The 71,223-nt window shown below is 48.2% G+C and overlaps 1 protein-coding gene, 1 long non-coding RNA gene and 1 pseudogene across 5 annotated transcripts; 1 reads left to right on the forward strand and 2 right to left on the reverse strand.

Moving 5' to 3' along the window:
* Nucleotides 1–5,960: 5,960 nt before the first annotated feature.
* Nucleotides 5,961–7,063, reverse strand: LOC103260765 (annotated as a pseudogene). Its single transcript, XR_504314.2, has one exon. The product of XR_504314.2 is annotated as a pre-B-cell leukemia transcription factor 2 pseudogene (transcript).
* A 13,288-nt stretch (nt 7,064–20,351) lies between these two features.
* On the forward strand, nt 20,352–28,993 carry DMAP1 (DNA methyltransferase 1 associated protein 1). 3 transcript variants are annotated; one of them, XM_021712512.1, is made up of 11 exons: nt 20,352–20,448; nt 20,610–20,759; nt 21,272–21,363; nt 21,631–21,826; nt 26,717–26,875; nt 26,989–27,156; nt 27,429–27,614; nt 27,753–27,824; nt 28,123–28,195; nt 28,337–28,632; nt 28,878–28,993. In XM_021712512.1, exons 2-11 carry the CDS (start codon nt 20,655–20,657, stop codon nt 28,935–28,937), a joined length of 1,407 nt encoding a protein of 468 aa, XP_021568187.1. In that variant the 5' UTR covers nt 20,352–20,448; nt 20,610–20,654; the 3' UTR covers nt 28,938–28,993. The 3 variants fall into 3 exon arrangements, with proteins under 3 accessions (XP_021568187.1, XP_021568188.1, XP_021568189.1); XM_021712513.1 differs by having other exon boundaries at nt 20,376–20,448; nt 20,650–20,759; XM_021712514.1 differs by having other exon boundaries at nt 20,383–20,759; nt 26,747–26,875.
* Nucleotides 28,994–29,418: 425 nt separating this feature from the next.
* LOC103260767 lies at nt 29,419–56,632 on the reverse strand. Its single transcript, XR_504315.1, has 2 exons — nt 56,531–56,632; nt 29,419–29,935 (listed from the first exon to the last, which is right to left on the reverse strand). It is a non-coding gene; the product is annotated as an uncharacterized LOC103260767 (long non-coding RNA).
* Between the last annotated feature and the right edge of the window lie 14,591 nt (nt 56,633–71,223).

The following is a 71,223-nucleotide window of genomic DNA, read 5'->3' on the forward strand; positions in this document are numbered from 1 at the left end:
GTGCAGTGGCATGATCACGATGATCATGGCTCACAGCAGCCTCGACCTCCTGGACTCAGGCAATCCTTTCACCTCAGCATCCCAAGTAGCTGGGACTACAGGTGTATGTCACCACACCTGACTAATTTTTTGATTTTTTTGTAGAGACTAGATTTCACTGTGTTGCCCAGGCTGGTCGAAAGTATTATATCTGTGATTACCATTTTATTATAAAGAGTACAAATGAACAACCAGATGAAGAGGGAGTAAATGTTAGGGCATTTGGGCCTGGTTGCTTTTTGTTGGTTTCTGTTATAAACTTGTATGTCTACAGAAATCGATCTGTTTAGACTTTATGTCTCTACTGGGATCAACTTTGGTAAATTATATTTTCCTAGATTTTCAAATTTATTTGCACAGGCATACAAATAAGTAGGCTCTGTTTTATTTTATTTAATTAATTAATTTATTTTTTGAGTTGGAGTCTCACTCTGTCGCCCAGACTGGAGTGCAGTGGCCACTCCCAGCCACCGCAGCCTCGACCTGCTGGGCTCCGGCGATCCTTCCGCCTCAGCCTTCCGAGTAGCCGGAATTACAGGCACGCGCTACCATGCTCAGCTGATTTTTTGATTTATTGTAGAGATGAGGTCTCGCTAAGTTGTCCAGGTAGGTCTTGAACCCGTGGACTCAGGCAATCCACTCACCTCAGCCTCCCAAAGGCATGGGATTACAGGCTGAGCCACTGAGCCCGGCTTAGGCTCTGTTTTGATGACCATGTGTCCCTTGTACATTTGTGCTTGTTTGTACATTGTGCATTCTCTCTTTATTTATTTATTTTTTTGAGTTGGAGTCTCACTCGGTCGCCCAGACTGGAGTGCAGTGGCCGCTCCCGGCCACCGCAGCCTCGACCTGCTGGGCTCCGGCGATCCTTCCGCCTCAGCCTTCGGAGTAGCCGGAATTACAGGCGCGCACTACCACGCCCGGCTGATTTTTTGATTTATTGTAGAGATGAGGTCTCACTGCCCAGGCGGGTCTCGAACCCGCGGGCTCAGGCAATCCACTCACCTCGGCCTCCCAAAGGCGGGGGATTGCAGGCTGAGCCACTGAGCCCAGCTTAGACACTGTTTTGATGACCATGTGTCCCTTGTATTTTTGTGCTTGTTTGTACATTTTGCATTCTCTCTTTAAAAAAAATTAAGTTACCTAGTAGTTTGTGTACATTGCTAGTATCTTTAAATAATAAGCTTTTATGTAGATATTACTTTAACTCTGTGTCTGTTTTTTAATTCACTTATTTTTTTATCTTATTAGGTTATTTCCTTTCTTATGTTTCCTTGTTTTGTTTTGTTTTGTTTTTAGTGGAAGTCTCACTCCGTCGCCTAGGCTGGAGTGCAGTGGCACGCTCATGGCCACCCCAGCATCACCATGCTGGGCTCCAGCAATCCTTCCGTCTCAGCCTTCCAAGTAGCTGGAACTATAAGAGCATGCTACCATGTCCAGCTAATTTTTTTAATTTATTGTAGAGACAAGGTCTCACCATGTTGCCCAGGCTGGTCTCAAACCTGTGGGCTCAGACAATCCTCTCACCTCAGCCTCCCAAAGTGCTAGGATTACAGGCTTGAGCCACCATGCCCAGCCTGTTTTGTTTTGTTTTTAACTTTTTCCACCTTTATGACTTCAGTGTTTCATTTATTTACTTTCATTTTCATTGACATGGGTAGGTAGTATATAAAGTTTCCTCTGATAATGGCTTTTGCTATGTGTGCTCTTTCATTATACGTAGTATAATTTTTAAGAATTCTAAATTTTCATTTTCCCTTCATGCAGGAACTATTTTAAAGTATGCGCATTAAAAAAATTTTTTCCCAGGACAGGCACAGTGACTCAAGCTTGCAATCCAGCACTTTGGGAGGCCGAGGCAAGAGGATTGCCTAAGCCTAGGGGTTTGAGACCAGCCTGGGCAACATGGCAAGAGCTCATCTCTACAATAAATCACAAAGTTAGCCGGGCATGGTGCTGCGCACCTGTAGTTCCAACGACTTGGAAGACTGAGGTGGAAGGATCGCCTGAGCCCAGCATGTCGAGGCTGCAGTGGCTGTGAACGTACCACTGCACTCCAGCCTGGGCAACAGGTGAGACTTCAACTCAAAAAAAAAAAAAAAATTCCCCAGTGGAAGAAACTTTATTATTATTATCAATCTCTAACTTTATTGCATTGTAGTCAGAGAATGCTATTGTGTTATTTGCATTTTATTGTGGTATTTCTTTGTGGCCTAAAATATCTATTTTATGAATATTTCATGTATACTTCAAAAGGTGTATTCTTCAATATTGGGACTCAGAGTTTGATATATATCTGTAAGAATTACCATATTGATTATGTTGTTTAGGTCAACGCTACTCAAAGCAAGATAGTCTCTTGTGTCATTAAGCTCGTTTTTAGGTTCATCTGCCTTTTTTTCTTATAGCAAGACTTTTTCAATGAAGGAAATGGTGCATTAACTTATACTGTGGAGCAAGCTTCTTGTTGCATCTGGCAACCACAGTTTGGTAACCACAGTTCATAGTCTGGCACCAATCTGTAACCAATTTTCAGTCACACTAGGTTAGATTTTATTTTATTTTTTTTGAGTTGGAGTCTCACTCTGTCGCCCACACTGGAGTGCAGTGGCCGCTCCCGGCCACCGCAGCCTCAACTTGCTGGGCTCCGGCGATCTTCCGCCTCAGCCTTCCAAGTAGCTGGAACTACAAGCACGCGCTACCATGCCCGGCTAATTTTTTTGATTTATTGTAGAGATGAGGTCTCGCCAAGTTGCCCAGGCAGAGCTCAAACCTGCGGGCTCAGGCAATCCACTCACCTCAGCCTCCCAAAGCGTGGGATTACAGGCTGAGCCACTGAGCCTGGCTGATTTTCTAAATTCTTATTCATTTTGTTGTCCACTTGGTTTGTTTTGGAATGAGAATGTGTGTTAACATTCTCTCTTGTTTCTACTTTGTCCACATCTCATGTGGTTTTTACTTTATGAGGTTGATTGCTGTGTTATTGAGTTTATCTATATATTCTGAATATATATACAATATGTTCATAGTTAATATAGCCATTGAGCCAGGCTCCGTGGCTCAGCCTGTAATCCCGCGCCTTTGGGAGGCTGAGGTGAGTGGATTGCCTGAGCCCGCGGGTTCGAGAGCTGCCTGGGCAGCGAGACCTCATCTCTACAATAAATCAAAAAATTAGCTGGGCGTGGTAGCGCGCGCCTGTAATTCCGGCTACTCGGAAGGCTGAGGCGGATCACCGGAGCCCAGCAGGTCGAGGCTGCGGTGGCTGGGAGCGGTCGAGGCTGCGGTGGCCGGGAGCGGCCGCTGCACTCCAGTCTGGGCGACAGAGTGAAACTCCGACTAAAAAAAAAAAAAAAAAAATCAATATGTGTGTTTGTTTTCAATTGTGAAGTATTTCACTGCATGGTCATCTATTTTCTTCTCTAAATCACTGGACCTTAGTTTCACCAGCCAAGTTCTCCAGTCCGAGTGGTATCCCTTTTTTTTGCAGGCGATTACTTGATTTCTAGATTCAACCTTTGGCTTCTCTGTGCTTCCTCCTTCACTGTTGATTATACCACAGAAGTCTTGCTGCTGTTTGGCCCCATCAACTCATATTTTGTTTCCTGTTTTGTTGAAAATGTCTCTTGCACCTTTGTTCCTTTTGTTTCCTTGTTACTTTGCTATGTCATGCCACATGGGTCTCCCCAGCAGCTGAAAGCTAAAATTGCCTTCCCTGGAGACTCACTTCCCTCAAGAACAGTCCCTGTCTCAGGATAGCTCACATCTGATGACTGCTTGACATAGAATATAAGGACCTGGTCTCCTCATCTCATTTGGGGACAATTCTGAAGGATCATTCTACCCAGGGTATCAACTGAGGCCTTCTTGATATTTCATCACAGTCAGACTTCTCCTTTTGCTTAATCCTGCTTTTTCTCTTTCCCTCTGTAAATAATGATACCAAGAGTATTCCCCACTAAACTTCCACCGCGTTTATCTTGTTTCAGACTCTACTTCCAAGGAACTTAACTCATGGCAGTTGTTTTTTTTCTTTTTTTGGATAGCATTCCATATATATAAATCTCAGTTGGCTTTATTTGTGATTCTAGAATAAGGCAACATTTCATTTCACACAATAGCACTGTTTTCATAAAGGGTATGGAGAGATTCAAATAGCTCCCATCTCATCTTCAGCTTCTCTGGTCTTTTTCTCTAGAGTGAGCGATGTGTGCTTTTTCCTAGAGATGGGAGGCCAACATACAACTTCAATTAACTCTGATTAAAAGACTCTCAAGCAACTTTGTTTAGAACTCACCTTGGTGGTTTGTTTTTCTTTTTTCTTTTTTTAAAGAAATTTCTTTATTAAAAAATTTAAAACTGTGTTGTTGTTTTTTTCTGTGAAACTACAAATTTACAAATGAGGGGAGAACTGCCCCAGCCCATGCCTCCCATTTCCCACCCATCACACTCCCGACCTGTCCCCAGTCCTGCCCATATCTGTCACGGAAGGGGTTCTCCACTCTGACAGTCTTGTAAGATCCTGAGGATGTCTGAGGGGACCAGATGGTAGGGTTCAAGGCCGAGAATGGGACAGCATCGATTTTACTTTCCCCCATACCTGACTTTTTGCAACCTCCCTCCTCTTTCTCCCCACCCCTTTCATTTTGGTGTGACAAAAAAAAGACACCTCATTTCTGGGGAAACTGAGGGAGGGAGATACACACATATAAGTAACCCAACCCATATTTAACATATTTGGCAATAACCTCCTCCCCATTCTTCCTCCTCCAATCTGCAAATAGTAGTTTAAAAAATTAAAGGCATGTCACAGGGGAAGGTAGCATCTTCGATTTCCTCAAAATTACTAAGTCCAGTCCTCCCCAAGGGGTGGGAAGAGGGAAGATAGGAAGCCCCTCACCGCCTCCAAATGCAGCAGAAACCTGCCCGCATAAGCAAAAAACACCTAAGTGATTTTAGGAGGCAAGAGCTTGGTGCCCTGAAAAATTCACTTCCTGATGGTCAGGCCTGGATCCAGGTGGGCCTCTTCACCAGTTCTGTTTGTCTCCCTTTCTCTTACCAGGACCCCTTTGGCTATCACCCCTAATATGCGAGAGCAGAAATAAAAAGACAAGAAATCAACATATTAAAAAAAAAAAAACTACTTCCCCAAACTAAATTAAAAATTAAGAATCACCACCACCAAAACAAACAACAACAAAAACAAATCAAAAAATTACAGATGGATTCCAGGGTTTCTTTTTCTTTCCTTAAAAAAAAAGTCCAACCCCAAAACCCAGTCAATAATTCTGTAAAGTAGCAGAAACTCTCTCCGAGGCAGATATCTGAGTCAGACACTCTCGTCCACTGAGCGATTCTATTGGTTTAAGATGAGCTGCGTAAGAGGTAATAAAGCCATATGGAGGGGCAGGGGGTGAGGATGCACAGAGGTCATGGCCCGCGTTCTCTGTCCAGAAGACTATGTCCAGAAGGGTGTCCCCATTTCTGGCATCTCTGGTCAGGCAGGGCTGGCATCTCCACAGATTCCAGAGCAGATAAGTAGGATAGGGAAAGTAAAGGGGAGCTCAGAAAGAGAAACAGAATAGTTATATGTGGGAGTATACATGTGGGAGGGAGGGAGAAAAAATGGTTCGGAGACATAGGTTTCCGGGTATGTGTCTGTTTCTGTGTGAGAGAGAAGGGGAGAGAAGAAAGATGGAAAAAATGGGGAGACAGACCCCACTCTCTCCTAAGGGGCCCCATTCTTCCTGCCATGTAGTCAGCATCCCCAGTGCTGAGAGAGTCTAGTTGGGAAGGGAATGACCCCATTTGCCCCTCTCCGTCTTGTGCTTCTCCTGTCTCTGGGGCTTGTCCTCTGGATGTCTGTGTCCTCTTCAAGAGTCGCCTTGTGAGAGCCCTCACCCCTGTGACCCTGAGGGGTGAGATCAGCTGGAGGTGTCAGAGTGAACACTCCCTGGAGGTCCCTCTGTCGGGGATGTCACTGAAGATGGGGCCACAGTCTCCTGCCAGGGGCCGTTTGCCCTCATTTCCCGAGGGCTGCACATCTGACCTCCCCGAGGTTATCCCTGTAGCCCTCTGGCCCCATCGAGTGTCCGAGTGATTCCACCTGGGAAGCAGAATAGGAATCTCCATTGAGCCCGGGCACCCCTAGAAACATGTCTCCGGATCCTGTGGAGGAAGGGGGTGTCGGGGAGCTGGTGCAGCTATGGCCCCCCTGGGTGACTGACACGGCAGTCTTGACAGCAGAGATGTTTGCCTCCTCTTGGAACTTTCCAATATTTTTCTTATAGTGAATCCGCTTGTTGCCAAACCAGTTGGAGACCTGAGAGACGGAGATGCCGCACTTCTTGGCGAGCTCCTCCTTAGCCTCCTCACTAGGATATGGGTTACTCAAATGGGAGTAGAAATATTCATTTAGGACCTCAGTGGCCTGTTTGCTGAAATTAGGGCGCTTTCGTCTGGCGTCCAGTAAACGGGAACGCAGGATCATGACGGCCTCTCAGGTGCTCTGCTTGAGCTGCATCTGGATGGCGCTGAACTTTCGATGGATGATGCTCACCATGCGCTCCACCTCTTTGGGTGCCACAGTCCTTGTGCGGCTCTGCTCCCTCAGTAGGTTCATGAACTCATTACATGCCAGCTCATCCTTTTCCAGCCCCGAGTGGTAGATGTGGTGGATCCGGGCAAGTTTGCTACGATAGTCGGAGTGCTCGATGGAGTTGTCAGGGGACACGCCGCCCCCGGAGGCTGCAGAGCCGCTGCTGCGGAGCACCCCCCCGCCCCCCGCGCCTTTCTCAGGCCCAGCCACACCCTCCGCCAGAAGCATGTTGTCCAAGCTCATCAGCTGTGGGTCCACCGGCTCCTCTTCTTGGGAGCTTTGAATGCTGAGGCCGTTTTTCTCCCTGATTTCACACAGGACGTTAAAGAGAGCAGGTTTCATTCGGTGGCAGTTTAGGGCGTGTTTCTTGGCCTGGGCCTTGTCCAGGGTCTGGTCGATGATGGTCATTATCTGCTGCAGAATGTCCCCGATGTCCGCCACCGGGAGACTCCTGTTATTCTTAAAAAAAAAAAAAGGGGGGGGGGGGATAAACCTAGGCCACAATATGTGAAACAAGGTAAGAGTGATAGGATTTGAAAATGCGCTCACAGTTTCTGAGCATGAGGAAGTAACAGACTGTGTCAGAACTCCATCCTCATTTGTCAGGCAGCTTTTTGTACCCACGGATTCTTAGGTGCATTTCAGGTACCCGTCGGCGGTCAAGCCCCACTGCCACATGAGCAAAAGCAGCTCTGGGTCTCAGGACTATTTGGACAATTAAAAATTCTTTCCTTTAGTCAGAGGACAGGTGCAGTGTGAATAATATCTGGAGAGTGCTTGGTAATGGCTTCGGTAGGGAAACAAAGATTCTCTTGATCAGTTTCTGTCTCTGAATGAAATTTCAATTTTCATCCTATGTGTAATATAAAATTAAAGTAGTCTTGTTATAGAGTCCCTTAAGGATTGTTCAATATTAGGAGATCCACCAATAAAACTCATCACGTTGATAAAATAAAGTTGAAAACTAGATAATTATTTTATATAGCAGTGGAGAAAATTCAAAAGCCATTTCTGGTAAAAACACTAAGTAAAACAGGAGACAAGGGATATTTCCTGAATACGATAGTTTTTGTGTGTGTTTGTGTGTGTTGCTTTGTTTTCAGAAACTAATAAAATTAAAAGGCTATATATATATTATATATACAGTTATATATATATATATTTCTGACAGATCCTGGAATAGGGTCTGCCACATCGTCAAATCCTCTGTTTCATTTTTATACCAATGAGTTTTGAGGGATAGTGATGGTCCTTGTCTTATTTTTTACTTTAATGGCAATGCCTTTAATATTTAGTCATTTCAGGCTGGGCACAATGGCTAACACCTGTAATCCTAGCACTTTGGGAGGCTGAGGTGGGAGGATTGCTTGAACTCAGGAGCTCAAGACCAGCCTAGGCAACATAGCAAAACCTCATCTCTACAAAAAAATTTTAAAAAATTAGCAGGGCATGGTGGCATGGAGGTCGAGGCTGCCGTGAGCCATGATCATTGTGATCATGCCACTGCACTCCAGCCTGGGTGACAGAGACCCCTGACACACACACACACACACATACACACACACACACACACACACACACACACACACACACACACACTCTCTCTCTCTCTCTCTCTCTCTCTCTCTCTCTGTTTGTCTCTCTCTCTCTATATATATATGTATACATATATATACCTACATTTAATTTGATTATTCTCTTAGTTCTTAAAAACAAAACAACACTCACACAACTATCATAGTTAGGAAATGTCCTTTATCTCCTGTTTTACTTAGTGTTTTTACCAGAAATGGTTTTTTAATTTCCTCCACTGCTATATGAAATAATTGTCTAGTTCTCAACTTTATTTTGTCACTGTGATGAGTTATATTGATGGATCTCCTAATATTGAACAATCTTTAAGGGTCTGAGATAAATTCTATTTTTAGGTATATTCTTAGGTGCTTAATAGTTTTTGCAGCTATTGTGAATATAATCTTATTTTCTCTTACATTTTCTAATTGGTTATTGCTGGTACATAGAAAAACTATTGATTTTTGTACATAGATCTTGTATGTGGTTACCATGCTGAATTCTCTTATTTGTTCTAATAGTTTGTCAATTGATTTTTTTTAGACCTTTCTATATAAGCAATAGTGTCATCTGCAAATAATCACAGTTTGCCTCTTTTTTCTAATGTTTATGCCTCTCATTACTTCCTGTCTCTTCTTGAATTAGGGAGAACATCTGGTACCATTCAGAGCAACAGAGCAATGGGGCTGATACAGATCATTGTTGTCTTGTTTCTAGCTTCAACTTGTATGCTTTTATTGTTTCACTGTAATGTATGGCATTTGCTATAGTTTTTTGCTTTTTTTTTTTTTGAGTCAGAGTCTCAATCTGTTGCCCAGATTAAAGTGCAGTAGGCTCAAGCAATCCTTCTGCCTCAGCCATCCAAGTAGCTGAAACTATAGGCATGCACCACCATGCCCAGCAAATTTTTGATTTATTGTAGAGATGAGGTCTTGCCAAGTTGCCCAGGCTGGTCTTGAACCCCTGGGCTCAGGCAGTTCTCTTGCCTTGGGCTCCCAAAATGCTGGGATTTATAGGCGTGAGCCACTGTGCCCAGCTTGCTGTGGGTTTTCTATCATTGCTTTACTAAAAACAAAACATGTATCAAATTAAGAATTTTTTCCCTAGTTTCTAGATTTTTTTCTTTTACATTATTAATGGGCATTGAATTTATTAAGATAATTGTAGTTTTATGTTTACTTCATTAATATAATAAGTAAAGTTGATATATATCCTAATAGTGAACCATCCTAGCAAGGCTGGGATAAATCCTCTTTAGACTTGATGAATTATTCTTTTAATACACTGCTGGCTCTAAATTATTAGCATTTTGTTTAGGGTTTTTGCTTCATTGTTCTTAAATGGGATCTCATATATATAATTTTTTTTTAATCTTGCTCTTCTTTTCTGGCTTTGGTTTTAGGATATGTTAGTAAGAAAAATGTGTTGGGTGGCTTTCCATCTTTTCTTACTTTCTTAAATAGTTTACATGAGAATTCCATTTCTTCCAAGGCTTTTCTCTATTTGTTAGATTATGGTATTTACATGGTGCTATTTTCAAAAGTTGAAAAAATTTTCAACTTATAAGCGTTAACATTAACTTGAATAAATAAGGAATAATCTGTTACTCGAAGGTCAAGAAGAACTCACTTATTTATAATTTTCAGCTATTGCCCTTGAAGATTGTAGCTCATTAACAATAGTTTTTGTTTTTCTATGGTTATTGCTCTATTTGGTTCTCCAAGTCTTCTTGGAACAATTTTGGCTATTTGTACCTCCTAGAAAACATAACTACAAACTGAATTGTCGCTGATACATAAATTGGTATCAGCACAGTCATGAATTTGGTATTGATGTTTGGGCAGTGAAAATCTAGCTAATATTAGCCCTTGGTCTGCTGCAAATAGATCACCACCTAAATAAAAGATGCATTGAAGTCAAAGCTTTGGGGAATCAAATAGCCTCTGTCACAGAATAGTATAAAGAGTGGAGGGAATTTGTGAGCTGTGAAGAGGGATTTCTTTTAACTGTTCCGAACAAAGTAAAAAAAAAATGACAAACTCAAAACTCTAAAATTTTGGCTCAAGATAAGTCTCAAACCATTGACTTTCTATGTCTATGATAAAAATAATTTATCTCTTGCCATCACGGAGTTGATTATAGCTGGAAATCAAATTTATAATTTGATACTGAGAATTATTGTAATACAATATTAGTTAAATTCACACAATTTCAGGTCTCTTATGTAAATGCTAGGGCACTGACCAGAAAGAAAGCATTGAGAACTCAGGCCATCCAGAACTCTACCCTCTTGAGCCTCTGTTGACAGCATAAATGGCTTCTCTTCCCCTGCTGAGGTTAATGGATGACTTCTTTTTTTTGAGTTGGAGTCCCACTTTGTGGCCCAGGCTGGAGTGCAGTGGTACGATCACAGCTCACTGCAGCCTTGACCTCCTGGGCTCAGGTAATCCTTCTGCCTCAGTCTCACTGTAGCTGGGACTGTGTGCATCACAACACCTGGATAATTAAAAAAAAATTTTTTTTTTGTAGGGATGAGGTCTCACTATGTTACCTCTGCAGATCTCGAACTCCTGGGCTCAAGCAATCCTCTTGCCTTGGACTCCCAAAGTACTGGGGCTACAGATTTGCACCCCACCTGGTCAATGAATAACTTCTTAAAATTGTCAGCAGAGGAAACAGAGGAAATAGTTCGGTAAAAGCCTTCTGGTAAATCAGGAATACACCAGGAGCAAAGCATTTTAAATGAAATGAAATAAATTACAGTTGTCCCTTGAACGTGTGGGTTAGAAACTGTGCATGTCCCCTTATACATGGAATGCAAAACCCGCACATATGGAGAATGGAAACTTCTTATGAGTAGGTTCCCCGGGGCCAACATGGGACTTGAGTATGCACGGGTTTGGTATATGCAGGAGTCCTGGAACCAATCCCCAGTGGCTCAAGAGGATGTCCATTATTGAAGGACACTGTAAATCCTATTAGCGTACATTTTAGGGATGTTTCTAGAGGTCCACTGTTCTAGGGCATGTTACAAAGTTTCATCCTAAGTAGAAGTTGCTTCACCTTCCCTCCCCCACTACCATATGAATGAGGAATAATGCTATATGTTATTTATTCTAAGATGCATATTCTTCACATTAAAAATAATTTGGGGTGAAATTCACATAACATAAAATTAACCACTATATTTTATTTTTTTAATTTTTAATTTTTATTTTTTGAGTTGTCGTCTCACTCGGTCGCCCAGACTGGAGTGCAGTGGCCGCTCCCAGCCACCGCAGCCTCGACCTGCTGGGCTCTGGCGATCCTTCTGCCTCAGCCTTCCGAGTAGCCGGAATTACAGGTGCGCGCTACCACGCCCAGCTGATTTTTTAATTTATTATAGAGATGAGGTCTCCCTGCCCAGGCGGGTCCACTCACCTCAGCCTCCCAAAGGCGCGGGATTACGGGCTGAGTCACCGAGCCCGGCAAAATTAACCATTTTAAAGTGAACAATTTAGTGGCATTTATTACATGCATAAGGCTGTCCTTCCACCCCTTTTTAACATTTCTGAAATGGCAATGCTTCTTCCAAACAATGGTATATCATGATTTAATTGATTATGTTTTTTAAAGAATGCTTTCATAGTGGAATAGAAATGAAGGCGCACCTTACAGTTGAAATACTAGTTGAAATACGGTACTTGGTGCTTTCTTGGAATTTTGAGGCATGCTTTCTTGGAATTTTGAGAATTCTTTCTTGGAATTTTGAGGCATTTGGGTGTCCTGTACTCACTCACTTACTCAGTAACTTGAAAGGCTGTCAGTTTTGAGAGGAATGCAAGGCAAAGGAAAATTCTCTAATTGGTCTAAGCTGCAATGTAAGACAATATGCCACCTGGTCTCCATGACCCACCAGATTCAATCATGTTTAGATCACTCTGCTGAAGGAGTCTACAGCCAGCCCAGGAAGAACATTGCAGAAGAAACCCCTAGGATTTGTGAAGAAAGCCATGTCCTCTTTGGCAAGCAACTGATCTTCCTTTGAGAAACAGCTTTGTCTTACTTCTGGTCGCTGATAGAGACTGAATGCTTATCTATGGAACAACCAGGCTGCCTTGCAAACTGATCTGCCCTCATAGCCCGCAAACTATTTGACCCACTATGTAGACCACAGTGTCCAACTGCATTCCATTTTCAAGTAGAAAGGGTACAAATGAGACCCAACCCAAGCATTTCCTCCTTTGTAGCCTATCCTCAACCAACACCTATGGGCTCCAGAGGTAGACACTATTCAAATGGGTTAAAAAAAAAAAATCCAAATATCTTACATGATATGTAAACATATAAGTAAATTGGACAAAAGTGGAAAGAGGAAGTTATACCATGCAAACAGTAAGCTTATGAAGGCTAGAATAGTTATATCAGATAAAGTACACTTCAAGAAAAAGATTATTACTAGAGATCAAGGTGGATATTTCATAATGATAAAAAGTCAATTCACCAGGAAGACATAAGAATTATAAATATGTGCCTAATGATGGAGTTTGAAAGCATATGAAACAAAAATAGACAGAATTAAAGAAAGAAATTCCATAATCATAGTTGGAGACTTCGGCATCCCCTGTTAGCAACCGATAGAACAATAGATAAAAAAAAATAGAGACATAGATGATATGAATAACGCTGTCAATCATCTTGATATAATTGATATTTATAGAACCCTGTACCAAACAATTGCAGGATACACAGTCTTTTCAAGTACACTTGGTGCATTTACTAGTGAACCATATGCTGGGCCACTAAACATGTTTCAATAAATTTAAAAGGATTTAAATAATATGAAATTGATATGGTTAATATGGACCACAATGGAATTAAATGATATCAATAGTCATATGATGTCTAGAAAGCTCCTGGTTATTTGGAAACTAAGCAACATACTTTTAAATAATCCATTAATCAAAGAGCTCAAGACCCAGATGGTCAACATAGTAAGATCCTGTTTCTACAAAGAAAATGTTTTTAAAAGTATTGCCAGGTGTGGTGGTGTGGGCCTGTAGTCTTAGCTACTTGGAAGGCTGAGGTGGGAGAACTGCTTGAGTCCAGGAGTCTGAGGTTCCAGTGAGCCATGAGCATGCCACTGCACTCCAGCTTGCACAACAGAGACCCCGACTCTTTAAAAAATAAGATAATCAGCTGGGCGCAATGGCTCACACCTTTAATCTCAGCACTCTGGTAGGCTGAGGTGAGAGATTACCTGATTCCAGGGGTTCGAGACCAGCCTGGGCAACTTGGTGAGACATCCTCTCTGCAATAAGTCAAAAAATTAGCCAGGCATGGTGGCCTGTGACTGTGGTTCCAGCTATTTGGAAGGCCGAGGTAGAAGGATTACCTGAGCCCAGTAGGTCGAGGCTGCGGTGGCCATGAGTGTGCCACTGCACTCCAGTCTGGGCAATAGAGTGAGACTCCGACTCTACTAAAAAAAAAAAAAATTAAATAAATAAAAATAAGATAATCAAAGAAGAAAGCACAAGGGAAATTAGAATGATAATGAAAATATAACATTTTGCAGGGTACAGCTAAAGCAGTGATTAGAGTGAAGTTTACAGTTTTAAATACTTATAATAAAAAAGATTGAAGGTCTCATATATACCCCTTACATTTTATAATGGAATGTTGACTTACATCCCAAACTTTACGGATCAGTGGACTGGATAATTCTTAGTTCATGCCAGGCAGTTCCAGTTAGTGTCTCACAGTCAGGCATTCGGTTTCTAACAGAGCCCAGTTGTAAGCCAGAAACTACTTTTCAAGTGATGGCCAGTTGTTTGTAGGTGAGCACATAGCCTTACTTTGGAATCCTGGGTGGCTGTGGTGTTAGGATTGCCAGAGGGCGTACACAACATCGTTGTCACAAAATCCTTCCAATATCGTTGGGTCTGTTGGGTAATTAGGCTGAAGTGGCAGCACAACTTGTACTGCAACCCGAACGTACCAAAGAATCCCTTCTTGAGCCAGGCCCTTCTCCAAACATGTAGGTTGCCTGGTTAATTGGTTAATGAGACAGAGCATGGCCACGTATAGTTCATGTGCCACCAAACTGAAAAAGGATCAACGAGTTTTGTAACTCTTTCCTCAAGGTGGATGGTAAAAGGCGCGCCACCTTCTCTCTTACCTTAATTTTTATTTAGTCAGTTAGCTTAGAAAAGCAAAAGAGTTGACTTGCAAAGAAGTTTGTAAGAAAGTACAAACTTTAGAAGGACTGGCTCACCAAAAAAACCCACAAAAAACCAAAAAAACAACATAAAGAAGGTGACCAAACTTACCAGATTGGTGGAAAAATAGCAATAATTTCACATAATTATGTCTTTCTATTTTTTTATTTTTGAGTTGGAGTCTCACTCTGTCGCCCAGACTGGAGTGCAGTGGCCGCTCCCGGCCACCGCAGCCTCGACCTGCTGGGCTCCGGCGATCCTTCCGCCTCAGCCTTCCGAGTAGCCGGAATTACAGGCGTGCACTACCACACCTGGCTGATTTTTTAAAATTTATTGTAGAGATGAGGTTTCGCTGCCCAGGCGGGTCTCGAACCCGCGGGTTCAGGCAATCCACTCACCTCAGCCTCCCAAAGGCGCCAGACTGAGCCACCCAGCCCGGCTCATAATTATGTCTTAGAGTGTCATGTACTGTCAGAGATCTGCAGTGCAAAAATTGCTAGGGAGTCAGAAGTTATGTAATGAAAAGGATAAAGGTTTCTCTTATTTCAGGTTTAGAACGAGTAAGTGTGACCTTGTTTTTGTATTGTTTTGTTTATCTCCACGGACAAAGTGCTTTTTTTTCCCTCTCCCCTGATTGGGGGAGGTGATTTGCATGCTTACTCAAAATGAAGGCAAAGGAAAGATGTGAGTTTTGCTCCACTCCCTCTTTGGGTTCTGTTCCTATCCGTAAGCACTAATTTGCCCATATAAGTTTGTGTAGTGGTTTCTGATTTGATCTGGTGTTTTATCTGATGAGTTTTATTCCAGTAAGTGTAACAAAGGATATTTATTTATAAACAAAGACCTCCTTGTTGTCTGATTAACGAAATGCCAAAGCTTAAGATTTAACTTTTGTTAATACTAGGATTGTAATTTACCTTTATGTAGTCAAATTTCTAAATTATTTCCTTTATGGTTAGTACTGGCTTCCTTTTTATTGAGGTACAATTTTCATACAATAAAGTATACATTGTTAAATCTACCAACTCAATGTGTACATATGTACATAACCACATGCCACCACCCAGATAAAGGTCTAGAACATTCCCAGTACTACAGTAGGCTCCCTCATGCCTCCTCCCCCTTGGTGCTCCTCTCATTGTTCTGATCTCTATCATGATAGTTTAGAACTTCACATGAATGAGATTATACATTATGTATTCATTTGTACCTTACTTCTTTCACACATTATGTGAGATTCATTCATATTTTTGCATGTAGCATTGGCACATTCTTTCTCATTGCTGTAGTATTCCATTGTATGAATATGCCATAATTTATTTCTACTGTTGAGAGACTTTTGATTTGTTTCTAACTTGGGATTATTATGAATAATGCTGTTATGACCATTTTTTAAAATGTTTTTTGGTGAACATAAACACTTATTTCTCTTGGGAGAAATTCTGCTCCTACCCAGGACTAGAATTGCTGTAACATCAGGTATATGGATGGGTGACTTTAGTAAATAGTGTCAAGCAATGTTCCTATTTGGTTGGAGTAACTTAATTTCTACCAGCAATGTATGAGAGTGCTGTTGCCCACATCCTTGTCAATACTTGGTATTGTCAGTCTTTTTATTTTTAGTCATTCTTTTTTTTGAGACAGGGTCTCACTCTGTCACCCAGGCTGGAGTGTAGTAGCACAATTCATCTGCCTCAGCTTCCTGAGTAGCTGGGACTACAGGTATGCACCAACCATGCCTGGCTAATTTTTAAATTTCTTTTTGTAGAGATGAGGTCTCGCTATGTTGCCTAGGCTGGACTCAAACTCCTGACCTCAAACAATTCTCTCAATTTGGCCTCCCAAAGTGCTGGGATTACAGGCACCATGCCTGGCTTATTTTTAGCCATTCTTGTGGGGAAAATATAAACTACCAATATTGAAATCAAGACGAGATAGACTAACAAGTGTTTAAAAAATTGAAATAACCCTTAGATTCCTTTCACCCCCAAACAAAAAAAGGCCAGATGATTTTATAGGTCATTTCTACCAAATTAATATTTATGTGTGTGTGTATGTATGTATGTGTGTGTGTGTGTGTGTGTGTGTGTGTGTGTGTGTCATGCATTGTTCAGAATGCAAAAAAATAGTGAAGATTACCAACTCAGTTTAGTAGATTAGCGTAATTTTGATTCCAAAATCGGATAAAGAGAGTTAACTAAATCTGATAGTGTGCTTTCTTTAAAAATGTATTGTGAGGTCGGGCGTGATGGTTCAAGCCTGTAATCCCAGCAATTTGGGAGGCTGAGGTGAAAGGATTGCCTGACCCAGGGGTTCAAGACCAGCCTGAGCAACTTGGCGAGACCTCATCTCTATAATAAATTAGAAAATTAGCCAGGTGTGGTAGCGTGCACCTGTAGTTCCAGCTACTTGGAAGGCTGAGGTGGAAGGATTGCCTGAGCCTAGCAGGTCGAGTCTGCAGTGGCTATGAGTGTGCCACTGTACTCCAGCTTGGGTGACAGAGTGAGACTCCAACTCAACAAAACAAAACAAAATGTATTGTGAACAGGTGAGTTTCATTCATTTAAGGTAACATCAGAAAATCTGTCAACTTAACTCACTTCATTAATAGACTAAGGGAGAGAATTCTTATAAATACATCAATTGGTAACAAATATTTTTTTCCTGAGGATTATTACCTATTTATGACTAAGGAATAAACAACTCAGAAAACTAAGGAGTAATGTCTAAATTTGGGAAAGAGTATACACCAAGAACCTGGAGCAAATATTATGTTTAATAGAAAAACTAAGTGTACTCTTTTTAAGATGAGAAATAAGACAAGGATGCCCACTACTACCACAGCTGCTGTTTAATCTATTACTGGGTGTTCTGGCAAATTTTTTTTTTTTTTTTTTTGAGTTGGAGTCTCACTCTGTCACCCAGACTGGAGTGCAGTGGCTGCTCCCGGCCCCCGCAGCCTCAACCTGCTGGGTTCTGGCGATCCTTCCACCTCAGCCTTCCACGTAGCTGGAATTACAGGCGCATGCTACCACACCTGGCTAATTTTTGATTTGTTGTAGAGATGAGGTCTTGCCAAGTTGCCCAGGCGGGTCTCGAACCCGCGGGCTCAGGCAATCCACTCACCTCAGCCTCCCAAAAGCATAGGATTACAGGCTGAGCCACCGAGCCCGGCTTTGGCAAATATTAAAAGAAAAAAAGAGGCATTGAAGTTGAAAGAGAGGAGATACAGTGGTCATTATTTGCAGATAATATGATCATCTTTCTCTGCACATTTCTGGAATCCATCTCCAGTGCTAATTAGTTCGGTTTCCAACATGTTTCGCCTAGGTAGTCATAACTGCTCCCTAACTAGTCTCTTAAACTCTGGTCCCGTTCACCCTTCACAGTGCAGAGGAGTCTGTCTTTCCTTCTTCCCCTTCCTCCTTCCCTTACTTCTTTTATTATAAAAGAAGTACACATTCTATAGAAAGTATAGAAAATATAAATCTGCCAGATAAAAACAATTAATGGCATTATTTTAGTTTATTCCCTTCCAGAGTTTTTTCTATACATATACATTTATTCAAAGGGACAGACCAACAACACTCTGAAGGCAGCAACCATGATTGTCTTCTTTACTGCCCAGTGCCTGGCATGTGGTGGCAGCTTCTAAGTAGCATACATTAAGTATCAAACTCATTTGCTGAATAAATTAATGAACAACACTGAATCATTTACATTCCCACCAACAGCGTATGTCTATTTCACTCATATCTTTTTCAAGAATGAGTATTACAATTATTTTAAAGTTTTACCTATCTGATTGGCAAAATGGCATCCCGTTAAGGTTTTAACATTTTCTCTTCTTTGGATATCAGTGAGGCCAAATGCTGACCTGTACATTTCTTCTGTGACTTCCCTAATGTTTCTTTGCCCTTTTAAAAAAGTGGGATATTGTATTAGTCTGCAAATTGTTCTTTGTTAGATCAGATCTCTATCACACCATGTATTGTTTTTCCCACAGTGTCTTTCTAAGGAACCCCTTCAAATCGGGCATACATGCATCTCATGCTAGGAGAGCTCAGAGGATGAGGAAACTCAGTGCTACCCTTAGGGAGCACAAGGAGCTCATAGTCTTGGTGAGGAGAAGGGATGATGACATGCAATTGCCCTTAGGATCAAACCCAAGTTCTTTACCATGGCCCCCAAGGCCTACCTCTGGTCTAAAGTCTTCTTGTTCTTCCCCTTGTCACCTGACACTCCCCACACTGAACTTCTTTCTCTATGTCCCTTCAATATATACAGCTCCTTCCATTTTCGGGACTTTGCATTTGTTTTTCCTCCTCTGAAACACAATTCCTTTCCCGGATACTGCCTCCATTGTTTAAATCCCAGCTCAGAGTTTAACTCCCTAGAGAAACTTTGCCTGACTACATTTATTGTAAAGTAGTCTTCCATCCCATTACTCTATTTTCTTTCTTTCATAGCTCTTGTCACCATCAAAACTTACATTATCAATTTTATTATCTATATGTTTATGCTTAGTGTTTCCCTTCCTCCACCAGGAAATATTTGTATCTCACTCAGCTACTGCATCCCTAGTGTCCAGAACAGTACCTGGCACATACATTTATGTACGGTGATCCCTGTCTTCATGAAAAATGATTTCTTTAACATATATCAAGGGAGATATATATTAAATAAATAATTACACAATTAAGTTTTTTTTTGGTAGAGACAGGGTCTCACCATATTGTCCAGGCTCCTGAGCTCAAGGGATTCTCCTGCCTCAGTCTTCCAAAGTGTTAGGTTTACAGGAGTGAGCCACTGAGCCTGGCACAATTAATTAACTACAAGTAGTGACAACTATTTGAGGCAGAGGCACAAGATCCTCTCCCATAGCTGTCTGCTTCTGGCTTCAAGAACATTCCCTTACCCTGTGGGCAATTTCTACTCCAAGACCTTGGCTTCCTCTGGAAACTTTCTGGAACTCAGTGGATTCACCCAGGAATCAGGTCCCAGGAACAGGGCAAGGTTTGTACCTCCAGGCCTAGTTCGCTCCAAAGTTTTGGAGTCTAGCCAGGCTTGTGGCAGCAGCTATTGTATTCTCTTGTCTTCACCAGGCCAGAACAGGCTACAACATTTATGGCTAACTTGTGCATGTTGTCTGCTACTCTAGTCCTTGCCAGGATCTTTGGCAGATCTTGGTTTGGGGTACGGCCCTCTTAAAGCCTTAACAAGCCCCCCTCCCCCCACTGCCCTCCACGTTGTTAGGCTTTCTGCAGAGGCTGAAGCTGGGAGCTGCTTCCTCTGTCCCCTTTGCCCTTCCTTAGGACCTCCTGTCTCTCTCTTGAAAAGGATCAGCAAGTTTCCTTCCTTGAGGGATACTTCTAGCTGCTCCCTGCTTAAGGCTGTGTTTTGGGCCTCTTTGTAATTCAAACTAGTGCAGCCAGCTCCCGGACTTGTGAAGATCCAGGAAAGCCCTACAATGCCACGGCCCACAGACGCCTCCATCAGAGGAGGTGCAAATGAGGGTCCAGAACTTAGTCCGGCCACCCTGGGAAGCTCCACCTTTATGTCTTCACCTCCAAGCTTCGCACAGTGCCTGGTACATATTAGCACTTAATGACCAGGAACAATTAATATAACCAGTTCACGTAATTATAAAAAGTAAATGTCCAGGCACTGTGCTGATGTTTTACACAGACTTTTGGTATTTCATTTAAGCAGTTACCATTATAATTTACATTTTGCAAATGAGGAAACAGGTTCAGAGAAATTAAGTGACTTCCCAAGGTTACAAAGGTCTGGACACTTTCACTGGCCAAGACGCAACGGACCAGCGTAGAGGAAAAGCTGCGAGCTGATTACCACCCGCAGCGTTGTAAAACTCAGCGCAGCCGGTAGCTTTCGCACCCGGTTGCCAGTCGGCTCCGTTTCCTCCAAGCACAGACCGGAAGTGTTCCTGTCGGCCGCGTTTCGAATGCGCACGACCAGAAGTTTCTGCCCGCGGCTTTGAGGGATTAGGGGAGCGGCGGCGGGGACCGCAGCCCGGGCACCCAGGTGCGGAGGCGCGGGGGATCAGAGGCTGATGGGGCCGTTAAGGGTACCCAAGCGGCGGTACACAGGCAGAACCCCGGCCTGACCTGGACCACCCTCCTCGCGGCCCGCCGCTTGGGTCCGGAGGGGCCCCGCCCTCTGGCCTGAGCCTGGTCCCTCCTCAGGCACTGACCCTTAATCTCAGGTCGCTCCCCCATCTCTCAGGTGCGATGGCTACAGGCGCGGATGTACGGGACATTCTGGAACTCGGGGGTCCAGAGGGGGATGCAGCCTCTGGGACCATAAGCAAGAAGGACATTATCAACCCGGACAAGGTAGCAGGGGCGCCTGAGAGCGTTGGTTGGGGGCATGAAGGAGAGGGGAGAGGTGGCCGCGAAAGTGAGATGGAGGGAATGATGGGGTGCTAAACTTCTAGTGTGATGGGCGATAAAAGGTGTGACATAACGGGACAGACAATGCGTATGTGTCACTCTTGAGAATATGGGACAGAGGAGGTGGGTCTCCATGAGAGACAGTGGGGACCAGGAGGGTGTGACACCTTTAAGAGATGAGAGGACCAAAAGAGTGTGACATTTGTAAGATATTGAGTGGGAAGAGACCAAGACATTATGACAGCCTGAGAGATGGTGGGAGAGGAATGTCCTGCTCAGGCTGTGGGTGCCCCTGTGAATGGGTTTCTGTACCTTTATAGTATGTCATTAGGATGTGCCAGTATTTATGTCGTTGTACCTGTAGGTCCTGGTTTGTTCATGGATTGATCTGGGCTAAAGAATGTTCAGGAAAGAGGGTCTAGCTTGTGGTTCCTTTCTTTGATTTCCTTCCTCAGAAAAAATCCAAGAAGTCCTCTGAGACATTGACTTTCAAGAGGCCGGAGGGCATGCACCGGGAGGTCTATGCGCTGCTCTACTCTGACAAGAAGCAAGTATTGGAAAATCGAGTCCCCCAGGCTCTGGCCCCTGACTCCCCTGCCATGTCCCTAACTCCTAGTTTTCTCTTCCAATTATTTCCTCCCCTCCCCTTTGTAGTCAGGGCTTCTGCTTGCTTAGTGGGATGCAGGAGGAGTGTAGATCTTTTGCTCCAGGACATAACTTTCTCTCTCTAGGGTAGATTGGCATCCTGGGTCCAGATGCTGTCTCACACATCTTCTGATTCTAAACCTCCCATCTTCCCAAACCCCACTGCCAGGGATGCACCCCCACTGCTACCCAGTGACACTGGTCAGGGCTATCGCACAGTGAAGGCCAAGTTGGGCTCCAAGAAGGTGCGGCCTTGGAAATGGATGCCATTCACCAACCCAGCCCGCAAGGATGGAGCTATGTTCTTCCACTGGCGACGGGCAGCAGAGGAGGGCAAGGACTATCCCTTTGCCAGGTTCAATAAGGTGAGCTGCCTCCATTCAGACACAGACTAAGATTGTCCACCCACTCTGAGCCCCTTGTGCATGCTCTCCAGTCTCTAGGGTTGGCTCCAGATGCTTGCTCAGGCCCAACCATGGCTCCCCACTCCGTCCTCATGGCAGATGCTCACAGAGTGGGACTCTGGGTCTTTTCTGCCCATGGGATCCTGTTCTTCCCTGCACATGCTCTTGTTTCTCATGACTTTTTTTGGCCTTTCAAATGTTACTGTTCCTCAGAACTATAATCCTAGGTGCTCTGCTCTTCTCGCTTTGTCCTTTCTCCCTTGTGTGGCTCATTTATCCTGTGACTTTGGTCACCCTGTCTATGCCAGTGACTTCAACTTATTATCTCCAGTCCAGAGCAATGGTTCCCACATAGCCAGTCCTTCACTAGTGTTTCTTCCTGAATGTCCCACAGGTACTTCCCATCCAGTAGGTATTCTTGAACAGAAGTCATCGTCTTCCCTCTATTTCCCAGCCCAGTTCTGCCCCCTGTCTCAGTGAATGGCATCATTATCCACTCAGTTTGCCCAAACCAGAAACTTGGGAGCCATCCTTAATTTAGCCTTCTGCCTTCAGTATTAATTCAGTATTTCAATCAGCAACAGGACAAAGAAAGTAGGGGAAGACAGACAACAAACATGTAAGGAAATAAAGCAAATTGTAGTCTTTCAGATAAGAGCCATTGATACATTGACACCAGGACATGAATAGATATGAAATGAGGTAAAGAGTGAACTTGTAGGTGTAGGGAGGCCTACTTTAGATAGGGTGGTCAGGGAGGGCCTTTCTAACAAAGTGGCATTTGAGCTAGACTTCAGTAATACATCTAATTATTGAACCCTGCTGATTCGCTTTCCATAATGAATCACATTTCTGCCTATATTCTTCATCTCCTATGCCAGCCCCCTGTTCCAAGCTGCATCATCTCTGGTCTAGATGACTGAGGCTCAGTGGTACAGGGCCTTACCCAGACTTACCGAGCCAGTGAGAGGCAGAGTTAGTCTGGGCTTGGATTCCCTGGCCCATTACTCAAGCCACTGTGCAGTGTTACTTGCAGCTGCTTGCAGCCTGGAAAACCTAGACTTAGACCTTAAAAGCAGTAGAGGATCAAACCCAGGACTCCGAGACCCAATTTCTCAGCCCACTATATCCAACTGTATCTGGATACTTCCCCCTGTGTAGCTCACAGGCTTCTCAGCTGGGCAAAGCCAAATGTGAGCACCTCATTCTCCCCTGCCCAAACATGGTTTTCTTCATCTCATCTTCATTCGTAGGGCCCTTAGGTCCAGTGGAGGGAGAGGCTAGAGATGTAAGACTGAGAAGGGACAACCAAAAGGTGAGATGTCTGAGGCAATGGGAGGGAAGGCTGGATGAGACAAGTTGAGGTGCTCCAAGCCAAGTCAAGACCTAGGCCCTGGGAACTCAAACTGAATGAGACACAATGTCTGTCCTCCAAAAACTCTCCATGTTGTTAGGGAAGGGGTTGGGGGAGATACAGGCAATTATGATCTGATGGGATACGTGCGTTCTGGGAGGACCTGCAGGTCATGGAAGCTTCTTGGAATAGAGTTGAGTCTTGAAGGAGGTCACCAACTGGTATTAGGAAAGGAGTGCAGTGACTTTTTCAGGCAGAGGGAGCAGGATGGGCAAGGGCATAAATAAGAAATTTTAAAAGGTCATATGTGTGGGATGCCATGGGCATTTCCATACTGATGAAGCCTAAGGCAAGGTAGGGCATGGTAGGAAGTGCGGCCTGAGAGGTCAGCAGGGGTCGGGACAGGCAGGGCCTTGGCATCCAGGCTCAGGAATTTGGGCTTTGTCCTGATGTCTTTGGGTAGCTGCTGACAGATTTTAAGCAGTAATGTCAGGATCAGATTTGAGTTTTAAAAGGTCATGGTGACTGTGGGGTGGAGAGTGAAGTTGGAATAAAATGAATTCATGATCTTCCTCTCCAGGACTGTTCATTCTGGGGGTCCCACTCTCAGTGGCTCCTTGTTCACTCTCTTGCTCAGGCCAGAAACAGCAGTCACCTGTGATAGCATCATCACTCACCCTTCACAGCCAAGTCCTGTGGTTTCGGCCCTAATGCCTCTCAGGTGTCCCCCTTTCTCTGTCTTCCACTGTGCTGCTTTAGTTCAGGCCTTCCCCCCTCTTACTTATTTCTGAAATCTGCTAGCTGCTGGCTCAGACTCTTGTTTCACTCCTCCATCTTTACTGCTGCCAGAGGTCTTTGTTAAAGAGAAACATAACCTACTTGACTCCTCAAAACAAACCTTGTTGGCTGCCATCACCCTCAACATGATTTCTGGACTTCTTTGCAGAAAAGGCCTTTTCATGCCTTTTCCTGTCCTGTCCTTTACTCGTTTCCCCAGTTGTCCTTGACTACCCAATCCACATACCCCAGGCTGTTTTCCCTTCATGGCTGTGTTTGTACTGCCCCTTCTGCCCAGACCTCTCTCCCCCATTTTCCCTCACTAGTTTACTCCCGCTTAACCCTAAGTCTGAACCAGACCTCTATCACCTCCTCTCTGACCAACCCTTGTCCCCAGGCTGCATCAGGTGTCATGTGCTACACCTTCGGCATACTTCTGTCAAACTTGCCACCCTACAACAAAATTATTTTTTCAGCTGGAGTGTGTGAGACACAGACCCCTGCCTATCGTATGCAGCACTGTGTGCCCTGCATATGTGTTGCAGGCCCATGATAAATATTTGTTGGATGGAACAGTGTTTTCCGAGGTTGACTCTGAGCTGCTTGAGAGCAGGACTGGCTACATCATTTCTGAACTTTTTTTTTAGTTAAGTAGGATTAAAATGCATCAGAGGAATACTTAACCAGGTCTGGGAAACCAGAAAGACTCCCCAGAAGAGACGATGCCTGAAAGAGATCAAAAGGATGAGAAAGTTATTTGGGTAGAAGGAACATAGAAGTGGGAAGGCATTTCAGACAAGAACAAAGGCTGAGGAGGAGCCTGTTATGTTCTAGAAACTGCAAGTCACTTGGCTGAAACTTACTGTCCATGAGGGACAGTGGCTACAGGAGGAGACCAGATCATTTATTTATGTGTTTACTGATTGAGTCAGTAGATACTAATACTTTTAGTGTGATAAGCCCTAAAGGTAGGAAATGAACTGGACAACCCTTGCTTTTGAGGAGTTTGTGAGTTTTCTAGAAAGCTCTTTATCTTGAATGTGGAAGTCTGAGAGGTTTAATAAGGGATGGTTGGGTGACATGATAAGATATACATTTAGAATGCTAGAACAGTATGGCTTAAATTATCTGTGGTAAGGGAAGTTTTTCTATTTTCTTTTCTTTGAGTTGAAGTCTCTCTCTGCTGCCCAGACTGGAGTGCAGTGGCACACTCATGGCCATCCCAGCATCAACCTGCTGGGCTCAGGCAATCCTCCCACCTCAGTCTTCCAAGTAGTTGGGACTACAGGTGTGCGCTACCATACTCGGCTAATTTTTGATTTGTTGTAGAGATGAGGTCTCGCCACCTTGCCCAGGCTGGTCTCGAACCCATGGACTCAGGCAATCCACTCATCTTGGCCTCCCAAAGTGCTGAGATTACAGGCTGAGCCACTGAGCCCAGCCTGTTTTATTTTCAACCCATGAGACTGATAAAGATAATTCTACGAAAAGACAAAACACAAGTCTATGTTTCTTCATATTAGATTCAGCAGCATTCAACTAATATAAAATTGTTATTAATGTTTTTCAATGCCTACTCTCAATTTCCATTCTTATCATGGACCAGTGATAACTGTTTGAAAACAGCACTGTTCAAAGAGATCAAATCTCGGCTGCAGACAGAGATTGGAGGGGAATTGGATGAAGGCAGAGAGACCAGTAGGGAGGGTTACTTCTGTAATCCAGGCAAGTGACAGTGGTGTCTGGATTGGGATGTAGCAATGGAGATAGACATTTTGGAGATCAAAGTCATAGGTTTGGTGAAGGGGAGAAGTCAAGGAGAAAGATGGAAATTAAAGATACTTCCTGCATTTCTGGCTTGGGCAACTGGGTTGGGTAATGGTGTCACTGGCTGAGATCTAGACTGGAGGAGATGTAAGTTTGAGGGAGGGTGATGAGTTCAGTACTGAGCATGTTAAGTTTGAGGTGTGTGTGGCCCCTTCAATAGGAGACGTCTGAGAGGCAACTGGAAATACAGGTCTTGAGAGTGGGTTCAACGCTGGTTGGGGTCTTTAACAGAGAAGAGAAACTTCCCTGGTCCAGTCTAGCATTGATCCCTTCCTTGAGTCTCTGACTCACAGATCCAACTGGTGCTGCTATCTCGGGGGAGGCCTGGGGGAGAGGGAAGGAAGAGGCATTGGCAGGGTTGCATACATTGGGAATAGGATTCAGATCCTGTTTGTGTAGAGATGCCTGACCTGGGCAAGCTCTGGGGCAGCTGCAAGTCCCACTGTGACCACTGGGTGGCAGTAGTGCTTCAGATAAGAGTTGCATGGACTTGGGGCTCGTGGGCTTTTCTCCAGGTATTTGGCCTTGTGCCCTACACCAAAGTTGACCTTTGGACGTCACAGAAGTGCTTACATGTGGGCCCTTCACTTTAGCCATGGGGACAGGAGCATGTGTCCCCTTATTAAGACTTGAACTGGAGACATGGTGAAGTTGCTCCTGGAGGGGTCAGAGACAGGCTGTAGTCTCAAAGCTTGCTACAGCCTCTAGCCAAGCTGACAGTTACTTTCTTTAGCCCAGGCTGCCTTCTGCAGGGGCACAGGCAGAGGATTTGCTTTTTTTCAGGGCTGAGGATTGGCAATAAACAGGAGCTGTGGTCATAGGGGGCTGGAGCCTGCTGAACATGACATGACATGATGTGGGTGTATCCTTACTGTGTCCCTCTGTACCAGCAGACTGTGCAGGTGCCCGTGTATTCGGAGCAGGAGTACCAGCTCTATCTCCACGACGATGCTTGGACGAAGGCAGAGACTGACCACCTCTTTGACCTCAGCCGCCGCTTTGACCTGCGTTTTGTAGTTATCCATGACCGATATGACCACCAGCAGTTCAAGGTGAGCTTGTCACTTGCACGTGTGCCCAGCCCTGGGCATGGCAGGCCCTACCTTCATGCCATCCCTTCCGCGTGCCCCTGGGTGTTCATCCCCCTTCCTGCCTCGATCCTCAGAAGCGCTCTGTGGAAGACCTGAAGGAGCGCTACTACCACATCTGTGCTAAGCTTGCCAATGTGCGCGCTGTGCCGGGCACAGACCTCAAGGTACCAGTATTTGATGCTGGGCACGAGCGACGGCGGAAAGAACAGCTAGAGCGTCTCTACAACCGGACCCCAGAGCAGGTCAGCCTCAAGCCTTCCATACCTGTGTGCCCCAGACCCCGGGCCCATTGCCTTCCTCCTCCATTCCCTCGACTCCCTCACTCCCAAGGTCCCACGTCACCCACCCCCAGCTCCCTCGACTGCCTCTTGCGGGCTGTCCCCCCTCCACGGCCCTTTACCCCTCATGATCTCCTACCTCTCAGGTTCCCTCCTAGACAGCCCAGCACCGTCACCTGCCTGTGTCCCCTCACTTTGGCATGTGCCCTCACACACTTGGCATCTCACTTCCCCAGGTGGCAGAGGAGGAATACCTGCTCCAGGAGTTGCGCAAGATCGAGGCCCGGAAGAAGGAGCGGGAGAAACGCAGCCAGGACCTGCAGAAGTTGATCACAGCAGCAGACACCACGGCAGAGCAGCGGCGCACAGAACGCAAGGCCCCCAAGAAGAAGCTTCCTCAGAAAAAGGAAGCTGAGAAGCCGGTGAGGAGGCTAAGCTAGCCCGACTCAAGGTAGAGGCGTTACCTGGCACAGAGCCCCTCCCAGAGCTGGCAGGTGCTGGGACTCACCCTGGGCCCACTCCCTGCACCATTTTGGTCTCCATAACGCCTTCTCTCCTAGGCTGTTCCTGAGACTGCAGGCATCAAGTTTCCAGACTTCAAGTCCGCAGGTGTCACGCTGCGGAGCCAGCGGGTATGAGAGTCACCTCCTTTAGCGTGTTTGCGCCCTGGTCTCTCTGTTCTGGGCAGCTCGGGCTGGAGCGGTGGGAGAGGTTGCTGAGACAGAAGCGGCTTCCCCAGAATCTCAGGAGGATTTGGCCAGGCCAGGGTCACAGCTTTCACTATGTCACTCTTCCGGGCCATTTCCTTTTCTGGTGCATAGCTACCTCTGTGGGCCGCCTTCTCTTTCCCACCCCATCCCTCCTCTCTTTAGTCCCCTTCCTCCTAAGCCTCTTGTGGGGGACAAGGCTTAGCTGCCCGGGTTGTTGCAGATGAAGCTGCCAAGCTCTGTGGGACAGAAGAAGATCAAGGCCCTGGAACAGATGCTGCTGGAGCTTGGTGTGGGTGAGTATGGGGACTGGGCCCACACTAGTGTGTACCCAGCTAGGGTTGTGGATGAAGGCTGGGCAGGGGGAGGACAGCTCATGTGGCTGGCTTTCTGCCACACTCTGGCTCTGCCGCTGTGCTCCTGCCACCTGCCTGCAGAGCTGAGCCCAACACCCACGGAGGAGCTGGTACACATGTTCAACGAGCTGCGAAGCGACCTGGTGCTGCTCTATGAGCTCAAGCAGGCCTGTGCCAACTGCGAGTATGAGCTGCAGATGCTGCGGCACCGCCACGAGGCACTGGCCCGGGCTGGTGTGCTGGGGGGCCCTGCCACGCCAGCATCGGGCCCAGCACCAGCCTCTGCTGAGCCAGCAGTGCCTGAACCTGGACTTGGCCCTGACCCCACCAAGGACACCATCATCGATGTGGTGGGAGCACCCCTCACACCCAATTCGGTAAGAGCCTGGACAGGCTAGGAGAGCATGCCCTGACCCTGCAAGTAAGCACACGCCCACGAGTTTCCAGTTTCCGCTCCCCCTCATGCTTTCGGCAGGAGTGATCGCCTTAGCAAGGCTCTGAGACTGAGGGTGGAAGTGGGTTGATCCAAGGGCCTCTTCTTCCTGGAGGGTGTGACACACATGCACCAAGCCTGACCAAGCCTTCAGGGCCACTGAGCTCAGCCCTTTCTGTGTCTCCTCAGAGGAAGCGGCGAGAATCAGCCTCCAGCTCATCTTCTGTGAAGAAAGCCAAGAAGCCGTGAGAGGCCACTTGGGGTGTGGGCGATACTGTTGTGTAAATAGAACTGCTGAGTTGGACTGGGCTGCTTCCTTTTCCTTTCCACACTTCTGTTGCCCGTTGGGAGGGGTTGGCCAGGAGGGGGTCACCACACCACAAGAGTGGCAGGTGGGCTTGCCCACGTTCAGGCCCTTAGCAGCCACTTCCATTGCCCACTACCAATTTTGTCCAGACCCCTGCATACTGAAACATCTGTGGTTTGCACAGCAGCGGTCTCAGATACCAGCAGCTTTGAGCACAGCCTCACACTCAGATAGTCCGCACATCCCTGCAGACTTGTGCATATTCAGTGAGGGTGTCATAGGCGCTACAGTGGCAGCCAGTCACACACTGATGGCCATGCACACAGAGGCAGCCTGAAGCACATACTGCCTGCCTCACATCCCGACAGCAGTGGGCACAGCAACAGCCTTACACACACAGGTGGCTTTGCACACACACCCAGGGCCTCATTTCCCCAACTTTATTCAGTGGCACGTTCACAGCGGGGATGGGGGTAGACACGAGGTGGGGCCTGATCTGTCCTGGAGCCCTGGGGGCACCACACGCCATGCACTATGGATGGGAGGGGGCACGGGGGGGATTGGTGGCCCCAGCAGAAGCCTGTGCACCAGGGAGGAGGCGGTGAGTGCCTGGGTCCCCCTGGCCCAGGCCCACAACGGAAGGGGCTGATAGTCGGTGAGGATGGGGGGCACAAAGTGTCTGCTCCAGAGGGGCCAAGTGGCCAAGCCCTTGCCCAGGGCACAAGCTCGCAGGGCAGCTGGGGGACACTCTGGATGCAGAGCTGGGCCACTATTCCTTTTCCCCTCTGATGAGGGAGAGGAAGATTCTGGGCTGGGCAAGCAGCTACTCTGTCCTGCCCCATCCTGTCCTCAGCCAATCAGAATGGCTTCGATGTCTGCTTGAAGATGAAGCCTCCATATGCAAGTGTCTTCATGATGTTGGCAATGTTCTTGCAGTCATCTAAAAAGAAGAAGACACATTTAGACAAGCCCCAGACCCTTCCCCTCCATGCCTGCAGGTGCTCTACAAGGGTGGGGGTGGGAAGCAGGGTCAAATTCAGGAGCTACAGGCTCTAGAGAGGGAGGACCTGTCCCCTGGTGGCAGCATCTCCATCTTCACGTGGGGCTGGGTGATGCTGGGCCGGCAGGAAGCCTGGTCTCAGTGCTTCTCAGTCCCATAACTCATGCTGGAAATTGGCCGGCGTGTCCCGCCCCGGCCCCAGTGGTGATGTATGGGCGCCGTCGCAGTAAGAAAAAGGCAGAGTAAATGTGTAATTTCTCCCTTGACGGCCCCCGGCCGCTGGGCGATCCTTCTTGTTGCCGCCGCATGGGGACGGCCCGTCCGCCACACTCCGTCTTCCCGCCACCCGCCTTGATGTCTCCATTTCATTACAGTGTGACCATTCATCACGCCCACGGCCAGGGTGACTTTGCCGGCACTTTCGTGTATGTGGGAGATGTGACCCAGGCCATGATCACTGGTGACAAGGCACAAGGCTCGGCACTGCTGGACCAGGGCCTGGGAAACATACCTGCCTTGTTCTCCAGGTTGTGTGCTCAAACAGCAATTTGCCTGGGCACATGTTCCTGTGCAGCCTGATAGGTTGAGGAGAGTCCAGATTCGTGGTCCCCTCACAGCCTTGGCCATCAGCCCTCTGCCAGACATGTCTGTACAGCTCAAGCCCTCCCTCTGTCCCAGGAGGTTCAGTGTGGGTGCTGGTCACCTTGGGCCCTGTCTCTGCCCATACCTCAGTAAAATATGTCTGCATCTGCCAGATCCTATCACAGCCAGATTCTCCAGCATTGGATGCTTTCAAATGTCCTAGAGCCCTGAGGGCTGCAGGATGGGGCCCTGTGGGGCCTCAGTATTGTGGACGTGGGCCAGGACTTGTTCTACCACCACCAGCAGGAAGTGCAGCCGGCCAGAGCTTATCTCACTAGAGGAAGCCCAGGAGAGAAACAGCCTGAGTTTTTCTGTTCAGCCACCCAGAGCAGCTGTCAACTTGCCATCCCCTCACCTGCATCTCCTACCCCTCTCCACTCCCCTTAGATGCTCCTGGGCCATAACCAGGGCCTCAGCCACCACAGCCCTCGTGGGATCGATGCTATGACTGCAGAAATATTGTACATCAATGGATCAAGCGTGGGGGGTAGTAAGGTCAAGGTGGGGTCAGGAGGCCTCTGTGTCTGCAAGGACCACCCTTGCCAGGACCTTAGCTTAGGGAAAAGGACCCCCCTCCAGTGCTAGAAGAGGGCTGCGTGAGGGGGTAGAGTCCCTGATGAGTCCAGGGCCTATGTCGCTAGCTAGACACCAGCTCTGCAAAGTGTAGGGCAGGCAAGTCAGACAACTTGTCAGGGTCCTGCCTCACAGAGCTCAGCATGGATGTACCTGTGGTGGATGTGGGTGTGGAGAGGTGACACCTTGTTCCCCCAGGTACTCGGGAAGCCATGAGCTTCCTGGTCTGAGGCAGAATGGTGGGAAGACAGATGGGTGGGTAGTGGCGGCCATGGCAACTCCAGACGTGACCCATCCCCGTGGTTTATGGGCCGGACACGCGCCCCGCTCAGCTGAGGCCCCGTCATTTGTCTCCCTTAGTGTGTACGCCAGTGCTGTGGGGGTAGAGGGTGGAGGAGGGAGGGGGCTACGACAGGAGGAGCTAGGCAGTTGACTGGAAGGGGAATGGGACAGGAAGGGGCCTGGGAGGGGGAGGGGTTATTCTAGGGCCCAGGGGCTATGATGGTGCTGTTGGAGGGGCTATGATAGGGTGATTTTCTTCCCGAATAAGACTAGCCTTGTCAGGGCACCTCCAATCTTTCCTGTCTCCTGCACTCTGGGGACCATGGCCACTGTGCATATTAAGAATAAGTCCCCTCGTTATCTGCAATTACCCAGCGGCCACACACCTCATTTCTTCTAGCAGAAAAGAAAATTAGTTTTCTATTGACTTCATCTGGCTCCTCCCTCATTGCTGGACAAACCGTTCAATCTGCCTCTCCTGGCCCAAGTGAATGTCCCAGACCCAACCCACAGGTCACTAGCCATCCAGTGGGCAAACACTGTGCCTGGCCCTGTGCTGAGAGAGGGTCCACGTGTCCCAGCCTCTGTCCTAGATGTCTCCCCACTCCTCACACTGGATGACATCACCCAAATCCTCAGCTTCAGCTACCCCTGTGGATCACCATCTCCAGCCTGGATCTCTCTCCTGGGCTCCACACCACATATTCAGTCTCTTGAATATCTCTTTCTAGATATATAAACTCAGAATGTCCAATAATGAGCTAGTTTTCTCCCCCAAGCGGCTTCTTACGGCTGTGATCTCCACCCATGGAGTGGCACCACACCCATCCAAAATGCCTGAAGAGACCCAAGGGTCATGTTACCACCTTGTCCTCTCCCTCACTCCCAAATCCAATGAGTATGCATTTGTGCAGATTTCCTCTTATTCTCAGTTTAACCACCTACTTCCCTTCATCTCAGCAGCCAGCCACCTGACTAGTCCAGACCCTATCACCTGTAGCTTGGATTATTACAACAGCCAGTCCTATCTTTCTCCCTTGAACCCACTCTCTTGTAGCCTGTGATCTTTTTTACACATATCTGATCATGTTCTTCCCTTTTCAAATCCCTTCAGTGGCCCTCTTTGCCCTCAGTTTAAATATGTCTTAAGGTGCTCCAAAAATTGAGCCCTGCTATGTCTGGTCTCTGCCACTCTCTACCCCCAATCTCTGTACTCCAGTCTCATAGAAGCACTCACCGTTTTCCGAAAATGACAAAGTGGGTTTTGGAATCAGACAGACACATTTCCAGCCTCGACTAAACCCACTGGCTGCATAACATGCAGCAAGTGCTTAGCTTCTCTAAACTTCAGGTCCCTCTCCTGGGTGATAACAGCCTCAGCATTATTTTGAGGATGGAACAACGCGTTGCACTCACGCCTTTGCACATTCTGTATGATTGGAACACCTCTTTTCTTCCTGAAGAGAAGGCAAGGATGCTAGTTTCTGAATGCTCCAATGGTGAGAAAGTATACATTATACAATCTATGGCTTAGAGGATAGATAGGGCCGGCACACTAGGTGAAACCAATTGGCATTCTCTCTATAAACTCCAAATCCTGTCCCTGTTTACTGGGGATTCTGAAGTCTAGCTTATTTCAGTTGGTCCAATACAATAAGAGAGACCCAGAGAGAGGAAGAAACCTGCTCCAGTTCACCTAGCACATCAGTGAAATGGCAGTATTGGGTTTCTAGCATAAAGCTCTTTTTTCAGCCCTTGAAGCCTTGATACGATGCAAACTACTGACTAGTTAAAAAAAAAGTTAATGGTACAATGAGAAAATGAGAAAACGTGGCAGAAGAAGCACCAGAGGCAGCTCTGGGGCCTTTAACAGGCCAAAAGCTCAGGGAAAACAGTAGTGTCAGTATGGTGAAGCACCAGAGCCCTCTGCTTGAAGCTCTGGGGCCACTTGGGTTAGCAGCCTCATCTTCTGGCACCTCTTGCTAAGCTGATGATGCCAGCATAAAGCTGTCATGGGGTGAGAGTAGGGGTGCAGGGAGCATAACCATGTCCCCCCAGTAGAGGACTCCAAGAGTAGGCCTTCCTCACCTTTAAATTCTAGAAGTCTAAACTGTTTTTATGTTCCTGCAGGATTATCAAGTTGTGACAAGGTGACTCCTTTATCTTCTTTTTGGGAACATTAATATTCTTCATGTTAGAAATACTCTTACACTGCCAAGACCATAATGGGATGGTACAGCTGCATTGATCCTGCACAGAAGAAATGAGTGGGATTAAGCACCTAACAAGGAAGGTTAAGTTCGTTGGCTGGGCCCAAGGGCAGTCAAATGCCTGCTTGGCAAAGAGGCTGTTCATAGAAGTGCAGCTCAGATGCTTAGGACACCCAGTGAGAGCTCACACTGGCAAACAACCTGAGGCTGATATGCTCCAGTTATCTGCAGTTGACTGGGCCAGGGCCTGGGCCAGGGCCTGGGCCAGGGAGACCCTCAGGAGCAAAAGGGCCCAAGAAACTCTTGAAGGGCTGTTCATTCATGCACTCATTCATTCGGCAAACATGCACTGATATCTTCTGTGTGCTTGGTGCTCACGGGCCATGCTGGGTTTCAGGGATGTGCAAGACTCTGTAGCTCCCTGCCCTCAAGGAGCTCAGAGACAGTCCTGTCAGGGGTGCAGGGCTAGGAGAAAAGGTACTGAAGAGTCACCTAGTTCTGTCTGAGGAACAGAAAAGGTTTTCTGGAAGAATAAAATTAAGCAGAGATCTTAGCACATGGGAGAAGGAGCTAGCCTGGCAAGTTGGGGCTGAGGTGAGGAAGGTATTCTCAGCATAATGAACTATATAGGTACATTTCTGGTGGTAAAATGTGGAGTGTTCATAAAAAGCTTTACCAGGTGTGTAAATAACGAAGAATAAGAAGCAAAGAAATGGCCAGCAATGAAGTTGGTAGAGTCAGTGACTGTCTATAGGAAATCCTGAGGAACCCAACTGCTAAGCTAAGAAGCTTAAGAGTTTATTATTCTGGGAATAATGTACAGATGGTATTAACAAGTTCCAGGAGGATAGTGACAGGACCAGACCTCTGTTTCAGAATTAATATCCTAGATGCAAAGATAGGACTGGAGGGGTTAACCCAGAAGACAGGGAGATCCCTAGCAGATTGTACTATGATCCAGCCCAGAAATGATGTCCAGAGCTAGGCTAGTGGCAGTGGAGATGGAGGTAGAGGTGTACAGATGATGTGGAGATGCAGATGGAGCCAAGAGTTTTGTTGTTGCTGTTATTTTTGAGTTAGAGTCTCACTTCTGTCTTGGGCTGGAGTACAGTGGCATGATAAGAGCTCACTGCAGCCTTGACCTTCTGGGCTCAGGTGATCCTTTGGCTTCAGCATCCTGAGTAGCTAGGAATACAGGCACATGCAATGCCTGGCTTATTTATTTATTTATTATAGAGATGAGGTCTTGCTATGTTGCCTAGGCTGGTCTTGAACTCCTTGGCTCAAGCAATCCACCTGTCTCAGCCTCCAAAAGTGCTAGGATTATAGGCGTGAGCCACTGCACCTGGCCAGAGGTAAAAGAATTTTTAGGAAACAGAACAAGTAAGCCTTAATGAGGGGATAGGAGGGTAGGGAAGGGGATGAATCTAGGATCTTAGTGCCACTCATTGAGATAAGACATACCAGAGGAGGTGCAGATTTGGGGCAGTAATGAACTTAGCTCTGAATAAGTTAAGTCAGATTTCACATGAGACATCTACATTTGTCAGGCATTTCCTTATGGCTTCTAGGCTTTATAGCTTGCTCCAAAATGCCTTCCCTACACCAACATCATATTTTTTTAAATCCTATATTTTCTTCTAATTTTTTCACTTTTTATATTTAACTATTTGATTTGTCTGAAATTTATTTTTGTGAGTGGTGAGAAATAGAATTTTCCCTAATGGATAGCCAATTGTCTTATTACTACTGATTCAACTGTCCATACTTTCCCCACCCTTTTGAAATGACACCTCTATCATATACAAAATTCTCATATATGGGTCTGTTGGAGCCAGGAAAGAGCATGGATGTGAAATGATCAGAGAGGCAAACAGGAGGGGGCAGCAGGGCGGTAAGCTGCCGATCCTATGGAGCTCAGAAGCAGTGTGGCCTAAAGGAATACAGACACACCCTGAGGCCCACTGGAGTCTCCACAGGCACTTTATCAGTCAGCTGCAGGAGCTGGTGAGAAACAGGGCCAGAGCCCACGGAATAGGGACCAGCAAAGATGGGGTGGGTGGTTGAGGGAGGGGTGAGGAGAACATGCAAAGAGCAGGAACCACGCACAGCACGGACAAGACAGCAAGAACCCTGGGTGTGTCCACATTCTAGAACCTCATTTTGCCACCACATCTGTCTGGACACCCTGGCAGCAGTAATGTCCTGAGAGCAACATGCCAGTGGATCAAACATGGACCTGCTTGACACGGGACTACCAGATTAAATGCAGCCTCAGCCCACATAGGACATACTTATACTAAAATATTTGTTTATCTGAAATTCAAATTTAACTGATGCCCTATATTCCTGTGTGTGAAATCTGGCAACACTATGATGGGGCCAGCATCCCAAGCTACAGCTGAGGGTAGCTCAGGGCTCAGCAGCAAATGTTAGCTCAGAAGGAAGACAGGGTGGGGAAGGGGGGAGGGTAAGGCAGGGAGTTTACGACTGAAACAGCAGAGGGCCTCTGTATATCCTCAGATTCTGGGTTCAAATCCAAACCCCACCACTTCATAACTGTGTGAACTTGAGCAAGTTCCTGAACTTAACCTCTGTTTCAGCTTCTTCTTCTCTATAATGGGAATACTAACGATATTTATAGCACTACTTCCTTCAAAGGGCTGTTAAAAAGATGAGTTATTTGTGAAATGCTTAAGACAGTAGCTGAGTTAGTTATTATTGTTGTTATCCCAATAATATCCCATAATAATATTGTTATTCCAACAAAAATATCCCGATATCCCCACCCACCCCCCGTTCCTTGTTCCAGACATCACCCACACAGTCCCCTGGGCTCCCATTCATGACCACCTTGGCCCACCCGACACACTTCCCAGACATGCATGCCCTCTTCCCACAGACGCAGCTCTCAGAACCTCCTACACCTCCCCCAGACAGGGTCCTTACCCACTCCACTCCAAAGTGACCCCTTCTTCCAGCCCCTCCTCTCATCCCCCTCCACCCCACCAAGGTGCCTGGAGGTGCCACAGGGCTGATGGTGAAGGATGACGGCAGTACCACAATAAGGGGAAAAGGCAATTTCATCTTGATTAGCAGGCGATTTCTCTCTCCGTAATAAGCGCGCTCCAAATAATTAGCGTGTTTTACGTAATAATGAAATTACAGAAATGCAGTCCACTTATTCAAACAACTCACCATTACCATATTTTTAAATATTAGACTTAATTAGAGTTTATCACTTCAGAGAAGTATGCGGACCGAAGATGTTTTTAAAAAAATCCTCATAAAGTGTTTATTAAGCGCTGGTAAAGCTGGGATAATGATGTGTTTGGAAATTAAGGCAATCAAACACTTACCGCCGCTCCTGGAGGCCGGGCATGGAAATGAGGCCATTACACGCCCATTACCCGCCAGCTCACAGCCACTTGGGGGGCGGGGGGGAGGATGCGCCTGGCCGAGAGGGCATGGTGCCCGGAAACGCTAGTGCCAACGTCCCAGAACTGCCTGACCAGTAAGCACAGCATCAAATCCCTTATGTGACAGCACATTTGGGCACCAGGAGCCCAACTCAGACTTGGCCAGGCAAATGACTGGTTTGTTCCCAAATGCCAAAGAAGACACCCAAGACCAACCCTGATCCAGACTCCAGGTCTGGCAGGACGTGTCAACTCCATTCAAATCCCATCACAAAATGAGGACAGAAGCCAGGTCGGCAGCCAGGGAGGCCAGTAAGAGGGGGTGGAGGCTAAATCCCACCTGCTGGCTTGGGTCACTGTGGAGAAAGCTACAGGCCCAGACCAGGTGGCCACCCCCAAGCCTGGACCACACAGGAGCGGGTAGCTACAGTGGTTGGAAGAAGTTGGGAGGAAGAAGAGTTGAGCTGGGAGCCAAGCAGGCAATAGAACCAGAGGCCAGGCTAAGGAACAGACCCGGGGACAAAACCTGGACCAGGGAAAGCCGGCAAGGAGGGTGGCAGGAAGAGGGGCTGGTGGCTCCAGGCCCCATTTATCCCGGTGAATAACTAATTCCAGAATTTATAGTGCTGGGTTTTTGTTCTGTGGCCATTTATATCTGCAAGGGAAGGAAATGAAGAGGCAGCGCGGACGCCACATCTTTCTGTGTTATTGCTTGTCTGCCATTTGCAAATCATTATTAATTGTGGGCCCTGGTGGCAGGCCGGGTGGGGGCCGGGCTGGGTACATCCACATAGCTCTTCATCAAGGACCCCAGCCGCTGCCCCAGAGAGCCAATTACCCCGCCCTGATTGGGATCAGATAAAGAGGGAATTTTTACAAATTAGGGAATAAATAGAATTTCCACACAGGGCGCGGGCAGGACCTGAGAGGCTATAATGAAAAACCATCCGTCACCATCAGTGCGGTCTGGGCACGCAGCCCCGGCACTCCCTCCCTTGTGGGCCCGCCCTAATGCTCAGGGGCCTAGGCGTACGGGTCTAAGGATACCCCAGCCCTTCCAAGGCTTGGAAGCAGGAGAGGAGTTCCCAGGGGGTGCATGCATCCCTTGGGCTGGAGGTGCTTGGGCCCCAGCTCTGGCCTGGCCGTAGTGCTGCCTCTCCTTTCCCTAGCCTGTCCCTCCCTTGAGGTCTTGGGAAGGAGGAGACTGAGGCAGTCCTGAGAAAGACAGTTGGGGACCACAGGGCAGAGAGACCACATTCGTGTCCCTACAACCATGGCAGCCTAGGGCAGAACCCCAGCACCGCGGACCACTCACTCGGCTCCTATTAGCGCTCCTCCCCTTGGATCATTAAATATGTATATCTTATTACACGCCTTGTTAGAGTATCGAGCTCTATTGACTGATGATAAATCCTGAGCCTCGTCCTGGCCATAAATTTATCTGGAGATGATGAAGACTCAATAATCTAGTCAGGCAGATAATATCATCGGGCCTTAAAAAAGATCATTACATTATATGTCAGAATTAAAAGTGAAATACGCTGTAGTAACAGGGCGGCTGCTCTGGCCATTACAACGGATGCCTGCCTCCCTCAACTCCACCCCAGACAAGGCCCACCCAGGTAGAAGGGTCAGGAAGCTCACCTTCCTCCTGGGTCTGGGATGCCACAGCTGGAAGTGCCGGCTATGGCCAGGTCACCTATGGCCAAACGAAGGGGACCTGGCTGAGGAGGGGTGAGGGAAGAGGTGGCTGCTGAGAACAACTGAGTAGATCTGCTGTACCTGGCAGCTGCATCTGCCCAACCAAGCTTCCACCTTATCCTGTCCCTAGGAGCCTCCATGGGACAGTCTTCTGGGCCCTTCAGTGATTCCAGCAGGAAGGTGTCAGGGCCTCACCTTGTTCCAGGATGGCCTGAACAACCAGGACAGATTCTTTAGGTAATCAGAGTTAGGGTTAGGGTTAGGCTACTTGCCTGTGCTGCCCAAGCACCTGGAGAGTACTAGGGCCTGTGGCCTGACCCCAGACCCATATGCCAGTAGCCTATCTAAAGCTCTTCTTGTGAGAATGTGCTGTAAGTCCAGACCATGGCTGCCGCCTCAAAAGATCTGCCTGTCACAGCCTCTACAGTCTGACCTTTGAGAAATCTTGTTGCCAGATGCTTCCATCTTTGACCTCAGCACTAATGACCTCTCTCGAATCTTACTTCTATTCATTTTCACAGCTAACATCCTCAACCTTCTAAACATCCTTCCTTTAAAATATTAAATTCAAATATCCCTAGTCTCTGACAACAATACAGGTTGTATATCCAAAAGGCTTGGGATCAAGTGTTTTGGATTTCATTCAGATTGTGAAATATTCGCATATGCGTAATGTGAAATCTTGGGAAGGACACCCAAGTTTAAATATAAAATTCACTTATGTTTCCTTTATTTTTATTTATTGGGGGGGTGGAAGTCTCATTCTGTAGCCCAGGCTGGAGTGCAGTGGCACGATCATGGCTACTGCAGCCTCGACCTGCTGGGTTCAGCTGATCCTTTCGCCTCAGCCTTCCAAGTAGCTGGGACTACTACGACTACAGGCACATACCACTACAACTGGCTAATTTTTTTTCCACAGTGCAGCTGTTTATTGAACACATTATAAAAGGTTTAGTCAAACAGACCAAAACCCATGTCATCATCAGGCTCCTCAGATTCTTCCTTCTTTGCTTCCACTTTCTTTTCCTCGGCTGGGGCAGCAGTGGCAATTAAAAAAAAAAATTTATTGTATAGACAAGGTCTAGCCATGTTGCACAGGTTGGTTTTGAACTCCTGGGCTCAGGCAATCCTCTCACTTCAGCCTCCCAAAATGCTATGGCACCCACCCGGCTCTTTTCTTTATTTTTTAGAGACAAGGTTTTGCTCTATTGCTCAGGCTGGAGTACAGTAGCAGGACCATAAATCACTGTAGCCTCGAACTCCTAGGCTCAAGTGACCCTTCCACCTTAGCCTCCCAAGTAGCTAGAACTACGGTTGTGCACTAAAATGCCCAGTTAATTTTTTGTTTTTAATTTTTTTATTAATGAGGTCTCACTATGTTGCCCAGACTGGGATTGAAATCTTAGCCTCAAGCAATCCTCCTGTCTTGTCCTCCCAAAGCACTGGGATTACAGACATGAGCCACCGTGCATGGCCTTCATTTATGTTTCTGATATACGTTACACCATAGCCTGAGGTAATTTTATACAATATTTTAAATAATTTTGTGTGTGAAACAAAGTTTTGGACTATGTTTTGATTGTGATCTGTTACATAAGGACAGGTGTAGAATTTTTCACTTGTTGTGTCATGTTGGTAGTCAAAAAGTTTTAGATTTTTGGATTAGGGATACCTAACCTGCATACTTCCCCCCCCCACTCACTAGCCCCTGAAGCCATTTATACCCATACTCTCTCTGTACACATCATCTCTTCTGACTTCACTTTTTTCCTTGCTCAACTTTCATTGTGTAGCCATCAGTCCTTGTGGCAGAACCCACTACTCCCTCAAGTGACCAGGGGTGATGCTCTGTGGTCTAAGCCATTTTTGGTGATCCTGTTCCCTTTGCCAGTCATTGGTTTAGGGGTGAGCACGTGTTCTGACTACTGAGACATGAGGGCAAGCTTGCTGGAAGGCCTTCAAAGCAAAATTCTTCACTCTCAGGAAAAGAAGCATGAGGGGAAGATACTCCTTTATATTCTGCTGATGTTTTCACATCTACACACACTGTCTGGGACTTACAAAAGCCATCTTCCAACCCTGAAGGGAGTTTGCCTGAGAAGACCATGCTGAAGACAAAAAAGCAGAAAGACAGAAAGAATCTGGGTCCTTGATGACACTGCTGAGACGCTGAACCAGTCAACCCTGGGATCACCTCATCTCCAAATTTCTTTTGTGAGATAATAAATCCCCTAATTACTTAAGATACTTTATTTATTATTATTGCTTTATTTTACTTTTTTATTTTTTGAGTTGGAGTCTCAACTCTGTCACCCGGGCTGGAGTGCAGTGTGGCATGCTCACGGCCACTAGAGCCTCAACCTGCTGGGCTCAGGTGATCCTTCTGCCTCAGCCTTCCAAGTAGCTGGAACTACAGGCACGTGCCACCACACCAGGCTAATTTTTTAAAAATTTTATTTTATTGTAGAGATGAGGTCTCACCAAGTTGCCCAGGATGGTCCTGAAGCCCCGGGCTCAGGCAATCCTTTCATCTCGGCCTCCCAGAAGTGCTGGGATTACAGGCTGAGCCACTGAGCCCGGCCACTTAAGATACTTTAAATTGGAGTTTCTTTTTCCTGCAGCTTAAAGTATACTAACTGACATAGAATGTGAAGGCAGGAAAGAGAGGAATGGAAGGGAATGGGCCTTACAATGTAGAAGGGACTGGATGGACAAGGCAGGACAAAGGGCAACAAGGAGCTGCTGCTTCAGACTGGGAAGTCAGTGACCCTTTTTATGCTCTCTTGAAACATTTGATCAACTTGCTTCTTGCTGTTTCTTAGGAGGCCATGTTACTAAAAAGGCTAAAAGAGCCAAGTTAGACTGAAACTCTTGGAAAACAGAGGGAAGAAAACACAACTTTACTAAGAAAGGTGTTTTATGCCTGTGACTTGCAATGTAAGTTGACTAAAAGCCCACAACTCCACAGTCATCAGACTTTTCAGATTTCTTTCTTCTTTCTGCCCTGCCATTCTCAACATGTGGTTTTTTAATCTCCAGACTATTTCATCATCCAAAATAGCTGCTGCAGCTTCAACCATCACATCCATATTCCAGAAAAAAGGAAGGAGGAAGACGCAAAAGGCAAGAACACCTCCCAGCTGAGTTATTTTCCTTTAAGTATCATTCCTGGAGGTACCAAACAACATACTTCCTTTTATCTACTGGCCAGGACCAATATATGGCTGCCACTAGCTGTATGGGAAACTAAAAAAATAGTTTTTTAACTGGGTATACACGGATGCCCCTAATTATACCTCATTATATTATTACTGAATTATATCTCAATTCAGTGAGAAAGAAGGGACGATGCACAGTGGTTTCTATCCTAGCAACATCACGGACAAACCTGCCTTTGAAGCTTGGCTTCCATGACCCATCATTCAATCTTTTTCTTGCCCATATCCTCAACTCTCTTCTTCCTTTTCCTTCTGTCACCCTTGCCTGGAAAAACTCAAACTCTGCGCCTGGGCTGAGGGTGACTAGAGAAAACTGCAACCATATAGACTAGTGCCACTTACAAAATCAGAGTCATCAGCCTCAGCTGGGTATATTAAACTGCTCAATCTTCAGTGTTCAGTGTGCACTTTCTCTCCCTTTGTCCCTAGTGACAATTCCAAGTTTCTCCACTTGTCACCAATCTCAAATCTTCTGCCCCAACATCACCCCAACCCCTTGCCCACACAGACACCCCTTTCTCCTACTTCACAGGAGCCACACAGAAGCCACTCTCCTGGGTCTGCATCCTCCTCTCCTTTTGTCCCGTCGTTGGAAGAGGGGACCAGTCTTAATGTCACTTCCTAAGCCCCTCCCTCCACTCCACCTGGGTGGAGTCCAACCCAGAGTGCAGATCTTTTCAGGGCCCTTACCATTACTGAGTACCCCTCTTTCTTCTGATACAGCTTCCATTTTGACCTTTGCACTGGTTCCTTTACATAAGCAAGTAAATATATTAAATATCTCCCCTCTTTGGAGAAAAATGTCTCCCTTTAACTCCCTTTTCCATTTGGCTAGTATCCAATCTCTCCCTTTTAGAGGCAAACGTCAGAGCTGTTTATACTCAAGGCCTCTCACTTCCTTCTCGCCCACCTTGCAGTATGATCACCACGTTACCAAAACTGCTTTCTCTAACTATCCCTACGATTTGTAGGGGTGCAGCATCTCAGGTTTTTTTGACTGACACAGGGGACAACTCACTCCTTGAGGCTCTTCCCTGGGCTTCAGTGACCCACCCTCTCTTTCCATACAATCCTCCTCGGTTCCTTGGAACGCTCCCTTTCTCCTGACCACATCTCAGATGTGGGTGTTGCTCACAGCTGTCACTGGCCCTCTTCCTTTTCACTCTCCACTCTCTCACTGGGCAACCTTGTCCACCCCAGAGCTTTAATGATAATATGTTTTCCAGTTTATTTATTTCCTCCCCCCCACCTTTTTCTATTTTTTTGAGGCAGGGTCTTACTCTCTTGCCCAGGTTGAAGTGCACTGGCACAATCACAGCTCACCACAGCCTCAACTTCCTGGGCTCAGGCAATTTTCCTGCCTCAGTCTCCCGAGTAGCTGGGACTACAGGTGCATACCACTACACCCAGATAATCTTCTTATTTTTTTGTAGAGACGAGGTCTATGTTGCCTAGGCTGGTCTCAAACTCCTGGGCTCAAGTGATCCTCCCACCTCAACCTCCCAAAGTGCTGAGATTACAGACATGAACCATCACACCCAGTCTATTTTCCAGTAATTTCTAAACTTATATTCCCACTACCACCATCCTGGCCCAGGTCACCACCATCTCTCATCTAGGTGACAGCAGTGCCCCTGTCAATCTCTCGCTCATGATGTCCTTTTAAATCCCACAAATCTAGTCATCTCACTCTCTGCCTGAAAATCCTTCAATGATCCTGGAACAGAAAGAATACATTAATGGAATCAATGGTGAAATTAAAGCAGGGCCTTTAGTTTAGCATAGGACCATAGCACAGTACCACTGTTAATCTTCTGGTGCTGATAGCTGTACTGTGATTATGTAAGACATTAACATTAGGGAAAGTTGGGTATGGGGAGATATAAAAACTTTTCTACAAATGTAAAATTAATTCAAAGTAAAAAATAAGAGTCAAAAATTAAAGCCACAACCACCACCACCTCCAAGGGCTCCTCACTGCTCTCAAGTCAGCATCCAAGCCCTTTATAGAATTCTGGAGATCTGGCCCTGTTGACATCTCTGGCCTCATCAATCCCACTCTCCTGTCATACAGCCATTCTGGCTCTGTTACCCTTGACTTTTTCACATGCGCTGCCTTTTTCCTGGAAAGCTCTTCCCCAGTTCTCACCTGGCCCAGTCCCCTTGGCCCTCAGGCCCAGGCTTGCTAGTGCTCTGTCTGAGCTGCCTTCCCTTGGCCCTGCCTTTGTGTCAGGAACCTCTTCTGTGTGTTCCCACAGCACCTAATTCCCCCTATCACGACTGCCTCTCTGCCACTTCCTGCTAGGCCACAGACCCTTGGAGGGCATGGCTGTTATCTACACAGGGGCCCTGAGGAAATACACAGAGTGGCAGAAAAGAACTGGGGATGAACCTGCTCCAGCCCTGACATTTGTCACCCAAAGCCTCAACATGTCCAGGACTTGAAAACCCATCACAGTCCTTGCCTCCAGCTTCCAGAGTACCAAAGCTTCAGCCCCTTTCCAGCTCCATTCCTTCCTAGCATCTTGGTTTTCCCCAGGGCTTGCTGTGCTGGGAGACTGGCTGGGACCTGAGCGCTCATCTGTCTGGCCAGTCTGTCCTGCAAACCCAGGCATTCAGGGGTGGAGCTCTCCAGTCCTATCCAAGGATGCCCCGGAGAAGGACCTCGCCATGCCCAGGGACATTGGGGAAGGGGGGCTGCCCTCCCTAAGCCCAGTCCCACCTGGTAAATATTTCATCCTCAAGCTGCTCAGCTAATCCCTATTAATTTCAATACTGCCGCCTTGCCTGGCTCAGCTCCCAATGCATTATTTATCCCCTTTGTTTGTTTGTCGCTAACAGGTGGGCCCCAGTGGAGGCGCTGACTGGGGACAAGCCCACTCCATCACAGTGTGGCTGTGAATTAATCATGAGGACTAATGGGAACCACCTCAGCTCCAGGCACTTCCCTCACTGCCTCCCCCTGCCCTGGCACCCAGGGGTGGGCCAGGGCCATTGCAACTCAATTTAACTCAATTCAAAACACCACATTTTATTTACAACCTGCCTACTAGTGTCAGACACTGCTATGCTTTGGGGATACAAGCTGAACAAAACAGACATAAGTTCTTGCCCTCAGGGAACTTACAGTCTAGTGGGGGAGAGAAGCACTGAGCAGCTTTCAAGCGAGTAATATTTTGATTACAACTGTGATTAAATGCTGCAAAGGAGTGCAGGGTGCTGTGAGAAAGCACGTGAGGAGAGGGGTCTTGGCCAAGTGCAGGAGTCGGGGAAGGCTTCCCTGAGGAAGCAAACTTGGAGCTCTGAAGGATGAACAGGAGTTAATTAGGCTACAAGGTGGGGATACAGGACTCTGGGGGGAAGGCTGAGGTGAGAGAGGGCATGGCAGGTTCCAGGAGGCAAGGTAAGGACCTAGGGAGCAGCAGGAGAGTGGCTCGAGAGAGGACAGGAGAGGTCAGCAGAGAACAGAGGCTTGAGTAGACAGAGAATGCCTCTAAGCCAACCAGGCTCAGACTGGGGACTCTCTTTTGCCTAAATGACCAGCCTCTGTCCTGATGGATTACCATGGAGTCATCCTGAACACAGGGTTTTCACTCACAACACCTGACATGAACACACACACACACCACCTTACAGACTTAAGCAACTTCTGATTTCTTGACCTTGTGCTTGTGGCCTGCTGAGGCTGTCCCAGGTGCTAGGCCCACCTACTCCAAGGAATCCTCGATTCCTACTTGCTCCTTCTGGCCCATCCCTGAGGTGGTCAAGATCATCAACCCTCAACTGCATAGCTCGAGGGAACTCAGGTGAGCATTTGGCCTAGTAGCCTGTGAGGCAGCCTGAGTGGACCTCTCAGTGTCCTGAAGGCTTAGGTGTTCCCACAGAAGGACAGCACTGGATCTGGCTCCTCAACCCTGTGGTAGAACCAGGCCCAAGGCTGACCAGCCTCAGTCAAAAGTGTTCACTTCACCTCCCAGGAAGGAAGTTTCCACATCTCTGAAGCCACAGCACTGGGCTGGGTACCCAAAAGACCTCAGCAAGCATTTTTTGAATGAATGACTGAACAAAGTGAACACCCATCAATTCTCACAAAGATCCTCTTCCAGACACTTCCCTCAGAAACTTTTCTAGAGATTTATTTGGAAGGAAGGGGCTAATATGGACTCAGGATTTTATAGTACTTACTTCCTATGAACCCGAGAGTTATGTGCCATCATCAACCTCATTTTAAAGGGGAAGAAACAGTGACCCAGGACAGTAAATGACTTACCCAGGACCACTCAATCTAGAGAAGAGAAGCCTTGACTGGAATGAGGCCAGCCTGGCTTCAGCACACCCAGAGATATGCTCCCTCTGTGGGCATTTCCCCAGGGTGATCCTAAAAGGCACCTGTTTTATGAACTAAGTATCACTCTGCCAGGGCAGAGGCCTCACTGTGTGTGCACATGCTCAGGGTTTGTAACTCCTATTCAAAGTGGCCACTTTGAGACTCCATGCCTCCAGGCTTCCTGTACATCATCGTGTCAAGTCCCGAAGCAGAGGCATCCATGACGTCTCCGTGCTCTCGGTTTGTGTGCCCACGTGCCTGATCCACCCCGTGCCTGTCCTGGGATCCCCGCTGCTGTGGCAGCACTACCTTAGCCTGCGCACAGACTCGCTCTAGGCCTATCCCGCCCACTTGGCCCAGCCTTGCCCTTGCCTTAACACTCTGACGGCTCTGCCCCACCCCTGCCCAAACACCTCCTTGGCCCTACCCGGTCTCTGCCCTTCTCTCTCGAAGCTAGGCAGCCGGCACGGAGGCAGCCTCGATAACTCGCTAACGTGCTGCCCATGCTGTTCTTAAAAATTTATGACTGTGCAACATGAAAAATCCGGCTGAGGAGCCATCATTAGCGGTACTGCCTCCCTCCCCCACCAGAGCCGCCCTCGTAAATTGAGATTTATGGCTGCGGCAGGCGGGGCGGGGGCGTGTGCAGGCGGTGAGGATGTTGTGGGGGACACAGGGAGAGACCAATGAGGCAGCGGCGGGGCCAAGCGCTCCCCCCTGCGGCAGCTCCGGTTTATCACAGGCTGCAGTGATAATACTTGCGGAGAGTGAAGGCTGGCGGGTGTCAGCAGAGGGCAGACGCTGGACCCGCTCAGCGGTGTAGGAACTAGGCCAGGAGGGGCCCAAGCCAACCACTGGCCCCTTTGGGTGTCTAGGACCAGCTTCTGAGGTGCCAGGTGCCAAGCAAAGGCTTCTAGGAAGGAGGCATCATCCTTGCTGGGGCCACGAGGCTGGGACACCCGGCCAGCTTCTCCAACCAGAAGCATCTAGGTTGGGGTGTGGCTGTGGTATCCCAACCAGAGGACTGAGGGGGTGAGGGGGGAGGGAGGGAGGATGCCTGGGAGCCTCCCCTCCCCTTTCTCTAGTAAGAAGGGTCAGTGGAAGGGATATTAATGGTCAGTGTCCAGGACAGAACCCTGTCCCCCCTCAGAGGCCAGACTGGGGCTGAAAAGGAGGTGATTCCACAGCCTGCCCCCCCATAGGCCCTCCCTATCACCTCTCCTCTGCCTCCTCCCCTGCTCACTTAGCCCTGTCAGCCAGGCCATTATGAAATTGGGGTTTCATTTACAGACTAATTAAACATTACAGCTTGTTCACAATTACAACGCGGGGATGAGGGAGTAACTAATTACGGAAGAAATGAGCTAACATTTATCTCTGCTCCCACCCTCCCTTTCCCCGCTGCCCCCCCCAGTCTGGCTTCCTTCCACTTTCTGGTCAGTACCAGCTCTCTAAGCTTATTAGGGGGCGGGGACTAAGAGGGATCTGATACCCCCCAGCCTAGACACAAGATCTGACTAGGGTTCCCAGCTAGCCTAAGGGAGGGGCTTAGTTCCCAGGGTCCTGTGGCAGGGGTCGGTCAGGGCTTTTGTGCAAGACCCTGTGGGTATGACCAAAAGTACGGGACCCTGTGATGGTATGTGTGGCTATGACAAGTGGGGAGGGCTCTGCTTTGGGGTGTGTGACAGTGCTGTGAGGCCATGTGGCTCTAGCATCTTCATCTTGTGGGGCAAGGTTTTGATGTGACTGCTGCAGATGACTGTGACGAGATACGAGCGTGAATGAACCACGCCCTCAACCCCCACCCCCAGACAGGATAGAGAAGAGCTCAGCAGCTGCAGGAGGTGATGGTCAATGCAGGCCTGGGATGTGGCCCTGACAGCCCAGGGCCCAAATCCCACTGGGCAGCCCCATTCACTCTCCTGCCTCAGAAGCAAGAAAGCAGGGTCACCCTGCCCTGGGGCTCAGCTGGTCTGGCTTGGCCTCTGGCCAGATGCCCTCTCTGGAGCCCAAGGAACCTCCCAGGGGCCTGGGGTGCCCCCTGTGGGCAGGAGTCCTGGGGTCTGGATGGCCTGCCGCAGGGTTTAATAATAGTAACAGTGAGTGTAAGCGTTTCCATCCTTCCTGCCTTTGGGCAGAAGAAGAAAGAAAAGAGGAGGGAGAGGAGGGAGTGGAGGGAGCCGGCTGAAGGGAGGCTTTGAGGCCTCAGAACTCACATCAAACGGCAGGATCTGGGCCTAATTGTCTGACCCCTGCCCCTGCCTTCAATCAGTTCTGCGGCTCCCCGCCCGCCCCTTGCCTAACTAGCAGCCATGTTCTCCTCATTAGGACACGCTCCCCTTGCACACGTGTTCCCGGACATGTACCCAGCACTCCCAGCTCCCAACCCAGCCTGGTGGGAGGGTACAGCAGGGACCCAATTTTGGAGGGGCCCGTGGGACCGCTATACCCTCAGCCTCCACAGCTGGCTGGCCTAAGCTATACCAGCCCCTCTCCTTCAGCTACAAGGGCCTGGATGCTGCGTGCTGGGACACACTCCTGGGCGGGCTCAGCTGCTGGGTGCATTCTGTCCTCTGCGTGTCCTTCTTGCTGCAGCCCAACTGTCTCAGACTCACAGCTCCTGAGGGCAAGGCCTGTTGGTCTCCTGCCCATTTTGGCGTGGTTCAGCCTGGCCTGGGCTGGTTTAGCCTGGCAGAAGGTCTGGGTCAGGGTCTGTGTTCACAGGCTGGGAACTGAAAGAACCTGTCTGCCTACTGTACAAGAATGGCTCACTTAAATGGATCCAGGCATGGTGATTTGTCAAGTGTCAGCAGCTGATGGAAAGGCAGTGGTGGTTAAGAGCTCAAACCCTAGACTAGGAGAGATCTGTGTTCAAATTCCAGCTCTCTCACTGAGTAGCTCTGGGCAAATGACAACCTTCTTGAGTCTCAGTCTCCTCACATACAGTAGAGATGACAGCCCCATCACAAGCTTTGAGAATTGATAACAGACATAAAGCCCTCTGTGCTAAACACAGCACTTAGCAAATGCTGTAGCATGATATAGGCGTGACTCAGACCAGACCAAATTCCCTCTCCATAGGCCACAGGCCCCACTTTGCCCACTGGTCCCTGGTCAGCAGTGTCCAGGTAGGGAGGAGCTGTGAGGAAGGGTCCAGGACCCTGTAGAAGAGTAGGAGCAGTCCCAGGGGCACAGCTTATACCAAGGGCAGAAGCTTCTATGCTGAAGCCCAAACATGGGGTCAGAGATATCCCATGGTGGCTTTAGGTGGCAGGGCCCAGCTTACAGAATGTCAGATGTTAGGTCACATGAGGTAGGACAGTAGGGCTGACCCATAAGGTGTGGACTGTCCCATGAATACTGTGGGTCTGGGAGAACAGGCTGCTGTGAATACCACCGAAGGGAAGGCTGTCTGGGTTGCTCTAGGGATTGATTCTCAAGGTACCAGGCTTGTACGGGACTGGGGGAGGGGTTGGCCTGGTCTGGGCCCTGACATTGTCTCTCACCTTAAACCAGTGGTAATGACTTGCAAATATTGATGAAAACGCAAACTACAGAGATTGTGTTTTTCGGGAAGTGAAGGTGGGGAGAGGGGATAAGGAGGAAAATAAACTGAAATGAAGTCCGGTTATCTCCCATCTGTGGCTGCTCCTAATCCCCCAGCCCAAAGGAATCCAATGCAGTCCCTTATCTGTCCTGTCAATCACTCAATCACCACCCAGTGCTTTGATGGGCACTGCACGCCCTCACACACACTCAAACACATGCTCACACATGCACACACACGCACACACTCACTCCACTGACTCTTGCTCCAACACTCCCGCCCACCCCCCAGCCCATTACTCCTCTGAGTAGGAGCAGCCAGCACGCAGGTCCTGCCAGATGGATGCAATTTGCATAATATCAGCAGCGGAGGCTGCAAGATCACCAGGGGTCAGGGCGCTGACATCCCCGCACAGTCTATCTGCAAGTGCTAATTTGGCCGGCATTGATCTGTCTTTCTGATTTCTTTGTCATTTACGTCTGCGATGGTTTGACAGGAGATACAGAGAGAAACAAGAGGAGGCCAGGCCAGGGCCTGGGGCTAGGAAGGTAGGGAAACAAAGATTGTACTTTCTGATCATCACACACATAGGACACACACACACACACACACACACACACACACACACACACACACGCCAGAACCTTCCTCCATCCATCTATCCATCTTTCCATCTGTGACTGCTACTGAAGACTTGAGCCTGGTGTCTGGCAAGAATCAATTCCTCAGATGTTCCTGGGAATCAAAGGCGGGTTAGTTCAGGGATGAAGGAGCCAGCACCCCTCTCTCCAAGCACTATCCAGGCAGACCAATGGAGACCCTGTCAATTCCTAGAGAGTTATCCCTTCTCATGGCCAAATCATCCCACTCGCTTCTCACTTTCTCAGAGCCACAACAGAAAGAACTAGATGGGGCCATAGTGTTGGGGAAGCAAACACCCTAGCTGTGTTCTCTGCCCTTCCCCATAAAACAGGTGAGCTGGCTCCTCCAGTTCCAGCCTTGAAGATGGCCAAAGATGGTAGGGAGGGGGCAAGACACCTCTCTGGACAGATGGGTAGAGGGGTATCAAGGTCTACAGGAGCTTTAAATCAGTGTTGCACCACTCTCAGGTCACCCGAAGTTCATACACTGGGAATCTTGCTGATTTTGAAGGTCTCCAGCTGAGCTAGAAAGTCCCACATCCCATCAGAACTAAACACTACCTGCTAAACCCTCAGCCAGAGTCCCTACATTCTTCCCCACTATGAGAGGGGGCTCCCATAGGGATAGGAATATTGCCGAGCTAGGATACGTCATGGGGAAAGGGGAGGAGAAGAGAAGACTGCAACTCTGGGAAGCAAGAGCCCTCTGCAGAGAAATGGACGTGGTCACTGCCAAGGGAAGTAGAGGGCCTTGAGGCTTCCCAGGGGTGCAGGCCCCCCTCCCCCCAGGCCACAGAAGCTGTCTTGACACCACCCCCTTTTCCTCGCCTATGGTAGCAGAAGCAGGGTGATCAGAAGGAACTCCCTGCTGGGCAAGAGGGAGGCTGGTGTTTGGTGTGTGATAATCCCAGGTCCGAGGTCTTCAGAGGGACCTGGGAAACTTCAAGGAGGGGAAGGCAAAGCTGTACTGTAGACGAGCTCATTAGCCAGCACCCCCACCCCCCCACGAGGAGGAGGGCGGGCGGCCCAGTGAGCGTGGCGGCAGAGAAAAGGCTGTCACTGTCCTTTCTTCCTTTTGGTACAAGCGTCTCCCTGAGCCGACGATTCTCCCGCAGTGACACCTCTCACGGGCACTAATGAGATCCATGTCACAGAGCTAATGCGTTCTGACTGGACTCTTGATAGACACCCCACTCCTTCAGGGGAGACCACAGGCCAGCACTGTCCCCCTGGGGGCCAGGCCCGCACTCTGCCACCTGCCAGTCCAGCCCTCTCGCCAAACTGTGTGGGTCAGCAAGCTCCTGAGAGAATCCACTTGGTCTCTGGCCATGCTACCTATACCACAGCCCTGAAGGATCCTCCTGAGTCCCAGAGCAGAGGGCTAAGCTCCTGGGACAGGACCACCCATCAGGGAAGGTTCCAGTGAGTCTGGAACATCAGGGAAGGTTCTAGTGAGTCTCCCAGCCAGCTGGAACCAGCAGTCTGTGGGTGAGATTTTACTGACATTTCTCCAGATTTCCACAAAGAAAGGGAAGGAGACCAGGCCGTGCCCTTAGAGAACCCACGTATGGAGGGCCAGACCATTACCTTGACCCAGTATAATCAGGTCCAAGTGTGTATTCTGTCCACTCATGCTGGGCCAGGCAAGACTCCCTGAGGGGGTAGATGGGCAGAATCTTTCTGGGTCAAGAGGTAGAGAGCAAATGGAAACCACACAGAACATCAAGGCCAGAAGGAGGTGAGATGTCAGCAGTCACAGGGCTGAAGGAGTGGCAATAGCTCCTTTCCTTTCTTCCTCAGCTGCTGCTACTTAGGCTCTGTCAAGGCCTGCATGTTTCACATGTTGCTGAGGGAAAAGAGGGGAGCAGCTTGGTTCCTTCCACAACAACTCCGTTGGTAGCACAAAGTTTGATACTAAAAGTCTGCTTTGTAGTTTAGCACAGCAATAACATAGGCTCTGTACTCAATGGACTTGGGTTTGCATCCTGGCACCCTAACTGCCTGGGTGACTTCAGGCAAATCACTTCTGAGCCTCAGTTTCCTCATCTATAAAATGGAAATACAATGTGTCTCTTCAAAAGATTGTGAAAATTAAATTAGTTAATATAAAGTGTCCCCAAATAATGTCAGTGCCTTGCTGGCCTTTGCATTCTGATTGGAATGCAAAAAAGGACCACTCAACAGTTCCCTTGTGAAGCTTGCTCTGCCTTAGAGTGTTTGGTCCAAACCAAGGATGTTGACGGAGCCCACTAACAGTCTTGGAGCCAGCAGTTCCAAGCACACACAGGCCCTCTTCACCCACACCCCCCTCAGGCACCACCCTGTTCACCAGGTTCCCAAGGTCAAATCCACTACCCCAGGAGGAAGAGCCCTGCCTTGACTAAGATGTCACGATGACAAGCCTTTCTGTCCAGCGTTCCACTGCCTCTAGGCCCTCCTTGGCCATCCCTGAATCTGTCCTCTCCTTCAGTCCCCAGGTCAAGCCCACAACTCCACTTGTGAGCTCTGTGGGGGCAGAGAACTGTGTCTGTCATTGTTACCAATGCACTTCTAGCACTGACCACAGTTCCTGACAAACGGTAGGTGCAAGGTAATGTGTACTGAATGAATGAAAGTTAGTCTCACCAGGCCCTGCCTCCATTTCCATGGCCAATGCCCTCTTGCTTACCTCATGGTAACCCCCACTTTGGCCTCCCTGTCTGCAGTCTCTCCTCACTAGTTCTTCCTGTACAAACCATGAGACTACTCAGACTGAAGCCGAACCCTGACCAAGTCACGCCTCTGTCCCAAACACTCCCATGGCTCTGCCACACACAACCATCCCAGCTGGCCCCTTCCCCTTCCAGAGCTTGAGGCCCTGCCCCGCACCTGTCACCTCAACCCTCCAGCAAGCCTGCCTCTATGTTCTCTCAGCACCTCTCCACCACCCATGCCACACCCTATGGCATTGCAGGAGGACCAAGCTGACTCTGGAGACAGCTAAGCTGTGGGATCTGCAGGACCTGTGCCCAGCATCACCCATTGCTGCCTCACCCCCCACCAACATACATACCACTCCCACTCCAGGCTGGCAGCTCCTCACACAGTTAATTAGCACCATGTCACTGAGGACCAGCCTGAGTGGCCAGTGACAGGAGCTGACCCCTGACCTCAGGGCTGAGAAACAGTCCACATCAAACTCTTACAGCGCGACCCTTTTAGCACGCACAGTAACTCGGGGCACCGCCAGCTGAAGCTCATTAAAGCTGTCTCTTTGGTGCGAGGGCCATTAACCTCACTGCTCAAAACCCACGCCTCCCCTCCCCGCCTCTCCCAGCCCAATTAATGCCCTGCATCCTTCCTCCATTCCAACCACCCTCACCCACACCTCGAAGCCAGCCCAGAGCTGGCAGGGCAGCCCTCTTCATTCAAAGACTACAAAGACCAAGTGCCAAGAACGCTAGTGCCCTGGGGGAGGCCCTGGTGCAGGCAGGGCAACAGAGGAGGGAGCTCCTTGACCCCATGGTGTTGCCTGGCACTGTCTGAGCACTTTATGCAGGGGACTCACAGAACCTTCCTGAGAGCCCTGAGAGGCAGGTAGCATTGTCCTTCATGCAAGGTCACAGGCCCTGGGTGGTAGAGCCCAGAACTTCCTCTGGCTCCAGAGCCCCTACTCCACTGTCGCTTAGAGCCTTGGGCTGACCCATGGGCCCACCCAGAGGCAGAAACTTCTGCTCTGAAGGAAGGGATTCCTTAAGGGTCCTAACCCACGGTCAACAGGGTGAACAGACAAGAGGGGCATCACTGACTTTGAAGAGGCACACAGAGTGGGAACAGGGAACCCCTTCTCCTCACAAACACAGCCTGGGACAGAAACACAGAAGCAGGGCACACAGATTAAGGTTGTGCGGGGGGCATTAGCCAAGACCCTCTGGTCTCTCCCACCAGCCAGTCTTAATGACTGGCAGTTCCTCTTCCCCTGGCCCAATGTAAGTCTCCTTGCTGGTCCTCTCTTGTCCCTTCCTCACTCAGCACTCTTTCGTTGATTAATTCACTTGCCTACTCATTCATTCATCTATCCATATGCATTTATTGAGCACCTACTTAGAACTAGTTTTGTGTAGCACAAACTGCCTCATTGACTCTGAGTTGGGGCTTTGATCATTTGCTCACTCACAAACCTGCCATGTTTGCTCAAAGCCTCAGGAAAAATCCACACCCTTTAACCGGGCATTCAAGGCCCTGCTTATGTCTCTCTTTATTTTCTAACCCAAATTTTCCACTCCAATCACAGAAAACAACTTGCAGATGTCTAAACTTGTCTTTCCAACATGCTGGGCTTTCTCCTGCCCCCTGGCCTTTGTATATAGTCCTCCTACCTATTTTTCCGCCTAGCAAACTCCTATTCATCCTTCAAAGATCCCAACTTAAATGTCTTCTTCTCTATGAAACTTCCTGCTGATCTCCCAAACATATCACCTTGCTGGGTTTGGTGTCTTCAAGATTGCATGTAAAACATCTATGGGAGGGAAAAGCAGTTACAGTGGAGTGCCCCTAGCAGTTCCTCAGACCTGCTGACCACTTCCTCTTTCCCCCTGGACTCTAGGAGAGACTTGGGATGTCCCAACAAGAATGATATGTAGTATCCCAGGAGTCAGTGAGAGGTAACTGAAGAAGCAGAAGTGACCCTGGCAACTGAGGACAGGGAAAGCCTCCCTTGGGTCAACCCAGGTGTTTCTATCATAGCCCTTAGTACACTGGGTAGCAAGCACCTATTTCAGTCTGTCTCTCCCCAGGATGTGTGCTGAGGACAGGAACTTCTACTTAGCCTGCTCAGCTCCCACAAGGCACCAGTGAATGTCTGTGGAATGGATAAAGGGGCTACTCTGTAGCCACTGTCTGAGTCCTTCCTTCCTGGTGTATCTCTCCAATGCTCCCTGCCCCACCCCTGATACCTGCCCGAAGGTACACAGGTTGTGACAATGTTATAGTACCATTCAGAAGCACCCTGGCTCCTCCCACTTGGAACAAAGTCTATGCTTGGTCAAGTAGCCCACATGAAAGCATTTGCATGCACACATGTGCATATGCAAACAAAACAAAATACACAGAAAGGAAAAGACACACTTTCTGGAAAGTACACACACAGGCTGGTGGCTGTTTCTGTATACAGATACATGCCCTCAGAAAAAAATACAGATATATTGTTATACACACACACACCCTTCAAACAGACATGTATAATCATGGACATATTATACTCTCAGACAGACACACAGAGACATACAGTCAAAGGTGTCATGCACACAGACACAAACTCACAGACAGACATATGTTCATATGGATACATCAGAAGCTAGCAGAGCCTCTACATGCCTGGAATCACAGCCATTCCAATCCCCTACCAAACAGGAATCCCCCTGAGGGTGTACCCCCACCTGGTACCCCAAGCGGCCCTTCCCAACCCAGGCACCGTTCAATGGAGGCTGCTGCTCTTGCTGGGGAGTCAATACCCTGTGGACGGAGCCATCGGTCAGAAGGACCCCGACTAATTAAAAGCTGGTGAGGTTTAAATAATTCATCTCCTTAACTCCCATTGATCGTCCAGTTTAGTGGCCACAGACTTGAAACAATATTAAACAGCCTCCTCCAGCTCCATGGGGGGTGGGGAAGCTGACATGTGCCCACCCTCCAAGGCCACTGTCCACTAGGGATGCTGCCAGTGAGGGGGAGCCCTTAGCCTGAATCCAAGGCCACCTGTGAGTCACCCAAAGCCCATACCCCAACCTCCTCCAAAATGTCCCCTTGAGAGTTGCTTTCCAGTGGGCCTGTTCAGTAATCCCCTCACTCCAACCCCTCACACCCCCCCCCCCCCAGTTATGGACAGAGCTCTGCTGGGGCACTGAATGAGCCATGGAACCTCTCTGTGCCTGGGGACTGAGGCATGCGGGCAGGGGACTGACTGAGCTGCCAGGGGGATATGCGAAGGGACTGACCAATGCCGCTGTGGGGCCGGCCTATGTGTTGCAGGCTGAGGCCCTTGTTCATGTCTAGAAGTCCATTCTTGGGCCAGCAGCCCATGGCGAAGCTGTAAGCCTGGAAGACAGGAGGCAAGAGTGATTAACAGAAGCCCTGACCCCTTAACCAACCCCACTCACCAGGTCTCCCCCTCCCACATCTTCCCACCAAGAGCTTACTCTCATAATGCTACCTTGTGACAGACCCCTCACTGGGCCTCCTTTTGACCAGGGCACCCCTAGCAGAACACCCCTCTTTCTCCAGAGTTCCCTTTCTCCTGGGCTTCTCCCCATCCGAGTCCCCAGCCCTCACTGGCTCCTCTTTAGGGAGCTCTCATCTGTTAGGATCTTCTCTCAGGCACCCTCCACTCACCTGGGCACACCCCTTCACCACGTACTCCTCCTTCAGGTCCCCCTTTCCAGAGCCCCTGGCACTTTGATGGGTTCCCTCCCCACAGTGTTACTGTTCACAAAGACTGGCCTCAGGAAGGACCCTGGAGACCAGTGACCTGCCATGGTCAAGGTGCTTTTGACCCCAAGCAGACCAGGCTGTGAGAGGCTTAACTGAGGAGGGGAGTAAGGTCACCTGGTAGACTCAAACAGCTGAGGGACGTACATGGTGTGTGTGTGTGTGTGTGTGTGTGTGTGTGTGTGTGTGTGTGTGTGTATGTGTGTGTGCGTGTGTATGTTGGGGGGGGAGCAGATGCTCTGCTGAAGGTCAAGTGCTCACTTATGCATATTCAAAGCGGCCACCCATCGATCTGTACTTAATTGTTTTCCTGGGGTTGGGGAAGGAAGTGCAGGGGGCATCGATCTGCTCAGACCCCCAGCACTCTGTTGCCCCCCTCCATCCCCTTCCCGCACCACCTGGCTGCCAGCAACTTCTACCTGGTGGGGGACACATGGCAGGATGGGGACAGTGCCTTTCCTAACAATCTCTTACAGGCATGACTGACCTATGTCACAGATGAGGAAACTGAGGCCCGGAAAGAGAGACTTAAACAGATGGTTATGAAGTAGTCAAACAAGATTTAATTCCTGCTTAGCCTGCTAACAAAGTCTAGGCTTCTATCAGTGGGACTGCTCGCTAGTTGAACTTTCAAACATTACCTATCCCCCCACTTTGTTTTTATTTATTTATTTATTTTTGAGTTGGGGTCTCACTCTGTTGTCCAGGTTAGAGTGCAGTGGCATGATTATGGCTCACTGTAACCTCAACCTCCTGGGCTTAAGCTATCCTTCCACCTCAGCCTCCCAAGTAGGTAGAAGTAAAGGCATGTACCACCACACCTAGCTAATTTTATTTTTTGTAGAGACAAGGTCTCACTATGTTGCTCAGGCTGGTCTTGATCTCCTGGGCTCAAGCAATCTTCCTTCATCAGCCTCCCAAAGAGCTGGGATTACAGGTGTGAGCCACCGTGCCTGGCTGCATCCCCTCACCTTAGAAGTCCCCAAATACCAGGCTGCCTCTCTCCCAGTGGCAGGACAGTGTGCAGAACAGTGGTCAGTGGCAATGAAGCTTGGGCAAGTTCCCAGAAGTTGGATGGTAGGGGGATGTCCAGTGATAGAACCAAGTGACTGCCAGCCATGTGCAGACGGGCACTAAGTGACCAGCCCATTATTGAGCCTGGGCAGTCCCCATCCTACTAACTCACAGAGGAGGGGGCCCAGCACAGGGTCAGAAACACAAGACAGGAGGCTGGACACAGAGTCTATGCCAGGGCTCAGGGCCAGACTCTGCGTCCAACCTTCCTTCCCAGCTGCCAGGACCAACCCTCCAGCCCCATGGGTATTAGAAAGATATGAGCCATGTACTTAAACCTCAGCACCCCTCAAAGTCTTTTTCCTTGACCACAAAGGTACCAGCCACAGTCCAACTTCCCGGCTAACCTTCCCCCTCCCTTTCCAGGCCACAGCTGAACCCACAAACCAGGGGCTAAGTATGAGTCTCAAGGACAGGGGAGAAGACACTGGCCCAGAGCCAGGGCAGGGCTGAGGACTTAAGCAGCAAGGGAAGCAGCCAGTGGGCGGTACACAGCTGGAGGAGCCACGGAGCTTGGTCAGGGCTGAGGCTGGCGCGCAGTGGGCCGGAGAGCAGCGGCGGCCGCCTTTCAAGTACTTTAAAATCACTTACAAAGGCCGGATTAAATGATCAGAAATTCCATTTAATAGGACAAATAAAGAAATAACAATCTACTCTATCAGCCTGGAGAAGGCGAGCTGGATGGGTTTTTTTCCCCTCTAAAAAGGAAAAAAGGAAGGAAGGGGGAAAAAAGAAGGATAATGTGTGTTTACTCAAGCAAAGAAAAAAATATTTAAGTGATGTCGAGGAGAAGATTGCAGTAACTAGTGAAGAATAACATCGTCTACTTTGCTGTCAAATCACACCCGAATTTCAGTAATAGATTCTCGGCTGACACTCAATTCAATTCGAAGGTGATCCTGCTTTATCCCAGCCCATCAAATATTAAACACTTGCATTAGCAGGTGCTGCCGCTTCCCGGCTTAAAGCGGCGGGCGGGCGGCAGGGCTGCTGAGGCCCCTCCACTCTGCTCTCGGCTCGGGGACAGGGCAGCTCAACGTTATCTGCACGTCATCCTGAGTCTTATCGCAGCTAAGCGGGAAGACCACTTCAGATAACATTAGATGCTTGCCCCGCCGTGTCACCATGATTAGATTATTATTGTAATTATGACTCCCCAAGATCTTCCACACACTGGGATGTGTGGAGGGGGGATGGAGGGCAGCCGAGTCCAGGAGGGCCAGGCTGAGCCAGGGCAAGCTGGAACCCCTGGCAGAAGCACAGAGGTGCCAGGCAAGGCGGCAGCCCGGTCCCGCCTGACGGATGCCTTTCAGGAAGGGCAGTCTAGCTTGTCAGAGCGAGGGCGAGATGAATTGGCGTCTCCACTGCGGCCGCGGGTGTCATACCACACAGTTTCATATTCCCAGATAAGGCATGATAACCAATTGCTGCCGTGACATGGCCTCATCCAGCACTTCCTCAGGGGGGCACAGGGCGGGGGAGGGGCAGTGCATGCACACGGGTCTGCCAAGCTCCTAATAAGAGGGATTTAATTTTTACAAATGCTGCTTCCAGCGGGGCCTTCACATCCCAGCCAAAGTCCAAAATGATATTAAAAACGGTTAATTAAAACTGCTCTCCCTCAGCCTGGGCTCTCCCTCTGTTGCCTCTGCTGAGAGCCTTGGCATGTCTCCCCCAGGTACTGACACATGCCCCTGCAGAGCATAACTTTCAGATGTGATCATCAGCCTCATGGGATCACCCTAGGTTCAGTACCAGGGCCCAGCACCTCAAGCACCCCCCAACTCCTGCCATTGTGGGTACCTCTGAGGCACATCCAGATAGCCACCCAGGAAATGCAGGAGGTCCTACAGCAACCTGTGCTCTTGCCAGTGTATGGCATGGATCCTCACACTTGCTGCCCCTCTGCACCTGTACCCACATGCCCAACACCCTGGCACTCACTTCTAAAGCCCATGCCCCTTCCCTCAGATATGCAGACCATGGAGTGGCCCAACTACATATATGCTGGCACACCACACATGCCTCAGACTCTCCCTCAGCTAACGCTGCCATCCTAATCTTCCTTTTCCCTCTCTTCATCCTCCTTAAGAGATTACACATCTACAAATCTTAACAGAGACCTTTCTGGGAGTCCTGCTCAGGGCAAGGTGATATGAGCTATGGCTGAGAAGTCAAGGCTGGCACCCAAGGACTCGTCAGAGCAGGGGGATCAGGGAGGCTGAGCCCTGGGGGTTTCCTGCAGGGGACAAGAAGACAAGCAGGTCCATATAAGGTTAGGAAAGCTTCCTGGAGGGATTGGAGGGAATGTTCTTCTCCCATGTCATCTGTCAACCCTTCCTGGCCTTCCAGTGGCCGGAAGGAGATGACAGATGACATGGGAGAAGAACACTCCAGACAGAAGGCACAAGGACAAAGGAGAATGAAAGGAAGGCACAATCACAAGGGCTTGGGTGTGGCTAAGGCAGCCAGCTTAAGAGAGGAGCCACATCTTAAGGCACTGCCTCTCAACTCTGAGGACCAAGAGCACGTGGGCATCAAGGAGCCTTGTGTCCACCCTTTACTCCCACTTGCTTCCTCCTGCTGCTCCCTCCCCTCTCCTGCCAGCCTAGGGAGTTGGGGGCAGGGGCCCAGAGCTTTCTGACCTTGATCGGTGTGAGGCAGGAATCTGCTTTAAGAGCTCTCTTCAAGAGTTTGTGCCTGAGCCTCTCTCCCAACACTGGTTCCAAATTCTCTGGGTGCTACTTCTTCATCTGCACCTATCTTAGCATCGGGGCCCACATGCCCCGCTGCTGTGCAGTTGGCACCCAGCTCCCACACTTTCTGGTCAAGAGGATGGGACAAGTAGAACAACTAAGGAGCAGGTACTGACTGTCCAGGGCAGGTACTGAAGCTGAGCCACAGGGACAGGTGGAGTTGTGATGAAAGATGCTGGGCAGCACCCCACCCCATCCCAGCCCTATGCCAGGCAGGCACGCACACTTCCCTTCCCCTGGGCTGCTGTAATTTCCATGCGCAGGGAAGCAGGTGCCGAGCTTCTCCCGGCTGGCTCTCTCCTCTCGTGGCTCTGCCCGCCTTGGCTGCTGCCCCATTAGCTTAGTGGCCAGCCATCTGCGACGGGCCTGCCGCACAGCCCTGCTGTAGGCGCGGCGGGTGGCCCCCTGTGTAACAGGGAGCTTTGCCATTAGCGCCTTTAATATTCTGACACCTCAGCACAGCCTGCTATTACATGCAAACGCTGATCGCCCTGTGAAATTACATTGCTGGGCCCGCGAAATGGAATCGTGTATAATCAGCCTCCTCCATGCACTGTCAGTCCCATCACAAACACGGCGCCCGGCGGCTTACGGGGGCTTAGCAGCTGCGACAAGTGTATTGGGTTTAATAGATGAAGTAGCCCTCATCGGCTGCAGCATCAGATCCTTCTAAGAGGAAAGAAGAGGTATCAACAGCTGCTATGGTGTCCCTGCCTACCCATATACTACCTATCAGGGCCCTGAGAGTGGGGTGGACCCAGAGGGGGCAGGGCAGTGGTTGGGCTAAAGGGCTAGAACACAGTTCAGCATACAGACAGAAGAGCCAACTGCTCTGTAACTTCCAGAAAACCCAGAGCCTCTAAGCAAGCACCAGTACATCCAGCCTATCCAGCCTTGCCACAAGGTGGGAAGGAATAGGTCTTTAACCATACCTATGGCTGGCTTGTCACCCTGTGGGCCTAAGGCTGATAAGCCATCTCCCAAGACTAGCGACCAAATCAAACCACCTGCCATTCCCCTAACACCCAACAGAGATAAAGCTGTAATGGCAATACTCTAGAGGATGGGGGAGAAAAAGTCTGACAGATGTAAATACTACCTAACTTTTTATCCAACTGACCAACACTTCCATAGCTGGTGAACCAAGTACCTAGGCCACAGGCAAGCATTAGCATGGCATATACCACATATACTTACGGTGCACCCAGCAGCCTATGCCTCATAGAAAGGCAGTATGCTTGGGGCTCAGGAGTTAGAAAAACCTGGGTTTCAGTACCAGTTCTGCCAGTTATTAGCACTATAACTTTGGATGAGTCATTAACCCTTCCTGAGCCTCAGTTTCCTGTACTGCAAAATGAAATGATAATACTTTCCCTCAGGTATACCTGAGGTCACCCAGAAATATACACTCCCATTGCCACCTCCAAATATTGTTGGTGGCATCCCTCAAAATGCACATTTCTTTTGAGAATACTGCTCCCTCTCCCTTTTCCAGGTTCAGCCTAACTCCAACTGTGGCATACATCACTGTATTTTCCAGTGATGGCTGCAACACTGTCTCTCATTCCACATGCTCGTCTTTCTCTGAGATTTTGACATACCTGTCATCAAGAGAGGGAGTCTATGTCTCCTCCCCTGCCCTGGAAACAGGGTGGGCTTTTATGACTATACAACCAGCAGAGTAATGCAGAAGTAATGTGACTTCAAGGCTTCTGCAGAAATGCTCAGGCAGCTTCCACTTCGATTTCCTTTTCCTGAGCCCTGAGTTGCTGTGTGAAGTAGTCAGCCTGCTCTAAGGTTACCACACTGTGAGGAAGCCCAAACTAACCCATGCAGAGAGACCACAGAGAGTAGCCATGAAACTAGGTGGAGAAAGACAGACGCCCAGCCAGCCTCCCGCTGCTCCAACCACAGTGTCCCACTCCAGTCCCTGCCTGACTACAAGCACATGAGAGATCCTGAGCCAGAACCACATAGCCCAGCCCTTCCTGAATTCCTGACTCATAGAAACCATGAGAAATAATAAAATATTTGTTGTTGTTTTAAGTCACTAAGTTTTGGAGTGATTATTCAGCAGTACTAACTGGAAAACCAATGTCTACTCACTTCTGGATCTTCTGGATATATCTTCAAATTCTTCTTTCCCACTGCTTCTAGACTAATCCTCCTCTCCCTCTGGGACTTCATTCCAAATCATCATCACTCTGGGTAACTTCAGTATCTACAGGATAGCCCACCCATGAACCTTGCCTCTCATTTTCTTGACTCCCCGCATTCTAATGACATTCCTATACCTATTTCAGACATCTTTCCCCATGGCCACACCCTGGATCTTGTTAATACCCAGAACTGTTTTCCCTCTCAAATCTCACAATGACAGATTCTACTCTCACATTAGCCTCCTAGTCTTCCAGTTTTTGTATACTCTCTCCCTTTCTTCCTTTTCCCTCCAGTCTGCCCAACCCTTCTGGCAGCAATTCTTTTCTACTGAGCCTGAACCCTTAAATCTAGCACCCATTCCCCCAATTTCCAACTCTCTGTCTACTTATCCTAGCACAACTCCCTGGAAAAACTCAACCATGACTCTGTTTCTCCACACTTGCACTTGCGTTAAGTGATGCCAGAAAAAGACACCCTTGTGTGTACAGGAAGTGGCCACAACAGATCCAAGGTCACCGCCTTAGGAATCCTCAATGGTACCCAACAATCCTACTCCCCTCTTACTTTCTTTTTTCTTTTTTTCTTTTTTCTGAGTTAGAGTCTCACTTTGTCACCCAGGCTGGAGTGCAGTGGCACACTCACGGCCATCACAGCCTCGACCTGCTGGGCTCAGGCTATCCTTCTGCCTCAGCCTTCCAAGTACCTGGAACTATAAGCATGCGCCACCACACCTGGCTAACTTTTTGATTTATTGTAGAGATAAGGTCTCACAATGTTGCCCAGACTGGTTTCAAACCCATGGGCTCAGGCAGTCCTCTCGTCTCCACCTCCCAAAGTGCTGGGATTACAGGTGTGAGCCACCACACCCAACTCCTCCTGCTTTCACAGAGGTAATAAAGTCAGTAGGCAGAACTCTTTCAACTGCATGCCCCTCATCTACAGATGCATCTACATTGTCTCCATCTACTCCTTCTCCTCCCCTGTTTTAACAGGGGAAATACTTTACTTCTTTTCTAAGGCCAATCCCATACTTGTGCTTTATATGTCGCCTTTTTCACCATCTCCTCAGCTCTTGCTCCATGTGGTATCCCCTTTCTTTCTAAATCCTTAACCTCCCCTTCTCCTTCTATTAGCATTCAAGCATATACTTGGATTTCTATCACCTTCATATACCTTCTCTGTGTCTTGATTTCCTCTTTGTTTTCTGTTTTTGTTTTTGTAAAGACAGGGATCTCACTATGTTGGCCAGGCTGGTCTTGAACTCCTCAAGCAGTCCTCCTGCCTTGGCCTTCCAAACTACTGGGATTACAAGTGTGAGCCACTGTACCTGGGCTTAATTGCCTCTTTGTAAAATGGGGGCAATACTAGTTACTGTGAGTTGATGTGAGGATTAAATGAGTTATTGTATGTAAAGTGCTTTTAAAAACCATCTGGCTCATTGAAAGCGATATTAAATATTAGATTATCATTTTAAAAGTCCTCCATGTACTCCACATCCTCATATACCTACTACTGTTCTCCTGTTGACAACCAAACATCTCAAAACTGCCTCCACTCATCTCCACTCACCTCCCCCTTCACTTCTTCACTCCCTGCAATCTGGTCTCCATCCCATTATGCCATTTAGTTCCTGTGAGGGCCACAACTGCCACCATGCTACACCACATCTGTGGGGAATTTCAGGTTCTTTTTTTTTTTTTTTCAGTTGGAGTCTCACTCTGTCACCCAGGCCTGGAGGGTAGTGGCACGCTCACAGACACCGCAACTTCAACCTGCTGGGCTCAGATGTTCCTTCCTCCTCAGCCTTCCAAATAGCTGGAACTATAGGCACATGTCACCATGTCCAGCTAATTTTTTGATTTACTGTAGATGATGTCTTGCCAAGTTGCCTAGGCTGGTCTTGAACCTGTGGGCTCAGGCAATTCTCTCACCTCGGCCTCCCCAAGTGCTGGGATTATAGGAGTGAGTCACTGTGCCCGGCCAGTTTCAGGTTCTTACCTGCCTTTGCCATTCTGTACCTTCTCCATCCCTGAAGTTTTTCTCCTCTTCAGCTTTCCCAGATTGCCACTGTTTTCCTCACTATCTCCCATATAGTCTCCTCTGCATTTGGTCATCTTATGTGTGCATTTACACACCCTATGCTCTCTTCATATTGGTTTCTACATGCTACCACTCTCCTTGGGTGATTTCCTCAACTTCCTTGTCCTCAACCTAACTTTCAAATCTATATTTCTTACCCCTACTTGAGCATCAAATATATACACGGGGGACCAAAAAATCTCATAGAATTTATTTATTTTAAACAAGTGTGTAGGCTGGGCATGGTGGCTCAAGCCTGTAATCCCAGCACTTTGAGAGGCTGAAGCTATCGGTTCGAAACCAGTCTGGGCAACATGGTGAAACCTTGTCTCTACAGTAAAATAAAAAAACTAGCCAGGCATGGTAGCGTGCTCCTGTAGTTTTAGCTACTTGGAAGGCTGAGGTGGAAGGACTGCCAGAGCTCAGCAGGTTGATGCTGGGGTGGCCGTGAGCGTTGCCACTGCACTTCAGCCTGGGTGATGTAGTGAGACTTCAACTCAAATAAATAAATAAATAATTTTAAAGTGTGTATTTATTCTTACATGTTTAAACTTCAGTTCACCTTCAAAGTACTTTCCATTTGATGCAATACACCTGTTGAGACAATTTTTCCACTGCTCCAGTCTTTGAACTTGTCAATTTGGATGCCTTTTAGTACTTCTGCCGTTTTTTGTTTCACCTCTTCCACACTGGCAATTTTTCCTTTTGAGGACTTTTTTCTTTTCTTTTTCCTTTTTTTTTTTTGAGTTGGAGTCTCACTCTGTCGCCCAGACTGGAGTGCAGTGGCCGTTCCCAGCCACCGCAGCCTCGACCTGATAGGTTCCAGTGATCCTTCCACCTCAGCCTTCCAAGTAGCTGGTACTACAGGCGTACTCTACCACACCCGGCTAATATTTTTGATTTATTGTAGAGATGAGGTCTCGCCAAGTTGCCCAGGCAGGTCTCGAACCCACAGGCTCAGACAATTCACTCACCTAGACCTCCCACAGGACGAGATTACAGGCTGAGCCACCAAGCCCGGCCTTGAGGACTTTTTTCAACGAGGGAAACACAAAAAGACATTCAGGAAAAGATCAGGTGAATAGGGAGGGTGGGGCATGGAAGGCATGGTGTTTTGGGTCAAAAACTGCTGAACACTCAACATGATGTGGACAGATGCACTCATATATCACCCATCATGAAACAGGTGAGCGCTTTAAAAGATTTTCCAAAACCAAATTCACTGAAGCCAGACACAGTCTCTCACTACAATGCTAGCTAGTACACTGATGTCAATGGGTTTCTAGAACACTTACCTAGCAGGGAAGCATATAGGGTGTGCCCTCAAAAAAACCTTGGTTTTTTGGGGGGAGGTCCTCCCCTTGTATATTCTATCACCTGCCCGACATTTCCACCAGGATTTCACAGACATTTGATCTTAATATGTTTAAAACCCATTTCAACATCTCTTCTTCAAACCACTCCTCCTGGAGTTCCCAAATCCCAGGCAAAGTCATTACCATCTACCTGGTCTACCAAGCCAGAGATGTGGAGGTCAACCTTGATTCCTTCCTCTTCCTTACAGTCCACCAAGTCCTGGGATTGCTGTTTAATGTCTGCAGGACCTTACCCAAGCAATTCCTTTAGCTTGCCTAGAATGCCCTCCACTTTCTCCCACCTTTTCCTAGTTTGAACACATGCTCCTCCTCCAACACTCAACTCAAAATCACTTTCCTTTCCAGACTTTCCTGATTCATCCCCCTTTTAAGTTCCGCTATACTCTGAGCGGCACCTGTAATGTGAGATTTGTCTATAAATATGTTACCCCATTACACTGGGAGATTTTAAGAGCAGGGGTCATATCTTCTGTGTCTGAATGGTCTCCATTGAGAAAAGGAGAAGATGGAGAAGAAAGGAAAAGGAAGAGAAGACTCATTGGTTACACTTCTGCTAAGCATGGAGGTCTGGTTTAGAAAGCTTCTGTTCCTGCCAATCCTACCCAGTCTTCTTGGAAACCACTGCTGTTCTTGTCCAGCAGAACAGCCATCCTCCCATTGCCATTCTTGAACTAGGGACTCAGCTGCCTGTGTTAAGAAAGGAGACTTTTTCTGCCCCCCTTTTCCTTTTCTGAACTCTTCAGTCTAGGGTAGCCCCCACACTATTCCTCAGGCCCAGCAGAGGCTTGGCCAGCACAGCTATAGCAGCAGAAGGATGGATACCCACATCAGATGACACCAGCCCATCCCGTTTAACCCCAGCTGGTAGTTCTGTTGTGTGCATAGTGTTCCCTGGCTACTGACATACTTCAGGGATCCCAAGCTGCTGCTGCCTCTGTCCATCAACAGAACTTGAGTGGGATAATTATTCTCCCTGTGTACTTAACCTTACTGCTCACTGCCTACAACAGGATGGCTGCCTCTAGTGTGCTGGGCACCACCACAACAAAAGCAGGGGTTGTGCCACACATCTGGGCTCCACAGCATTTGGCACTGGGGGCCCCAAGAACGGAGGACAGCTGTCAGCTCAGTTTGATCCCCCTAGGGTCCTGAGTATTTTCAGGTAGAGTTACCTCTTTCATGTACCCAGATCCCTTGGTTCTCAGATCCCTTGAGTCAGAGGAAACTTGGGGACACTAAAGTTTCTGGGATAAGAACAAGATAAGTAGCTCCTAAGCCATACTGCCTCAGCCCCTGCAGAGGAGGCTGACCTGTCTGGGTTCCATGTGCACTGTCACAGAGTCTAAGGCAGCAGGTCAGTCTGAGACAGCTGCCCAGGGTGAGAGCTACATTGTGAGTTTTCTTTGTTTTCATTACAATTTCCTCTCCCACTGCTTCTTTTTAGCCAGCCCTTTCCTCCCCGGGGTGCTGGGGATTGAATGAAACACCACCCCCGGCTCCAATAAGTGTATTTCAATTACATCTGTCACTGCATAACGATATAATGATATATCATGTGATATTAAATCCATGGTAATCATATCAGGGATTTTTTTTAATCGTGCACTAATCGCATTATTACATCTCTATAATTAACAACAGGAGGTATGGAAATTCAGTTAAGGCAGTAGGCTCAATGTACTCCCCCTAACCCACCCCCATCCAAGTTCCCCCATATTAGGACCCGATTAGGAGATGGGGGCTGCAGGGCACTAGCCAGCTGGGCCAAAGCTCCCACTCCTAGTGCCTCAGCCATGGGCAGAGCCTTCAGCATCCAGTGCTGGCAGAGATAGTCCAGACTAAGACCAAGGTGCTTGTGGCTGCTCAGGAAAGAGCCTGAGGCAGAGGCTAAACAGAGAGGTCCAATTACAAGGCTCAGCTAGACCTTCCAGAACTCCTGCCACTGCAGCACCAAATCATCTTCATGGAAAAGGTGCCACCTCTTCTTCAAACCAGCAACGCCCTCAAAGGTGTTCATAAGGCACAGGGCAAGATTCTGCTTCATGCCTCATGTACAAGAATTCCTCCTGCTACTGCTACACATATTCCTCCCTCTGACCTAGCCCTCTGATGGTTCTTGACATCACCAGTTACAGCAGCTGTGATGTGTCTGCCTTGTGGTCCTAACATCACCTGATGATAGCTGGCCAAACCCAACTCTTCCTGGGGCCATTCCTCCCCAGTTCTCTCTCAGAAGTCTGGTCCTTCATATTATATGACAAGTAGGTTTTGATAACCACTGGGGCTGTCCCTCCATTCCCAAAACAGTTTAAGTTCTTATGTCCTCCCACCCAGGCCTAGATGGAAAGGGGAGGGGCTAGGGACGTAGCCTGAACTATGCCAAATGACCCTGTCTCTCCCACCCCCTTTCCTGATACTGAGCTGTTAGGGCTAATCCCCTCAGGGGTGTCAGAACCAGTCTGCAAAGCAGAATTCTGTGTTTCAAGTCCAAAAGCTTTGAACCTGGCATGCAACTAGTCCTCAGTGAGGGGCAGGCATTTTGCTAAGTTTGACTCTCAGAAGTTGGACAGCCCTAAAGATAAAAGAGAAAAATCATGTCCTTTTTCCTAATAAAAAGGAGACACTAATAGCAGTGAGCACTTAGGTAAAGCACTTTAAGTTTCTAAAGTGCTTTCCAAATTAAAATATAATCCTTTATTGAGCATGCAACGCCACCACCACCCACCTACCCTCACTCACACTGGTATGTACATTACCACACAGCACACATACCTTCACTTTCTCCCTGAGAAAAAGGAGAAAGGTGTTCAAAGCCTTCATCCCAGGCCCCATCCCTCTTCATTGGATTGCTCATGTAATATACATTTATTGAAGAACTACCATGTGCCAAGTTCTGTGGTGGGTGCTAGAGATACACAGGTTGAATAGACAGGATACTGCCCTCAAGGAGCTTCTAAGCTGGAAGGAAAGACACATAAACATACTTGCAGCCGGGTGCGGTGGCTCATGCCTGTAATCCCACAGGGTTGAGACCAGCCTGGGCAACATGGCGAGAACTCATCTCTACAATAAATCAAAAAATTAGCTGGGCGTGGTGATACACGCCTGTGGTTCCAGCTACTTGGAAGGATGAGGTGTAAGGATCACCTGAGCCCAGCAGGTTGAGGCTGTGGTGACCATGAGCATGCCACTGCACTCCAGCCTGGGCAATAGTGAGACTCCAGCTCAAAAAAATAAATAAATACTTGCAAAACAATACTGGAGGGAAATTGCCAACAAGGACCAAGATGGCCTACTATGCGACATACTAGGTGGGGCCTAGGGAAGGTGGACATGTAGGCTAGAAGCTCAGTTCAGTGGTGTGAGCTGCAACAAGAGAGTCCTAAGAAGCAGACAAGTGGTGCAAGAAACTAAGAGTAGATAAGATCACTCAGGAAGAGAGTAAAAGCCTTTAAGTCAGATGAAGTTCTTTTCTTCTCTGACGTTTGGAGGGAAAAAGGAAGGCTGAAAGATGAGATAGTTGAACACTAGCGCCTCCAGAGATAAGGCCCAAAGAACCTTCTCTTTGGGGTATACCCAACATGCTGGTCCTAGTATCTCGCTTTGTCAAATTAGTATTCACTCTACCCAGGTGTAATATGATGGAAGCGGCAGGCTTTGGAAACACAATGACTCGTTCATTTACTGGGAGCCTGTTATATGCCAGGCCATATGCACAAACAAAGCAACAGAGACACAGTATTGTCCTCAGAGAGCTTACAGGGCTTTCTCCAAGAGACTTAAGCTCAAAGAAGAGCTGAAAGAAGGGCTCAAACAAACATAAGCTGCTATGATAGGACAGAAAAGGGGAGCCTAACCTAGTCAGGGAATGATTCTCTGAGGAAAGGTAAGCAGAAACTGACTGACTGGGAGGGTGAGGTGTTTGGGGTATGCTGAGGCCTTCAGGCAAACTGTGCCATGGCTCTGGAAGGAATCAAATCAAGGCCAGAGTCCCTGGAGCACAGAAAATAGCATGAAATGCTGGCTGATGAGGAAGGCAGGGGTGCAGCCTACGTAGGGCCTCAGGGGGCATGGTCAGGGTTTTGTACTATTTCCTAAGGTCATCCAGGGTCCTCCCACTGTCACACTATGTGATCTTGGGGTGTTCTGCCAATGTTCAAAGTTGGTTCCTTTCCACATCTACCCCTCCTTATTCCTAAAGGTAGCCAGGCCTGGGAAAAACTAATAGAGAGCCACAAACTTTACTATCTAGAAGGAGAGGGAAAGCCTACATGAACACTCATTCACTGAAGGCCTGCCAGATCCTGGCAACTCAAAGAGAATCACCTGTAGACCCTGCCCTCACAGAACTCACAGCCCTTTTAGGGAAGCAGACACAGAAACGAAAAACGGCCCATCACTATGATAGAGTGAGTGAAGAAACCACAGTAAGGATACAAAGGAGGAAAGTGCTGGCCTCTGGAGCCCAGCAAAGCATGTGCTGCTTGCTGATCTTTGCCTCACTGCACAAATAGCAGTTGGTTGGCTAGAAAAGCACATGCCACACAGGCTGCAGATTGAGCAGGGGCAGTTGTGAGAAGGATCCTGAGCCAAGGCTCCCAGGAAGGGGCTGGAGACCAAGCAGCAGTGAACCTAAGCCTGGATCTCTTGGTTACAAAGATGAAGGCTGAAAGAATGGACCAAAGCCCCAGAAGGGAAAAGAGGAAAAGGCTCATGGGATGACTAGAAGAGGCACCATTAGAATAAGCAACAGGACTT

This window comes from Carlito syrichta, unplaced genomic scaffold (assembly GCF_000164805.1).
Source record: "Carlito syrichta isolate Samal-C Ts95f unplaced genomic scaffold, Tarsius_syrichta-2.0.1 Scaffold303334, whole genome shotgun sequence".
Classification (NCBI taxonomy): Eukaryota; Metazoa; Chordata; class Mammalia; order Primates; family Tarsiidae; genus Carlito; species Carlito syrichta.

Bases quoted from the DNA above. Each gene is read 5' to 3' on its own strand.
- DMAP1 (XM_021712512.1), top strand. From the start codon at position 20,655: ATGGCTACAGGCGCGGATGTACGGGACATTCTGGAACTCGGGGGTCCA. The intron at 20,760-21,271 runs GTAGCAGGGGCG...TTCCTTCCTCAG, and splicing joins ACATTATCAACCCGGACAAG to AAAAAATCCAAGAAGTCCTC. The intron at 21,364-21,630 runs GCAAGTATTGGA...CCCCACTGCCAG, and splicing joins CTGCTCTACTCTGACAAGAA to GGATGCACCCCCACTGCTAC.